This window comes from Mesocricetus auratus, unplaced genomic scaffold, assembly GCF_017639785.1.
Source record: "Mesocricetus auratus isolate SY011 unplaced genomic scaffold, BCM_Maur_2.0 Super-Scaffold_6730, whole genome shotgun sequence".
Lineage (NCBI taxonomy): Eukaryota > Metazoa > Chordata > Mammalia > Rodentia > Cricetidae > Mesocricetus > Mesocricetus auratus.
The window spans coordinates 96,174,954-96,247,042 of NW_024429184.1; the positions used below are offsets into that span (position 1 = coordinate 96,174,954).

At 38.4% G+C, this 72,089-nt stretch overlaps 2 long non-coding RNA genes across 4 annotated transcripts; one reads left to right on the plus strand and one right to left on the minus strand.

The window, feature by feature from the left end:
• Positions 1 to 3,591: 3,591 nt before the first annotated feature.
• LOC121138856 lies at positions 3,592 to 55,908 on the plus strand. Of its 3 annotated transcripts, none has more exons than XR_005875728.1 (3): positions 3,592 to 4,365; positions 8,074 to 8,223; positions 55,782 to 55,908. It is a non-coding gene; the product is annotated as an uncharacterized LOC121138856 (long non-coding RNA). The 3 variants fall into 3 exon arrangements; XR_005875730.1 differs by lacking the exon at positions 55,782 to 55,908 and adding an exon at positions 44,237 to 44,653; XR_005875729.1 differs by lacking the exon at positions 55,782 to 55,908 and adding an exon at positions 18,049 to 18,311.
• LOC121138857 lies at positions 33,204 to 36,104 on the minus strand. Its single transcript, XR_005875731.1, has 2 exons — positions 35,980 to 36,104; positions 33,204 to 33,720 (listed from the first exon to the last, which is right to left on the minus strand). It is a non-coding gene; the product is annotated as an uncharacterized LOC121138857 (long non-coding RNA).
• Positions 55,909 to 72,089: the final 16,181 nt, after the last annotated feature.

Here is a 72,089-nt window from a genome sequence, read left to right on the forward strand (position 1 = left end):
ATGCCAGCCTACAATCCCATAGCCAGAGAGTCTGGGAAACAGAAACTTCATTCAGTGGCTGATGGAAGAAGAGGCAGACTCCCTCAGTTAAGTACTGAGCTGAACTCAAGAAAGCCAGTAACAGAGAGGGAGGACTGATGACCAAAGGTATTAAGACTGGGCTGGTTTAACCCCCAGAAACAGCTGACCTGACAAAGGTTAACTCTTGAATCCTAGGCATCAGCCTGGGAATCCAGCATGGGACTGATCAAGACCCCTTGAATGTGGGTGTCAGTGAGGAGGCCTAGGTAATTTATTGAGCCTTGGACAACAGATCAGTACTCATCCCGAGTATACACATGGACTTTGGACTCCCATCCAACAATGTGAGGTGCACTCTCACCCTGAACTCTTGGGGGAGGGTCTAGGCCCTGCCCTGTATGAAATGACAGACTATGGACACCCACATGGAGGGCCTCACCCTTCCTGGGGAAATGAGGGGATAATGGGGGAGGTTGAGGGGAGGTCACGGGAGGAGGGGAGGGAAAGGGAGAGGGACCTGGAACTGACTTGTGAAGCAACCTTGTTTCTTATCTAAATTTAAACTGAAAAATAAATTTAAAAAAAGAAGGAAATGTTTGATTCTACTATTATCTTTCCTCTCATAGTGTGGAATCAACTTATCCAACTCACCTAATTTCACTCTTCATTATAAACTAAAACAAGAAGATCAATCAGGAAGACAGAAGAACTCATCACACTTCTTTTCAGGTGTTTGCATTCATTAGAACGGATTGTTTCTTGTAGAGACAAAAACACACATTTTAGGATTACTTTGTGGGAGCGTTGGAGATAGTACAGCCATCCCTTTCCAGAGAGTATATTTCAGATCATACCTATTTGTTAGTGGTCAGTCCTGAATGATTAAGGGATAGTTAGAAAATAGAACAATGCTTTTGGTAAAGATGCTTTCTTTTTAAGCCTAGTAAAAGGACAGTGCCACTTTAAGAGGCCAATCCACCCACAGAAACTAGCAGTGCTTGCAGTGAATGATGTGAATTTTGCTTTGGGTATTTGCATTGCAAGGGGGTTATCAAATTCCCAACATATCCACTAGTTGTGTAAAGTACAATAGTATGATGGAGTGTGTTGAGAACTAGCAAAGTAGTGTCTTTAACTAGAAGTTGGTAAAGGAAGCCAATCTTTTACACAGCAGATGAGCTCTGTGACTGGGAACCAGGCCCTAGCAGTTTCCTGAAGCAAGAGATTCCAGTGTGCATCAGTGAGAGATGCAGAGGCATAGTGGGTGGAAATTGATCGGCTCCCTCAAGGAATGCAATGGTTTTGCAATAATTCCTGAAAAATCCCCACAGACTCTCATGTGAGTGACACCATTTGGATGTCTGTCACAGCATTGACAATTGAGGAGGAGAAACAGCTAAACCAGTGATGTCAGAGGTGTTATTTCCCTTTTTCTTCTTTGGTTCTAATCCAAAGAGGAGGAGGTGACACCCAGGAAAGGAGAGCAGAGGAGATGAAGAGGAGGTGCTGATTCTGTTGTCCTCCAGTTGCTGGGCAACCCCAACTGAAAAGCAGAGAATTGAGCTCCATCAAAGAGTTAAGTCCATTTCATTTTACTGGCCTGACTAATGCAATACCTGAACCTAACTGTAATGCTCTGAGTTCTGCCTGAAATGTCATTAAAGGGCTGGCAAGGGATACTTGATGTAATTCGTTTAGGATCCAAGAACACAGAGAAACAAAAACCCTTCCTCTGTGTGGACACTGCTGAGTCAGATTGCTCAGTACCACAGGACTGGCATTCCCTGTTCCTGGTCAACTCTGTTTTTGTCTTCTACTGTGATCTGCATTTGGATTCCAGGCTAGACAATTAAACATGCTGTTCCCTCTGTTGGGAAGGCTATTTCCTGTATGTGAAAAAGACTGTCTTCTCTCTTTCCTCAGGATATGTATCAAATGCTACTCCCTCAGAGAGCTTTTTCCTTCTTCATGGACACTTCCTTCCTTATGCACTTTATCCCATTTCCACACTCATGTATCCATTCTATTTGTCTCTTTCTGAAAACAGAGTTTCTGTTCCACCTTGTCCTGTAGCCGTTTGGTCCCAAATAAACACATAGAAGCTTGTATTAACTATAAACTGTTGGGTTGATGGCTCAGGCTTCTTATTGGCTAGCTCTCTCTTAATTACTAACCAGTTTCTATTAATCTAAGTATTTCCATGTGGTTTTGGCTTACCGAAGAATGCCTAGAATCCTATTCCTGGCAGCTACATGGCGTCTCCCTGGTGACTGTCTCTCTGTATCTTCTCCCCAGAATTTTCCTCCTCTGGTAGCCCTGCCTATACTTCATGCCTTGTTACTGTACAGTCAGCATTTGATTAAACTAATAAGAAAAACATATATTCCCAGCAAACAGAAGGACCTCTATCATCAACTTGTACTACTTATTTTAATGTTGATTTGTTCATTTCTTTATTGTCATTGAAGAAATACCCATGTATCTCAGTACCACTCAATAAACATTAAAGAACAAGCAAAACAATTGAGATTACTGGTAAACAGAAGAAAAATCTCCATGCTACTTATTCTCTTTCAATTATAAATGTAGATATGACAGAGTTAACTAGTTTTCTACTTGCCTTTAGGAACACACCCTTTAATCAACTCTGTTTTCCTTATGATGAAATAATTTCCTTCAAACAGCAAAATGGAATAACGATTGCATTGACTATGTATTAGGTATTTCAGACATTGCTTATTTACTTACATAAAACTCATTGAGGTCAGTATTGCTTTAGGAGACTCAGAATCAAAAACTGGGTTATCCAGATATAATTTGTTGTGATATTTTGCATTAGTCTATTTGATCCCTAGGTTCATGGTCTCTCCTCTGTCCTGGAAGTACTTTTCATCCTAAAGCTTGCAGGCCACTAATGACGTCATGTATAGCATCACCAGTAATGGTGGAATTAAAGTGCTTCTAACTCAGGCTAAATTTGGTTATAGAATCAAGGGTTCAGAATTAAAAGTCTTGGATTTGTTTAATCTGTATTGTTTGAGCAGAAGCATAAAAAGCCTTGAAGAACATAAATGGTGGGGCCTTTCACTGGCTGTCTGAGATAAAGATTGTCTGTGCATTAATCTGCTGGGAAATGTTCCCAGGAGAGACTGCTAATGGAAGCAGGACAGAAGCCAGGCAAGAGGATATTCTTGGATGGTCTCTGGAAGGGTGTTGCCAGTTCCCCAACAACTGCTGAGTGGGAGGCATACTCCAGAGTGTCTTCATCGGAGGTGGTGACACGAGCTCCCATACTGCCCTTCCAGACAAAGGCAAGGAGAGCTACAGGAAGGTGGATGCAAACTTACAGGAGCTCCTGACTCTTGGCTCCTGAGTCCTAAGTCATGTCAGGATTTCAGTGCATTCTTTGAAAACAATTCCACCTGCAGGCCTCTCAGGGCAATGGTGCACCTAAACCTGAGGAACAAATATGGGGATCATAGAAGATGCACCAATAAATACGGTGACAGACTGCCTAGTTTCTATTCTGTTGACTCTGCCTTAGTGCAAAGGGAAATTAAATAAATTCCTCTTGCAGAATAAAAGTTTGTTTTTGGTTATGAATTGGTTATTTAATTTCTGCTCCAGACATAATTCTTCTCAGCTGGGTAATATGGAATGAAGATGCAGGTGAGAATGTGACTATCAAATTGGCTTTTAGCACAAATAGCATGGGATCCTAGATGAGGCTTTGAACCGAAGAAGAGAAGAATCAAGGAAAGGCAGTTAGTGGTTTACACACACTGGCTGCACTCTGACCCTGACACACTCCTTCTTCCTGAACATCAGGAATTTGTTGCCAGGGGCCAAATGGTATTAAGGCAATCTCTCTTTCCAGCCGCTTCTCCGAACAGAGAGCGTTTGTAGTTCTTTTATCATTCCCAGAGAGACATCATTTCTATTCTATGGTTTTCTGATCCTCCCTACCAGTTCCTCCCTTTGAAATACTGACAGTTTTTTTTTTACCGTCTCATTCTTTAGCTCGGCCCTGTCTCATGTCTGTGTTTTCATATTATCATCGTGCTTATTTCTCGCTTAAACAGGTGACATGCTCAGCACAACAATTTCATTTCTTTTTAACCCTTCCCAGATCTATTACTTTCATTTTCCTTTTGAGTGTAAACTGCTCCCTAATAACCTCGTTCTATTTTCTTTCCATTTTTATTGCAGCTCAAATCGACTTATCAGACAATCAGATAAATTTTAAGTAACTTTGAGTACAGTGGAATCCAATTCATAGTCATTTCCCAGAGTTGAGTTCAATTTATAGATATTTTTCAGAAATGATTCCTCATTTTGAAAAAGGTAAGCAATAACATTTTAACATTTGAGCTGCTTTTCATATACATCTTACAAATTAGCAGTTAAGCAGCATGTGCTAATGTTCTTGTAGTGGTTAATTGTATGTGTCAATTTGTAGCTGACTCTTAGTGTCTAGTTAGTTAGTCAAGTATTCTGGATGTTTCTGTGAAGGTATTTTTACATTTATTTAAAATTGTGTGTATGTGTGTGTGTGTGTGTGTGTGTGTGTGTGTGTGTGTATGTGTGTGCGATGACACATGAATGGAGTCCAGAAGATAACATCTGGTATCTTTCTCTCCTTCAACATGTGGATTACTAGTGTTGAACTCAGATCTTCAGAGCTTGGCAATAGATGCATTTATTCCCTGGGCATCTTGCAAGCCATGGAAGTTCGTTTTTTGTGAGGCCAATACTTAAATTAGTAGACTTTGGAGTAAAGCAGATTGCCCTCCCATAACATGGTTGAGCATCATACAGTCAGCTAAAGGTCACATAAAAGAGAAAGGCTTCCCTCGGTCCCTCTGCCTTTGGACTATGAGTCTTTGCTGTGATGTTGACTGGGACTCTTGCCAACCTACCCTACTAGATTTGGACTTATTAAGCCTATGCAATAGTTTGAGCCAGTTCCATACATACCTATACATGAATAACCCTGTGGTTCTGTTCTTTGGTGGACTCTGGCAATGCACCTAGCCACGTTATCCTATAGTGTTCTTTTATCCACATGAACACACCCCAGTACTCCCGGTAGAGGTCTGAAATCACACATAGTACTTAGCCCCATTTGTGCTATTTTGTTTTCTTACACGACTTGAAGTATTGCTATGTCAGAGTTAATCTGCCCTTTGGTGTTTTATATCACTATTCTCATGTTCTGGGGCAATAACTAATTAAAATAAAATTACTTGTACATAAAAGATGCAGCATCACAATTGTTGATCTAATACAGTGATTTGTAACCTTCCTCATGCTGCAACCCATTAATGCAATTTTTCATGTGGTGGTGACCTCAAGCATAAAATTATTTTCATTGCTACTTCATAAGTGCAATTTTACTGCTGTTATGGATCATAATACAATTTTTTGGTGATAAAGGTTTGCCAATAGAGATATGACCTACAGGCTGAGAACCACTGATCTGATTAACTTAAACAGCTACTGACATACTTGCTGGACAAGGGAATAAGATTTACATCTTATGCCATGGACCTGAAATATTCATATGCAGTACCTAGAGGTATTTGCCAATTCATACTTGCTAAATTAAATCAAATAAATTACAAGGTAGATTCATAGAAATGTATGGAACCTGTTTTCACTTCTTTGAGTTCTGTTTGCTCAGCTGTCTCTTACAGCTCATCCTTCACCTGCTATTGAAGCTTCCTTACTTGGTAAAAATAAAAAGTGTGTTCTTGCCTGTCTTCTTACTTGATAGATGTTTTCATCGCAGCATTTGCCATCCTGTAATGCATTTCATCTATACCCTCTTCCTTGTCACTTGCTCTGCCTACAATATATTATTGTTTTGTTTTTGTTTTTTTAACTGAACAATGTAACTAGTATCTGTCATGTTTGTACATGTAAGGCCAATCTCGGTTTTCTTAACATCAGATCATTAGTATTCCCAGTAAAGGTAAACCCCATAATTATTTAGTTATTATCTTACTGACAGAGTTTTGTTTTCACTTTCTGGCTGTCAAGAAAATAAAAACTTCAGAGAGGTTTCTTTTACTCAGAACCAGGTGTTTTTCTTGTTATTTTCATTTTCCTTTATTCTGTGCAAAAATATTGGGATATTCTAAGACAGGAATGCCACTCTTTGAATATCCCTCATCTGTATTTTACATCTTGTTATTTATATAAAGGTACTATTAACACACACAGTTCTAATTCCTTACAATGTATTTGCCAAACAACAAGGTGACAATGCACCATAGCACAGGACAGAAGGCTCCTGTAAGAATCCACAGCACCAGTATTTGGCGAATGGCTATGCATAGAACTGGTATGGTGGTTAAAGCCAGACAGTCCTTAAGAGGTAACATGTGCTCTGACAAATGGAGATGCAGCTTCTACTAATACAGGGTAAAAATGTGACTTGTTACCAGAGAAACAGGTGTTTTAAGTGGATTCCCAATAGTAGATTTTTCTGGGTCATTTGGTATTGTTTAAATGATCTACTCTCCAAAAAGAAAAAAAAACAACCCCACAAAACATTTGTCATAATTTTTTTCATTTTTTCTGTCTTTCCTGAGTTTCTGGTTTCAGGTGGGAGATTCTTGTTCAAAATCTGTCATGTCACTAGAAAACTCAAGTTGGCTGACACCCATCAGGGATTCGTCACTCATGCACAGGAAGTCTTATTCATACACATGAAATCTGTCATGTCACTAGAAAACTCAAGTTGGCTGACACCCATCAGGGATTCGTCACTCATGCACAGGAAGTCTTATTCATACACATGAAATCTGTCATGTCACTAGAAAACTCAAGTTGGCTGACACCCATCAGGGATTCGTCACTCATGCACAGGAAGTCTTATTCATACACATGAAATCTGTCATGTCACTAGAAAACTCAAGTTGGCTGACACCCATCAGGGATTCGTCACTCATGCACAGGAAGTCTTATTCAGCATGAACTGGAGCTGGTTGGTTGGAGCTGGGCAAACATCTTCTTCTCACTGCATGGTTGTCCTGTATTCCTTATCTCAGAGAAGAGAGACTTTGAACAGCTGGCTTCCCAAGCAGGGAGGTGCAAGGGAAGCTTGTTCTATCTCAGCCTGGATGGACTTTGCACTGTGCATTTTCATTCTGTTGGTTATAAATGGAGATGTAATAAAAGGCAAACGATCTGAAGAGCACAGAAGTCATGGCCTCTTCCAGTATTATAGCCATTTCTTCTCATACTTACTGCCATATTTGTGCTATTGTATTTTCAGTGATAATTTTTTTGTTATTGTGTTTGTTTTTGGAGACAGGTTTTCTCTGTGTAGATTTTGGAACCTGTCCAGGCTGGCCTTGAACTAACAGAGATCCACCTGCCTCTGCTTCACAAGTGTTGGGATTAAAGGCGTGTGCCATTACCACCTGGCCTGCTATTTATTTTTAGTTCATGTGAATTCATTCTGTTTATTCATGCCACAAATATGCCCCGATCACCTACTGTCTGCAGGTACTATTAATGATTAAAGGAGACAAACCACTTGCTTAATGGAGAGAAAGGAAAGAGATTAGCCAACAAAAATGATACAGTGTTGCAGAGAATTGAAGGTTCTGTGTGCAACAGAGAAAGTAAATCTTGCTGAGGAGAGCAGTGCAGAGGAACAGACCTTAGTGCCAGACAGGATGAATTAGGGTCTGCATCAGGAAGATGGAATCTGAATGGAGATTTGTGTTCTAATCACCCCTTTAAAGAAACAAAACTAAACAAACACCAGGAGATCTAGGATGGAACCACACCATGATGCGAACAATGTATCATATGGTCTATTAGGGGCAGCATTTAGAGATGGCATGCTAAGAATATGGACTTTTCAGCAACTAGGGCCTAGAACTAATATAAAAAAAAAAACCCCAGAGATTCAGAAAAAAAAAGGAAGTTGCAAATTTTTAGTAGGGTAATTGTGTTTAGTCTTGTTCTCTTACTTACCTTGGATTTTCTGCTGGCCCTGCAAACAGTTTTTGTTGTTGTTGTTGTTGTTGTTGTAAGGTGGAGGAACCTTCAGGAAGTTTAGTTGTCTATATCCAAGATTTCTGGACTTTCGGAGCTGCAGTGATCCCAGCTGTTTGTCCTGCCTCCATATCCTATGGAAGAGGAAACTAGAGCCTTGAGAAGTTAATAGTATTCAAGGTAATCAGGGTGAGTACTCAGGGTTTCCTTCAATCTTGTTTCCTTTATTCATATGATTAGGAATGGACCTTCATGGGTGATGGTATGGATGTGGGGGGAAATACATGTGCACTTTACTAAGTCCCTTGATTCTCATGGAGTTCAAATGCTGTTCAGGGATGAATTCCAGGTTCAAAGCTTGAGCTGGGGCTGAGTCCATGGCGCCCAGTTACTTACCAGGAATTTTGTTGTTTTGGCTGTAGACAAACCTGTGTGATTACCAGAGGCAGCTGCAGGCCAGATGGAACTAGCAAGACTGCCTTCACTCTGGTTTCCAGAAACTTCTGTGCCGAGAACGAAAGCATATGCTTAGCTACACTCTTGCCTGCATCCAAGCAAGAGCAGTCCTAGCATTCATTTCTTTAGCTGATCTATACACTCTCTTTCACCTATTCAAGCTTCATGTGGGTTTACAGTCCCACTTTCAGTTTCCATGCAGCTTTCTTACTGTAGCCTACCCTGGACACGTAGCCCTCAGATCTATCTCACTTGTTATATTGTACTAAATGAGATCTGAAATATCTATTCTCTCTGAATTACTGTTTGATCTGTGTCAGCGTCTACACATTACAGTTATCTGGAGAGATTACAGGAATCCAAATCAATTAAATTCAAACATGGTATCTGCTCATCTTTATAATTTAAAAAACCTCCCTAGTGGTTTTAGTATGTAGTCAATTTGCCAAACTTGCTCTGCATATACAGTCTGCTTTGTAAGTGGCAAGGGATGGGGATCAACTCCTTTTTATGGTCCTTACTTCATCAGGGTGATGACTGTGAATTAGGCACTTTGTAACCATATCTCTTTAGCAGTTGGAAAATGTAGTGATGAAGACATTAAGTTTTGGATTAAAATTAGTTTAGATCCTGGCAGCACTACTTGGTTTTATGACCTTGGGCAAGTTTGGTGGTTAATCTCAATTGTCAGTTTGATAATTTTTTAGAATCATCAGAGAGATGGGGCCTTGGGAATGTCTAGGATGGGTTACCTTGATTAGCCTAACTGAGGTGGGAAGAGTCACACACTCTGGATGGGATCCTGGAGTGTAGCAGTGGAGAGAGGGAGCTGAAGAGACCTTCATCCCTTTCTGCTTCCTGATGTGGCAGCAACATGACCAGTGGCTTCAAGTTCTTGTTCCCTTGACTTCCCAATTATGATTGGCTGTTCCTTTGGCCTGTGAGACAAAAGAAACCCTCTGTTTATGAAGTTGTTTTTGTCAAATTATTTTATTGTATCAATTAGAAATGTAACTAAAAGAGGCACCAGCACTGGGATCATTCTGTGATAATCAGAACCATGTGAGTTTTGAGTCTTTAGAGCTGTTTTGTGGCTAGAATGTAGAAGAGTGGTATTCTGCATGAGAAGCACTCTAGCCTGTTGGAAGAATTTAATACTGGTTGGAGGTTGGAAGAATGCTGGGATAAACATGGACAGTGGAGGCCTAGCTCATGATGTTTTAGAGGGGAACAAGCAATCTATTAGGAATCAGGCTAAGAGTCATTCATATGATATTTTGGCCAAAATCTGGTTTTAACCTGCCCATGGCCTAAAAACTTGAGTGAAGATGGAGTTGGGACAAGCCAAAAATAATCATTCCTTACTATCATTTATGTTGTCATACTATTTTAATGTAGCAACTGCACAAGTAACTAAAACAGAAAAAAATGAGTACCAGGACTGGTCATGTTGATTAGCGGGAGGAATGTGGGCTAGGAACACCTTCAAGACCCATAAGCAGAGTCGTTCTGCTTGAGAACTTGGAAAACAAGAATGCTGAGAGAAATGCAGACAGTAGGGGCCTGGTTCATGAGTTTTCAGGGGGAAGCAAGTACTCTATCAGGAATTGGACTATCAGGGGTCAATTGTGTGATGTTTTGGAAAGAATTTGATTGCATTCTACTGTATTTTAAGAATTTGAAACCCATTCCCTATACTGGGTTACCTTGCTCAGCCTTGATACAGGGGCACGGGCTTGGTCCTGCGTCAGCTGAAGAGTGGATGGGGATGGGAACGGAGGTTAGGGTGGGTAGGAGAAGGGAAGGGAGGGGGAACTGGGGTTGGTATGTAAAATGAAATGTATTTTTAAAATAAAAAATAATTTAAATGTGTCTTAAAGAACAACAGCAACAATAACAAAAAAAGAATTTGAGTGCAGGGGAGTTTAAAGATAATGAACTAAATTTTTGAAGACCTGCCCACTGTGGGTGGTATCACACCCTCTCTTGGGCTGAATACAAGGAAGACAGTAAGCTAGGCACAGGTGCTCAACATTTTGCTTCTTGACTGTAGATGCAATTTGTTCAGTTCCCTCAAGCTTTGCAGCCACCACTTTCCACCATCACAGAGTGTAACTTGGTACTCAGAACCAAGGGAAACATTTTCACCCTTAGATTAATTTTGTCAGAGTATTTTATCACAATAACAGGGAATGTAGCCTAGGCTGAAGGTTATCTGAATTTTTATGTTTCATTTTATCTAACTATAAGGATAAGTATGTTGTTTACCTCATAAGAAACGTTTTTGTTTTTGTTTTGTTTTGTTTTGTTTTGTTTTTGAGACAGGGATTCTCTGTATAGCTTTGTTGCCAGGCCTACCTTGAACTCACAGAGATCCTCCCACTTCTGCCTCCCAAGTGATGGCATTAAAAGCATGTGCTACCACCACCTGGTCCAACCACATAAGAATCTTTGGAAGGTGAATTTAAAAAAATGTTAATTATATTCACATTGTTGTACAGCAGCTCTCAAGAACGTTTTATCTTTGCATGTCCAAAACTCTATACCCATTGCATAGCAACCTCTTGTTTTCTTCTTTAGGCAATGACCAATCTATTTTAAATACCTTATCTGCATTTGTCCCTTTGTGGTTGCCTTATTCCATAGAATAGTGTCTCTAAGGTTTATACATGTTATAGCATGTGTCATAAACCTCCAATAAGCTTCCTATCTCTTTCAGTCTTTTTTGAGGAACAACCATACATGACACATGTGCACGTGCGTACATACACATACACACATATACAAATGTATAATACACACACATATGTACCACATGTACACACACATAATTTCTTACACTTTCTTCACTCTTTATCCCCCTTTTCCAGTTTTTCTTACTTGGGGTCCTCTTAGAAGATGACAGTAAATCCATCTCCTCTGTACTATCAAGTTTTCTCTTAAAGTCCCATACTGGAATATTCAGAACAGTAATTCCTTTTCTTTAGGTGCAAAATCTGTGCACAAAATTCTTTCTTTTATTTTTGAGTCTTGCTTGATCATGTGTTATTTTCCTACATGAGTATTTATTAAAATCAAACTGAATTCATTGTCAGAAAGCTTATATCCTTCTATTTATTTATGACTGACTTCTGGAAAGCTATTTATTTAATTTCTGTAGAGTTGTATACATTTCCATGTATTTTTGTACAGCTTATATATGTGTGCTCATATTTCTTCCAGTCTTCACCTATTTCACATAGGGATGTAGTTTTATCATAACCCAGTTTTCTGCTAATTTCTGGGGATGTATTTTATTGTGAATGTTAATTCTTCATTTCTTCTCTCTCTCTCTCTCTCTCTCTCTCTCTCTCTCTCTCTAACATTTTTGCTCTATCATTTCTGTGTAGTAGTACATGATATCTTGAGCTCTGAGGTGGCATCCAACTCTCTGATATTTAGCATACCCTTGCAGCTAGAGTGTCTTGAAGTCAGATCAGATGGGCATTGGTAGCCTCTGGTAAAGTTAGAACATTGTACACATGCTGTATTGCTGCTTCTCCTATCCAGAGAGGAGCTCCCCAGGTTCACTGGCTCATCTATGCTGTTTCTAGATCCCATGAAACATCCCAAACTCACAGAGCATTATGTCTTTTGTTCTCTGTAATTTTCAGGTACACATTAGCAGCCTAAATTGGACGAGAAATAAACCAGTGCTTTCGTGAGATCCCTAAAAACAGGGACAGCTGACCCAACAACTCTTTCCCTTCCCAGTTAGAAGTCTGAGGTTTGGATTTTTCCCCTTCCTGTCTAGGGAGGAAGTGAGGAGAAATGGTGAACATGTGCCCATTTCTTCCTTTTGGCCTCCTACATGGAACCACGTTGTCAGAGTTTATACCCAGTAAGTCAGACACTAGTTCCCTTAGTAGTTCCTCTGTGATCTAAATGTTAGACCTGTGTCCTACCCTTATCTCACTCCCCAGGAAGACTCTTGTAGTTATGAATTACTTCCTGGGTATCCCCGCTGAGCCCTGTAGAGCCCTTGGTGAATGAGTGTCCCCAGTTTTCCTACCAATAATTAAGGGGTTAGTTTTATATTCATGCAGGGTGTAAGAATCGTTCATCTGGCTTGTGGATTTGTTATGAAGGAATTGTTTAATGTATTATTGAATCAGTGTTTCTATGGATAAAGGAGAGTCTAATTGCAGAGGTGTCCAGGATATAGCCTGTAAAGAGAAACCTTCCCGCCAGCCTGGTTCCAAAGCCGCGTCAGTCCCAAATAAACACACAGGAGGCTATATTAATTATGAAGCTGTTGGCCTTGCTTGTTTCTTACTTGCTAGCTCTGACTTAAGTATTTATCCCATAATTGTTAATCTAAGTATTTCTCTTACCAGAGAACTTTCCGGGCTTCCTACCCCACGGCGGTTACATCTTGACTTTCTGTGTTTTTCCTGTGCCTACCCAGAGTCCTCCTCGACTCCTAGTCCCACCTATCTTGGTTCCCTATTGGCCAACAGTGCTTTATTGACATATACATAGGACTTCCCCAACAATAGCCCATGGGCCACACATGTCCCAGGGTAACTATCAACACAACCAATCATGTTTGTAGACAGCAACATCATATAGCAAAATCAAAAGGCTGGATCCCACTGGTGGGACTTCTTATACTCCCCATTAATTGATTCCATCCTTCAAGGATGCGTATCGAAGCAGGAAAGACTTTAAAAAGTTCTTCCCCTTTAGTGAGCACTATATAATTGATAGTGTCTTTGGTTCTTCTGCCATAAGGAGGTTGATATCCTTTTTACCTCATAGTCTATATTTCTTATTTCTCTTTGAAGATTGAAAAAATAACACAGCGGGTGTTTAATAATACAGGCCGTAGTATATTGAATTCAGTGTCAGAGAGGAAATAAAACTAAAAATAAATCACATTTGTTCCATACAAATAACTAATGCACTGTTGGCATGATTATTTTCCTTTATGATATGGGCCTGAAGAGTAATTGTGTCTTACAGCAGCTTCTGAACAGCACAGTCCATGTTTGTTTTCTGCAGCTCCATAAGTCAGAAAGAAGCAGACTAATAGAACTCATAAGACTAATATGATTGAGTTATTGCCTCTGGACAAATAATAAAAGACACAGATATTGTTGAACCCAGTTAAATACCATTAACAGTGTATGGGCAGGTATGCTTGCCAGTACATTGGGAGACCACAGATTGACATTGAGCTGTCTTCCTCAATAACTCTCCACCTTATTTTATTTTCTGATTTTTATTGTATTTTTAATTGTGTGTGTGAGAGAGAGAAAGAGAGATAGAGAAAGGAGAGAGAAAGAGAGAGAGAGAGGAGAGAGATTGAGATTGAGAGAGAGCACACATATGAATGTAGGTGTCCACAGAGGTCAGAGCAGCTGGAAATAGACAGTTGTTAGCCATCTGACATGGGCTCTGGAAACTGAACTTGGGTCCTCTCCCCGAGCTCGTAAATTATGGGTTGTTTCTCTAGTCTCTAAGACATTATTTTTGAGATGGGCCTGGAGCTTACCATTTCAGCTAGAAGAGGTAACCAGCAAGACACTAGCCTCCTCTCTACTCCTACCCATAACACAGGAGCTACAGAAATTTTACCACATAGGGTTAATACAGATGCTGGGGATCTGAACCCAGGTCCACATGGATGTTCAGTGAGCACTTTACCCATTGAGCCATCTTCCCAAGTCCTCACTGGGACTTTTATAGAATAAGCACTATCTAGTTGTAGGCTTATGTTAAGAGAGGATTTGTAGGTTTGAGCATTGGATATATATATATTAATATTCTTTTATGGCTAGTTATATGTCACTGTAGCAATTTCTAAGGTAACATCTGAGGTAAGGTACTATATCTGAACTAGGGCATTTTTGAGAGTCACAGGGGCACTAGAAATAATTATGTCAGGATAACAGGTAGAGTACCTCAGAACTTTGTCTTCTTGACTATGATAACCTAGAAATACCACACACATAGTAGTTATACACAGTGATGGTTTCTCTGTTTCATGTCTATGCACACATCTATTCATGGTGGGAGGAAGATGTCAATTCTTGTTTGATGGTCCCTCTCTTGTTCTGCGTTGAAGATATCTCCAATTTGGTTCTCTCTGCCTGTTCTCCTATGTTCCTGAAGCATAATACACCTGTGGCAAAGACTGACTGGTGAACACATGAATAAAAACAGTCCTTGATACTGGACATGAGTTTTAAAAGTAAAAGACTGAAGTAACTTTATGGAGTTAAAATTTTAAGATACTTTTCTCTGAAGAGAAAACAATGTTGCAGGGAGAATGTAATTTATCTTCAGTTACAAAGATGAAGCTCATAGCTATAATTATGCCTATGTCTGTTCATTTGATTGTCCTCTTCTACATCCAGCTAGTTGAGATTTCTGTGTGAAGCTTGCCCAGTTGGGAAAATCTTCCTCTGGTGGGAATTTAAAGAAAAAATTCAGTATCAGTAGCACAATAACACTGTTCAGAGAGAACCCAGCTAGAAGTAATCCCTAGTTACCACTCCTTTAGGGTAACAATGGTACATAATTACCTTTTAAACATTGTTCCAGAATTTCCCCCCCAGTCCCCCAAGGATGCTTCTGTGAAACTTCTGGAACAGTTTACATAGTTAAGGTCCCATGAGTAAGGCATAGTTTGAGAAAGATGTTATTCTTTCCCTTAACTCAGAAATTACCTCAGTTTCTTACAATTGCCATGCTGCAGTTCAGGTGCAGCGCTTTTACATTCCTTTTTTTGGTATATTTTACATTTCAATTTTTAGTTTTTGCAAGGCAGATTCTGTTTGCCCCAGTGACTTTCAAAAATATGTTGTTATCCCACACAATCCATGCTAAACCCTGCCCTTTCCCTTCTCCTCCTTTATTTTTCTGTATTACACAAGTGACCTTAAAGTGGAGGTCCTGGTCTTGGGAGTGGAGGTCCTGGTCTTGGGAGGTTTGAGGTCTTGAGGAATCTAGCCATGGAATGCACTGGCTCATTTACTGTTCCCTGGGGCTTGGGTGATGCTGTTCTGAATTTCCTGCCTTCTTTCCTTTGCAGCTGGGTATATGTTTGTGTTTGCAGGTTGAACACCTTGATCACAGCTAGAGGCAACACTAGAGACAACAAATACAAAGAATTTGTCTCTCTGGAGAAAGGAAATCTGGTTAAAACCATCTGTCTGGTTTTCCAAATACATGTTTTGTTCCACTTTCTTATTGAAAATTTTTACTTTCTAACAGATCACCTCTCATAAAAGCTGTATATGAAACCAGGCACAGCAAGGGCATTAAAATAACTCATCTTTTGAGGAAGCCTATTAAAATGAAGAATCCTAATTAGAAACCTTTGCCTGACTCCTAAATCCTTAGTTAATATGAATCTACTTCCCTCTATTTTGAGCATGAATGCTGAGATTCAGTTAGGGTGGAAGAATTAACAACAGTAGACTTTGGAGTACACAAAGCTCTTTTAGACTCTGAGAACTTAGACTGAGAAACGGCAAAGAGGCCTGACTCTGAGTTGTCATTTTGAGTTTGACTTCCTAAACTTAACCGTACTGTGGTTCTGATATATCGTCCATACTTTAGTTTTCTCATCAATGCAATCAGGATAATGAAACCGTAATTCACGTGGTTGTTGTGAAGGTTAAATGAAATGAAGGCATAAAGCCCAGTATCTGGCACTATAAAATGATAAATAGAAGGCATGTTTCTCATTTATCACACGATGAGGACAGATGTGTGGAGTGACCTTGCCACACCGCCCAGCTCATTGCATTCTGCAGCGTCTCCTTTCTCAGAACTGTGGTCGGCAAACGTTCCCATTGCAATTCCAATGGAATCTCTTGGAAATTTGAGGATCATTAAATGACTAGTTTGTGTTCTTTCCCAACACTTTCTGTTTTTCATTGAGGGTGGATACAGTTCTAGGGCCATTATTAAACAAACATGCCCTCCAACAAAAGCAGCAACAAAACTATAGACACAGATACATAAATCAATGGAACACTGATGCTTATTAGCAAGGAGCTTCTATATTTCTTTGCAGGGAAATCTCTTACAACTTTGATTTAGTACAACACCATCTAACGTAATTCTGTTCAACATTATGACAATAATAGCTTGCATAGGATGTTACCTGCCACATATTGTGCTAAATGCTTTGCGAGGACTGGTTCCTCTGTTCCTTATTACATCACCTAATCAGTGAGTGAGAAAATGGAATTAAAAAGGGGTCAAGACAAACAACCAGAAAGTTGCAGAGCTGGCATCTGGGAACTTGGCCGTGGCATGTTCACACTGCTGTCGAGACTGCTATGTCCCTCTATCTAGACCCTGCAATTTATACAGAACACCTGTTTTCAGTTGATAGTCTAGATTTTTTATTGTTGTGGTTAGAGATTGACAGCTATTTGATTTGTCTTTATAAACCTTGGGACCTGAGCCTTACGTAGGCCTTACCAAGTAGAGACACACCACACTGTATTTTACTTTATGAGGACCCACAGGACATTAGAGGAAGACTACATAGACGCCTCGGGACTGGCTGCCATATTTCCCGCTTACAGATCAGGCACGAGACTTTGCTGTAATTGTAGCCATGAGTAGCATTCTACATGGAAAAGCAGCAGTCCCAGGGAAGCTTTGCATGGTAGGGGCAGGGAAATGATCACAAAGCCACTGAGGTAAGCACTGTCTGAAGTGTGGTATGCTTTCAAAAGCACTACAGAAGGGATGTGCTTTGAGAAGTTTTCTTCGGCATTGTTTGACAAGACACTCGGTTGTTCTTCAGTGTCAGTTCCTCAGGTGCCAGGGGATTTTACAACAGAATGCAGGAAAGTTTGGAAACAGGAGGTCTTGAGCAAGCTTCTTGAGAAATAACAGCATCTTATATGCAGTTTGCAAGGCAAAAAATATGGTCCAGAGTCAGCAGAAAGATATCATACAACCTGATGAAGTCAGCTGGAAGTTAATCAAGCAATGTAGTAGAAATGGATCACAGGATAACTCAAGCGGGCAATAGAACTAGTGCGCAGTGGCTGTGAGACTGATGACCACAGCTGTCCAACAGAGAAAACTGAGTTCCCAGGATCTGAAACTGCAACTCTCTCAAGGCCCTGATCCTAGGCTTTGTCAAGAGTGTTTCTGGATTTAGACAAGGAATTACATTCCTTCATGTTTTGGGGCCTCAAGGAAACCTCAGAATGGCCTGCCTCCCAAAAACTGGTTAGGTAGGACTTTAGCTGAATCCCAATAATTCTTCAATCACTCATTGTATGAGTCACTATATGGAACACTATATGCACTTAAAATACATGCTTTCTACAATGGTTAGACAATATTTAATGGGTTCAATTTTGTCTTCTTCTTCACTACATTAATCCTACATGAAAATGGGGGATCTTCCCACTCTCTGATACCTTTAGGATAGCTAAAACAACCCCTGAATAATAAAAGAACTACTGGAAGTATCATTGTCCCAGATATTAGTAAAAACATCATGTTATTGGCATAAAAACTGCTATGTTTCACCAACAGAATCAAATAGAAGACTCAGACATAACTGTACACACATATGGACACCTGAACTTTGACAAAGATGACAGAAATATACACTGGAAAAAAGAGAGCATCTGCAACAAATGGTGCTGACCAAAATGGACAGTTGCAGGTAGAAGAATCCAACTGCATCTATACTTACCACCCAACACAAAACTAGCCCTTCCCTGGATGAAATGACAGACTCTGGAGTTCCTCCATAGAGGGCCTCACCCTCCCTAGCAATCAGAGTGGAGATTGGGTGGGAGACTGGGCGGCCTGGTGGGGAGGGCAGGGGGAGGAGGGGAGGGAGAGTGAGCTGAGATATACTTGTGAAACAAGCTTGTTTCTAACTTCAATTTCAAAAAGGAAGAAAATAAAGAATTACTAAATATATTCCTGAGAGTAAGAACTTGAATTAAAAAAAAAACCTCAAGTCCAAATGAATTAAAGATTTCCAAAGTGGCTGTATGAGTTGGCACTCCCACCAACAGTGGAAGAGTGTTCCCCTTTCTCCATATCCCATCCAGCATAAACTGTCATTGGTGTTTTTCATTTTAGCCATTCTGATAGGAGTAAGATGGCATGTCTGTTCCACTATGTTCATAGCAGCATTATTTGTAATAGCCAGAATCTGGAAGCAATCTAGATGCCCCTCAACTGAAGAGTGGATAGAGAAAATGCAGTACATTTACACAATGGAGTACTATTCAGTGAAAAAAACACAATGGAATATTGAAATTTGAAGACAAATTGATGGCACTAGAAGAAACTATCCTGAGTGAGATAACCCAGTCACAAAAAGACAAACATGGTATGTACTCACTCATATATGGACTTTAGACATGGGTCAGGGGAGTACCAGCCTATAATCCCACTGCCAGAGAGTCTGGGAAACAGAACTTTCAACTAATGACTGATGGAAGCAGAGGGAGACACCCACACCCACAGCTATACACTGAGCTGAACTCCAGGAACCCATGACAGAGAGGGAGAACTGATGAGCATAAGGGTCAAGACTGGACTTGTTTAACCCACAGAAATAGCTGACCTGAACAAGGGGGAGCTCTTGAACCCTGACTGATGGCTGGGAATCCAGCATGGGACTGATCCAGATCCCCTGAATGTGGATGTTGATGAGGAGGCCTTAGGCAATCTATGGGGCCTTTGGTAGTAGATCAATATTTATCTCTAGCATACAAATGGACTTTGGGTGCCCTTCCCACAAATAGAGATGCACTCTCAGCCTAGACTCTTGGGAGAGGACCTAGGCCCTGCCCTGGATGAAATGACAGACTATTGACATGCCCCATGGAGGGCTTGACCCTCCCTGGGGAAAGGAGTGGGAATTGGGTGAAGGGGGATGGAGGGGTTGGTGGGAGGGTATAGGAGGAGGGAGGGAGAGGGAGAGGGAGCTGGATTGACATGTGAAGCAACCTTGTTTCTAATTTAAATTTAAAAATAAAAAAAGACAAAAAAGAAAGTAAAGTGGAGAATAGGCTTGAACACACTGGTACAACAGGAGAATTTCTCAACAGAACACTGTTCCTATAGGTACTAAAATCAACAATTAATAAATGGGACCTCATGAAACTGAAAAGCTTCTGTAAGGCTAAGGACATCATAAATCAGACATATTAGCCCTCTATTAGATGATGAAACTTTCCCATTGTGTAGGATGCATCTCTGCCATATATGTGTGTGTGCATGCATGTGTGTGTGTGCATGTGTGAGAGAGAGAGTGTGTGTGTGAGTGTTTGTGTGTGTGTGTATGTGAGTGTGTGCATGTGTAGGCGCCAGGCATGGGTGCATTTGTGTACGTGTACTCTCAAAACAAAACAAATAACTAGAAACCAAGAAAACAATTAACCAAGTTAAAAAAATGGTGCATAGATCTAAAATGAGATTTCTCAAAAGAGGAAAGTCAAATGTTTGAGAAACACTTAAAACTTTTAACATCCTTTGTTATCAGGCAAATGCAAATCAATGCTACATTGAGATTTCATCTTACACCTGTGAGAATGGATAGGATTAATGAAAATAAGTCTGCTCATCCTGTGAGTATATGGAATAAGGAGAACACTCATCCATTGCTGGTGGGAGTGCAAGTTTGCGCAGTCACTATGGAAATCAGTGTAGGGGTTCCTTAAGAAGATGGGTATCAATCTACTTCAAGATTTAGCTTTGGACATACACCCAAAGGATGTTTCATCCTACCCAGGGACATTTTCTCAGCTGTATTAATTTCTCTTCTATAATGGTCAGGAATCAGAAACAACCTAGATGTCCTTCAATAGAAAAATGGATAAAGAAAATATACTATAATTATATAACAGGGTATTTCTTAGGCTTTAAAATAAATGAATTTCACAACTAAATGAATAGAACTGGGAAAAAATCATCCTAAATGTTGTATTCCAGACCTTAAAGGCAAATATGGTATGTATTTGCCTGCATGTGGGTATTAGCTGTTAAATCAATGATAACCAAGCTGCAATCCACAGAACCACAGAGGTAGAGAGTAAGGAACTAGGGGATGCAGACAGATCTCATTAAAAACAGGAACTAGAATAGATAGTTATCGATGGATGCGGGAGCTAGAATGCGAGAATAGATTGGGGAGTGGGAGGAGATAAGCAGGTAAGGAAGAGAATACGTGCTGGGATAGCAAAAATTAAGTTAAGGGTAGCTTGAGAAGTCTTATGGAAATGGGAGAGTAGAAGCTTCCCAAACCATACACATACATGGAAGTAATCGAAATGAAATCACCAAATAATGAGGGAGACAAGAGTTCCAAATGGACATATAGTACAAGGATTGGGATGCATGTAATTGAGTTGATAGCTAAAGGGACGCTCCAAACAACCCAGGATATTGTCAAGATTATAGGTTATTCTCCACAAACTGCCAACAAAGCCGTATTACTAAAAACATCATCTACACAACTCATTGAATGTGTAGAAGCTGACTCCAACTAAGAATCTAAGGAATAGAGGAGAGGCTACCTTAAATGCCCTGCCTTATAATGAAATCGCTGACTATCTTAAATGCCATCATAGAGCCTTTATCAAGCAGTTGATGGAAGCAGAAGCAGACACTCACAGCTAATCACTGAGCCAAACTCCTGGAATCCAGTTGTAGAGAGGGAGGAGGGATGAGCAAAGGGGTCAAGACCATGTTGGATAAACCCACAGAAACAGCTGACCTGACCAAGTGGGAGCACACAGATGCCAGCCATAATACTGGGGATCCAGTATTGAACCGAACCAAGCCTTCTGAATGTGGTGTCAGTTAGGAGGCCTGGGAAGTCTATGGGACCTCTGAAAATGGAACCACTATTTATCTCTAGTTCACAAATGGACTTTGGGAGCTCATTCTCCATGGACGAATACTATTGCAACCTAGACATATGGGGGAGGACCTAGTCCCTCCCCCAAATGATATAGAGCACTTTGATGATCCCCCCAGGGAAGGCCTCACCCTCCCTGATGAGTAGATGGGGGAGGGATGGGGGAGAGTAGGGTGAGGGACATGGGAGGATGTAAGGAAAAAGCAACTGGGATTGATATGTAAAATAAGGTTGTTTCTAAATTAAATTAAAAAAAAAGTTGAGCTAGTGCCTATATACAGTCTTCATCTCTGTGTGCTAGCATCTTTGGTACAGGAAAGACGTCTGCACACTATCAAAAGAGAAATGTAAACACCAAGCCGGTCACAACCTCTTTGGTCTACAATGGTGTCTTGCCTTCAAGATATGTCTATTGCAATGATGGCACAAAAGCTTGTGAGAGTAATTAACCAATGTCTGGTTTGACTTAAGGCCCACTCCACAAGATGGAACCCTTACTAACATTGCTATGAACCAGAAACTATCTAGCCCAGAGGTCTAGGGCGAAACCAAACACAACTGAAAACAAACCAACAAACAAAAAATTAAAACAACCTATAGATCAGTCAGTGCCTTGCTCAAGCATCATCAGAGAGACTTCCTCCTGCAGTGGATGTGAACAAATACAGACACCCACAGCCAGACATGCAGAGAGTGAGAGTTCTTGCAACCATCATCTCTAAACGGGATTCTCCATCAAATCTGTCCCCTTAGGATTCAGGGAACTCTGTGGAAGAGGAGGCAGAAAGAGGATAAGAGCCAGAGAGAATGGAATACAAAGCCCTCTAAATATAAATGATCAAAGCTTATATGAACTCAGAGATACTAGAGCAGCACGCACAGGGAGTTCATGGGTCTATGCTATGACCTTTGCATATAAATGATGGCTTCCAGTTTGGTGTTTTTATGGGATTCCTGAGTGTGGGTAGGAATGGGTCTTTATTTCTTTTGCCTTCTCTTGGGCTGTTTTTCTTGTTTATTTGTTTAGTGTATTTCCAGTGTGCTAGGTTCTGTTTAGCATATTATTATATTCTACTACATTATATTATATTGTATTATGTTGCAATGCCTTAGAAGCCTGTTTGTTATCTAATGAAAGGGAGAAAAGGAGGGGATCTGGATGGGAGGGGATGTGGGAGAAACAGGAGGATTAGAGAAAGGGAATGCTGTTATCAGGATATATTATGTGAAAAATCTGTTTTCTTTTTTTAAAAAAATTATTCTATGTGTCTCTTACATCATGTGTCTTGATCCCATTCATTTCTCTGTCCCTTCCCACCCACCATCTACCTTTGCATCCCCCAAAAAATAGTAAAAAAATTAAGAGAAAACAGGGAACAAATTTAAAAAGAGAATAAATTTAAATATCTTGTCATGGAAGTTGCAGTGTGATACAGTAAGTCACACCAGAGACCCCTTTGTCTATAATCATTAATTAATTGCAAATGTTCATTGCAAAGAGTCATATCTGGGCTCTTCTGAATGACAATGCTCAATCTAGAGGAAGGGCCTGTTTCCTGGTAACTATACAACAATTCCAATCACTAATAAACTACTTTCGTTTCATGGTATTTTATAGTGGGAACAACTTTGAGAGATAGTTTAATAAATATTCCCAAGACGAAGAAGCACGAGACCAAAGAGAAAAATTTCCCAAAGAAGTTATGAAGATACGGCATCTGGTTCTCTCTAAGTCTGCTAGGTCCTGGGTGCTGACTCAGAGAACACACTTCCAGATACACATCATGCTCTTCGTTAGCGCCTCTCTAGGCGCTGTGCAGCTAGCACAGAATGCAACTGTCCTGTTTGCCACTGCTTGGTCAAAGAGGGAAGGTTATGTTAAGCCATCTGGATTTACTCAGTCCTCTTATAAAAGGACACAAGCATACTTTAAACTAAGCTCCCAAATGTTGAAGCTGGATACCTGCAAAAAAATAGACATGAAAATTAAGTGTAAGAAATAATTAGCAGTTAGAGGGAAGTGTGCAAGATCCTTGGTTGAGCAACTATTCTATGAGTTGGAGCTAAATTAATGAGCATATTTCCCACAAGCCCTGGTTGTTTCCAGTTAGTCCTGGCTGTTGAGTTGGCTTAATGTGTTCTCTCTGTAAATGTGTCTTTTCTTTTTTCCTTTTTTAAAATATCACAGTGTGAGTTCCAATTCCAAAGCTATTGACACTATTTCATGGGGAGAACAAAAGCTCTCTGTAGTGAGATTAGTAGCAAATTATTTTAATGGTTTTTCAAATTACCATTATATCAGAAAATCATTACTTGTCTTACCCTGTTGAGTAAATATTGAATGAGTTACAGCAAGCCCATCTACAACTCCTGAAGCTCAATTTCAGATTCTTTCACTATATCGTCCTTATTTTGGGGTCAGGGAACTTATGGTGCATGTTCTCTGGGACTAGTTACTTGTTTTAATTTATCTTTATTCTCTCTAAATTTGTCTGGCATTTAAGGTATTTAACAGGCATTCTAAACACACATTCTTTCAATTGGAAAATATTTGCAAACGCACATGCACACACACACACACACACACACACACACACACACACACACACAGACACACAGATAGAAACAAAGAGAGAGAGGGGGGAGCTCTGACTATCAAAATAGTTAAAAGAATGAAATTTTGATAACCCGTGAGTGAAAAATTTTCACTATAAAAGAAGGAACATTCTCATACAGGTGTCTCTATTTTACTCGGATATATCACTGCTAATTCACTTATGTATGTTTAGTTGTAAGGATGAATTTATTTCCTCACAAGTACAGAGTTCAGAGTGATAACCATTACTTTATGGAACCACAAGTTCATACAAAATATCAAGTCATAAGATGGTTTTATGTTTCTGGTTTAGAGACATTAGAAGATAGATAAGACTAAGGTACTTCCACAAGGCTGAACTTTAACTTGGCTTTGGTAGCAACTGTCTACTCATCACTCTGTGGTATACTGTATGCCTGACTTCTGAAGGCTGGAACAGGCAGCCTTCTGCACTGGAAAGGCAGAAAAGTTGTTCTTGCATTCCCCTCCTTTTGTGAAGATGGGCTCTAGGCTGAGCAACTCCCCATTCTTCCTGGGGGAAAGAGCCCAGAAAAAGTGACCAGTATCTGCTATGATAGAAGCAGCAGCCACTGTGAGAAGCTTGTGTTCCCACTTTTACACAGGAGGAGTACTCAAGAGAATCTTGGTGAATTCTTCCAGGACTGGGTTCCATTCATTGTTTTCTGTCTTCTTGCCCTACTTGTGGTTCCGTTTCATACAGTAAGTGATAGAGCTCATGCTTTCTACCTTCAGATAAACAGCAGAAAGCAGGAGGGATAAAGTGCTTCTTTTAAGGACACATCCTAAAGGGTGAGTATCACTGTTTATTACAATCTCTTGAGTAAAACATGGTGCTCTAGCAATATTCAATAGAATAGTGTCACTAAAATATAAATTGCTCACTTTCTGATGGCTATAGGGAACTATTTATTGTGAGGGGTACTTACAAGAGAAACCAGCAACCCAAGTTGGTTTCAGTGACTTCTGAGACCTGACTGGAGCCCCAAAAAGAGAAAGAGAGTCTTCCCTGAACTTCCCTTTATTTCCCATGTCCATAAACACTTGTAGCCACATCCCAAGTAGGCATGGTCAGTGGCACAGGTATCTAAGATCTCTTCCTACAGAATAGGAGATTGGGAAACTTAGCTCATATTCTGAGCAGTCAGGTGCTCATGTTGAGGGTTGCACTTATCCAAAGCTGTCTCCGAGGACCTGATATATGGAGAAAGAACATTGCTTTTTCTCTAGAACCATAAAACACATTTTTCTCTCAGCTTTCAAACAGGAGGATATAATTATATTGGATACATGTGAAGCAACTCTATACTCCTCTATACTCTTTTCATTTAGAAATTTATTAAAAATATTACATACCATGTGGCTCAGACTTTTTGTTGTAAAAGATTTGTTTTCCTCACCCAGATCCATCTAAATATAACTGAATTATTCTTTTAATATATTGTTGTTGGTTGTTTTTACTCTTTGCTCTTTGGGGATCTGCCATTCAGCATCCAAATAAACACATGGAGCAGACTTACTTTACTTATGATTGCCTGCCTTTAGCTTGGCTTATATCTAGCCTGCTTTTCTTAAATTATCACTTCTACCTTTTGGCTCTGGACTTTTACCTTTCTCTATTTCTGTATATTTTTTCTTTCCTTCTTATTTGTGTCTGGCTGTGTGGCTGAGTGACTGGCCCCTCACATCCTCCTCTCCTCCTTTTCTTGTCCCTTCTCTTCTTTTCCTCCTTCTGTTTATTCTCTCTGCTTTGCAGCCCCACCTATCACTCTCATGTCTAGCTATTTAGAGGTCATTCAGCTCTTTATTAGACCAATCAACTGTTTTCATTAGGCAAAGTAACATAGTTTCACAGAGTTAAACAAATGCAATCTAAAAGAATGCAATGCAGCATATTTTTGCATCAGTAAACAAATATTCCACAGCATAAACAAATGTAACACATCTTAAATTAACTTTTACAACAAACATCTCTATTTTATGTTGTTGCTGGTTATTTCTTTGAAACAGAGTCCCATATTGTAGTATGGGCTGCCCTTGAACTCACAGTCTCCCAACTGCAAGCATGATTTCCTTTTGGACACCAAACCATTAGACATATGAGTCCACTGAGTTTTTCCTATTTACTTTAGTCCTAGAGAGTAAGGATCTTTGTCTATGCTCAGGTATACAGCTTCCTGAGAGTTTATACAGTAATTCTTCTGTTTCTGTTCCTCTCAAACCAACCCAAACTTTATGGGTTCTTGCTTTTTCCATTTTTGTTCATCTTTTATAGGTTTTTCAACTATAATGTGAAAAGTGACAATAGTTTTTGATTTCTTAATTTGTAAGAACTATGCTAAAATTTTATTTTATTTTAATAATATTTAATCAATTATTTGAGAATTTCACAGAATGTATTTTGATCATATTTATCTATCTCCACAAACTCCTTCCACATCCCCCTTAATCCATCCAACTATCTGTCCTCTTTATTTTTTTTAAACTCATTGAGGTCAATTCATGTGGTTCAAACACTATTGGCCTGCCCTAATGCCTGGTTATTTCTCCTGGCAGCTAGTTTGCCAATAGTTCCCTAGCTAGGGGTGGGACTTTGTGCTCACTTCTCTAGTCCCATGCTGGGATTTTATCTGGCTGCAGCTTTCATGCGTCTTGTACATGCTGTAACAACCACTCTGAATTCATATGTGCAGCTTCCCTAGTGTGTTCAGAAGGCACCCTTTTAGTCTTCCCCACCTCTAGCACTTCATAGTTTTTCTGTCTCCATTTCCTTGAATGATTCCTGAGCCTTTTGGGAAGGGCTGTGATATAAATATCCCACTTAGGTCTAAGCAATTGGTGGTGCCTTATTTTCTGTGCACTGAGTGGGTCTCTGTGCTATCCATTGTAAGAAACTTGTCTGATGAAGGTTGAGAGATGAATAATATAAGGGTATAGCAATAAGTCATTAAGAGTTGTTTTAATACAATGTCAATTTAGCAAAATAATAGTTTAGTTATTGGGTTCTGTCTTTGGGCCTATGACCTATCTAGCTTCAGGTTCTTGATCTGTTAAGAGTACTATGTCTGAGTTTCAATCCATGGTATGTACCTTAAATCCAGTGAAAAGGTCCTTTATTACTCCAATAACACTCATGACACTGTTTCACCAGTTGAAATTTATTGCTGGGGTAGTCCTTATTGTAGCTCAGAGTACACAGCTGAATAAGACTGATGGCTGTTTTTCTCCTTTAGTAACATATATTGAGCCTTCCATCACCTGAAAGCTAGCCAGTAGTGATAAGGCTTCCAGGTCAGTACTGACTTGTTTCCTTTTCCAGTTTTATGACTCAAATATATGACGTCTGCAGCAGTAGGGTCTTACTGTCAAGTTCTAGAGGGTAAGCAAGAGTATTGTCAAAAGCCTGTAATATTTGGGAGTCAATGGGCTACACTGGCCAATAACTCAAAAAGGGGTAACCCATTCCTGGTAAAGAGAATTTTATTTACTGACATGTGATACTGTTTCCTGTTATGGGATGTCTCCATTTAAATCCTTTTTATTTATACAGTTGTGCACATTTTAGAATGCGTTACAGTAGTAGGCTTCCATATGGTGTCTTCAAAAGGCCTTCAGTATTAGTTATCTCTCCCCTGGTTTCTTCTCCCACTGCCTGCTGCCTCCTACCCCATTTTGCCTTTCTTATTCCACTATTCTATATTTTGTGCATGAGAGAAAGTATGTGATATTTGTTTTTCTGGATCTGGCTTATTTCACCAATTGCTTTCAGGTTTCATCCCTTTCCTGCTAATAGGATTAATCACTTTCTGCTTATGGGTACTATTACCTACTGTGTGTTTCATTTTTAATCCATTCATCTTTACATGGGCACTTAGGCTGATTCTATCCCTTAGCTGAGAAGATAAAGATGCAATGAACACTGGTGTGCAGTGATCACAACTGTATGCATGCCCAGGTTCCTTCAGTTATATACCCAGACATATTACATCTAGACAATTTTTATATTTTGGAGGAATGTCCATATTGGCCTCCTTAGTGGCTCAACTAATTGACTTTCATACCAATAATGTCTCCCTTTACTCATCCTCATAACCACTGGTTTGTTTTCTTCATGATAACCATTCTGATTGTGGTGAAATGGAGTCTCAATGACAATTCATTGGCACTTCCCTGATAGCTAAAACTGTTGTTTTTTTCATGAATTTATTAGCTATTTTTGCCTTCTTTAAAGAACTGTTTATTTTACATTTATTGATTGAGCAATTTATTCTTTGGTTGGTAAATAGTTTTTAGTTATTTATATTTTCTGAGACATTAATCATCTGTCAGGTGAGCATCTGGCAAAATGATACACCCACCCTGATAGATGTATCTTCATTCTGGTCTTTGTTTCTTTTGCTGTCAGGAAACATTTTAATTTTAATCAATCCCATTTGTCAATTTTTTGCTCTTATTGTCTGAATTATTGCAGTCCTGTTCAGAAAGTCATTTAAGTGTTTTTTTTTGTTTTCTCTCATTGATTTTTGTATTTTATTACTATTTTGTTTTTTTTTTTGTTTTTTTTACATACAAGGTAATATTTCTTTATTGATTATAACATGTGTTTGAGGGACACACTGCATTCACCAAGAAGGAATATTCTCTGTTTTTTGCCCTGACTCACAATTCAGACACCTAAAGAGATTAGAAAGATACTTTTCCATCCACACAAGGCACTGTCTCCAGAAAGTATACAATGTGAGGGCAAAAAGACAAGGAATTCAGATTTCTCTAAATAACAAGTTTTTAGTCTAGTGCATACCACTTACCACTTGCCTGCCAATAAGCTATAAGATTCCTTCGTGATTTGAAAAGTTATATAACAGAATAATAGGGAGTGTTTCATGAATGATATCAGTTGAAAAGAAAACAGAGATAATCCCTTCTTGTTTTCTTTCGTTAATCCATATTGTGTACTTTTTTTTTTTGCTGTGTGGGTGATATTTGTCTTTGGTTCTTGATCCTCTTAAAAATTGAATTTGGTGGAGGGTAAGATACAGGAATTTAGTTTGGTCTATATGGGGGTATACAGTTTTATAGACATCTTGTGTTAAGTTGTTCTTTTAGGACTTTGTTGAGAATAAGATGTTACTATAAGGGTTTATTTCTAACCCTTTTTTCTATGTTTGTTTTAATACCAAGACTAAGCTCTTGTTTTTATGCATTTGTAACCCAGCTGGGACATGTTATACCTCAACACCATTCATGTTTCAGAGTCGCTTTGGCTATTTTGGGTCTTTTTGTCTCTGATGAATTTATTATTATTTCGTGTTTTATCAGGAATGTAATTGAAATTTCCATGGGGATTACATTGATTTTGTTGGTGACTTTAAATAATATGGCCGTCTTTGGAATAGAATCTCTGCAGAGGCATGAACACTGGGAACTGTCTATGTTCTAATGCCTTTTGCAGTTTTTCAGTTTTCATTGTAGACATCTTTGCTTGCTTTATTGGGTTTGTCTTGGGTTGCTTTTCAAGCTACTGTGAATGGATTTTCCATCTTATTTTTTTTCTCTCTGTGTTGCTGCTACTGGTGTATAGAAAAACCATTGACTTTTCTATGTTGACTTTGTGTACTGCTATTTGTTAATGTGTTTATTTTTATTTTTTTTGGCTTTACATTTTTATTTAGTGTGTGCGTGCATTGCGAGGTTCACTTACAGAGATTCGAGGACTATTGCAGGTATCGGTTATTTTTTATTATATCTAACAGTTTTCTGATAATCTTTTGGCTGTTTTAAGTATAGAAGTATACTTAATTGTTAAGTATAGAATTACACTTATGTTTTAAGTATAGAATTAGTAAATATGAATAATTTGGGTCCTTCTTGTGTTTCTTTCATTTATTTTTTGTTTCCTTGACTAAAACGTCAAGTAAAGCGTTGAATGGAATTGTAGGGATTGGCTTCTCCACCATAACTCAGTTTTTCATCTTTGTCTGCCTTCAGATTTCCTATCATTGTTTGCCAGCTATAGGTTTGTGCTATATTAAGATGTGTTTCTTCTAGTTTATAGGTTTGTGGTATATTGAAGTGCATTCATTCCAGTCCTTTCATTAGAGCTTTGTTCTCAAGGGGGTAATGAATTTGTTAAAAGCTTTCCTTACCTGTTAAAATGTGCATTTAGCCTTTATCTATAGTTCAATTTGTGTGTTATATATGTGTACATGCACACATACATATATGTATATATATATATATCATAATTTGAACTATTCTTGAACCCCCACCCCAGATTGAAACTAAGCCTGTTATCATATGTTATCATAGTCTTTCATCTTTTTACTCTGCTGTTAGGTTCAGTTTATTATTATTTTGAGGAATTTTACATTTATATTCACAAGAAATGGTAAGTTGGAATTTGTGATTCTGTTGTCCTTATCCAATTTTAGTATTAGGGTAATACTGTCTTTGTGGAGTGAGCTTGCAATTGACCTGTTTCTTGAAATTTTAAGGACTAGTTTGGGGGGTATTTATGTTTTTGCCTCTGTAACACTTTAGTAGAATCCAGCAATGAATTTCTTGCATTCAGGGTTTTTATTTGTTGGGATCCCATTTTAATACTGCTTTAATCCCATTACTCATCATTGCTATATGTAAGTTATTTGCATCTATTTTTTTCTGTTTGATTATTTTAGGTCACATGTATATGTATAATTTTTTGTATTTCTTCTGTATTTTCTTGTCTATTGAAATATAAACTTTCAAATTATCCTAACCCATGGATATCAGAGACATTTTCTGAATATTCCACTCTTATATGTCATTTCATTATTTTGGATCTTCTCTTTATTTTCTCTGCTTTGGATGATGATTAATCAGGCTTTGATTTTGTATCTTCAGAGAAGTAACTCTTGGTTTCCTTGTCTTTTGTCTCCATTTAATTAGTTTCTACCCCAATACTTACTTATTTCTGTCTACTGATTTTTTACTTGGCTGATTCTTTTCTTTCTGAGATCTAAAAGCACATCATTTTGTTATCTGCATGAACACCCTCTTTTGTTTAACTTTAGGCACTCAAAACTATTAGAATTGTCTTCTCTGTACCCAAAGATTGTAGTAAGTTGGTATTCACTTTCATTTTTAACCTAGGAATTTTGTAACTTGACCCATGATTTATTTTACTATTAGAGTTTAAATGCATTTTGTCAACTTTCCATATATTTGTATATCTTTTAAGTGTTGATTTCTAGTTTTATTCCATTATTATCTAATAAAATATAAGAGGTTATTTCCATTTTTTATTTGTAGAACTTCCCTTATGACATATAACATGACACATTTTGGAATAAATTACATGGGGTGCTGAGAATCCTCAGCTGTAATTGAAATATTGTGTGATGCCTGCTAGTCTATTTGATCTCCTTTTTGACTGGATGACAACTCCATTGATAAAAATGGGACATTCAAATCTCCCATTATTAATGTATCTGGATCTACTCTATGTGTCCAGCAGTGTTTATGTTATACAACTGAGTATACTAACACTAACGTTTAGTGCTGCACTAGTTATTTTTACATTGCTTGGGTTAAAATACCTTGAAAAAAAACAAGTTAGGGAAGAAAAGGGCTTATTTTGGATTTCAGATTTAGAGGGATAGATTCCTTAATGGTGAGGAAGACATGGTAGCAGAAGCTAGAAACAGGGTGATCACATTTCATTTTCTTCATATAGGATATAGCAGAGAGAGACAGAGAGAGAGAGAGAGAGAGAGAGAGAGAGAGAGAGAGAGAGAGAGAGAGAGAGAGAGAGAGAGAGAGAGAGAGAGAGATAACAGGAAGCAAGGCAAGGCTATACACCCTCAAATCATGTCTCCAGTGCCATACTTGGTCCTTCAGTGTTTCACCTCTTAAAGGTTCCATGACCTCCCCAAACAGTGCCACCAACTGAGAATCAAGGAATGAAACCCATGGAACATTCAAACCACATAAGGCACATTTATGTTTATAATTTTATTTTATTTCTTCTTGGTAGATTGTTCCCTTTATTAACATGCAGTGACCCTTTATATATCTTTTGTCTGATTTGCCAGCTATGAATGCATATGCTCATGCTTGCCTTTAATTTTCATTTGCCTGGAATATCATGTTTATTCTTTCAACTTTAACTTGTATATCTCTTTGCCATTAACTTCTTATATTTAGCAGAGCTGGGTCTCATTTTTCAAGCCACATAGCCAGTCTGCATCTTTAACTGGAGAGTTAAAAATCATTGCATCTAGTGATACTATTAAAGGATGTACTATTTTCCCCATATGCATTTCGGTGGTCTGCTGGTTTGACTATTCAGTGTCTACTTCTTTCCTAGTTCTTATTTGTCTCTAGTCTCCTAGTGAGATCTGTTCTTTCATGTGGTCTTGTTATTGTGCATATCCTTCTTTTTCCTTTGTATGCATTATTCCTTTGGGTATCTTTTGAAATGATGTCTTCTTGGTCATGGATTGCTTTAGCTGATGTTTATTGTGTTAGGCCTTCATGTCTTCTTTTATTTTAAAGGATAACTTTGATGGTGTAGCTATCTTGGTTGAATAGTTATTCTACTCACAGCTTGAAAATCATTGTCCATGCTGTCTATTTTTATGTTTTCTACTGAGAACTCAAATGCTAGTTCTTTCATACTTCTCTTTTCTAGACTCCAATATTCTGTTTTTATCCTCTAATTTTACATGTTAACTATAAAATCATGTTAAGAGATTATTTTTTGTCGTACTTATATTAGGTCCTATCTTTTCCTTTTCTTATTTTTTTGGATTCAGGATCTTTATATCTCAGCATGGCTTCAATTTCATTAAGTAACTTATGAGGTTCTTGAATCTTGATTCCCCCACCACCACCTCCCAAGCACTGGTGTTTTAGGTACATGCCACCATTTCTAGCTAGTACTTCCCAGATATGAAGGCTCATGTGTTTGGAGGTTTTTATGCACAATTTAACCAAATAGTTCTTTGCATACTTTTAGTTTGTATGTTGGCTCCTTCTTATACACCAGAAACCATAAATTTCATCTCAGAATCATGTCTCTGAGACCTTGGAACTTTTATTTTAATGTTAGCCTCTTCACTATCTCTTCTGAATGTAATAATTCCTAAATTATATCTTCAATTCATGATATTCTTTCTTTCAGCAAGTCTAATTAATTGGTGACACTTTGCATTGACTTTATTATTTGGTTTATTGAACTTTTCATTCCCAACACTCTTCCCCTCTTTTTAAAAAAAAGGTTACTATATCTTTGCTGAAAGTTTCATCTAAGTTATTGAATATCTTGTCCAGATATTAAGTTGATTCCTTTTACCAAACCTCAGATTTCTCATTGCTACAATATGCACCATTTAAGAGACACACTGCATTAGGAAGCTTGTGATGTGCCGAGCTCAGTGACAATGGTCCTAATCTCCGAGCCAAGGAGTAATCTCCTTTCCTGAGGACGACCACAGATGGGGAGAATTCTAAAGTTGTTCACTGCTGCACAACTGCTTAATTTGGACTCTACTTTCTAACACGGTGGTTCATTGCTGGACAGGATGAGAACTTTGAAACCAAGTATGGCTGGACACGGCAGTTTCCTTCTCCTCACCGGCCATTTCCCTAGTGGACAGGATATCTGGCAAGCAAGAATTCTAGGATTCCTAGGTTCTCAGACTCCGGCAAATGACTCAGTACCCCAGATCTAAAACAAAAGATGTACATGTCAAATCAGGCACAGTGAGCTACACCAGCTTGCTTTTTATGAAAACAACCCAGAAATGTTGTTATATAGCATTATATAATCTTTTCAGAAGATAAAATATTATTTATCTCATTCGACAATTAGGAAAAAGTTCTAATTCCTCTTTTGTTGAAGAAGTAAAATTTGAACACTGAACAAAATAACAATTATACATTTTTGCAATTATTTTCTTCTATTAAAACTATATGAATTAAGTATTTATCAAAATGAAATATAATTAAGTTATGCTAATGAATAATGAGTGAACCTCAGAAATATCAGTAATTCAAAACATGCAAGAAGTGAAATTAGTACTTAAGAAAATTAGTTTTAGTTAGGTTAAAGAGTATAACCCATAAAGAAATGACAAACCTCCCCTTCAAGGTAATTATATAAAAAAGAGTCACTTAAAAACAAATATACAGAAGATCCAACAATATAGTAAGTACACGAATTCCTTAAATATTAATTTTGATGAGTTTTCAGTTCAAAATGATGATATTATTTTTAATGTATCCTAAGAATCTTATTCCATATATTCTCTATGTATTTATTGAAACCTCCTTGCCAGAAGCTCCCAGGAAATATAATAGCATAAGGAGTGTATCTTTGAAACTTGGTCATTAAATTTTGTCATCATATAAGATGTAGTTCTACTAGTATGATGTACATTAAATTGGCACAAGTCCATGACAGCTACATCACTGTCTTCTTGGAGTTCAAATGTAACTGATCTTGAATAAAGAAAGATAACCATCTATCAGGATTAGCTTAGATTGATGGGGCATTTCAATTTATCTGTCTTTTCCCTAGTTATCTTCAGGATTAGATCTCAGCTAATTTCTTATACACCAGCATTATCCATGTGACTACAAAACTTCAGGTAGCAAGCCTTTCCTAAATATCATTTTATAGGACGTAAACAGTAAGCTTTGAAGTATTAATTTAATTAATCCTTTGAGAAGAACTAGATCTACAGAATAAAGTAAACATCTGCTTTCTGTGTGTCTATTGATCTGTTAACATCTTTGCTTTTAAAAGCAATCTCTATTTGTAAAACAAAGATTAAGATTTTGAAAAGATTTATTTATTTTTATTTCATGTGTACGAATGTTAGCCTGTGGGTATGTATGCCTGTATGTATATATGTATTTATGTATATTGAATATATGTCAGCTTCTCATAGAGAACAGAAGAGGGTGTTAGATTCCCAGGAACTTGAGTTATACATGGTTATGAGCCACCTGATATGGGTGCTAGGAACTGAACACAGGTACTCTGTAAGAACAGCAATGGATTTTTACTATAGACACATTCTCCAGCTTCCAAAGGATTTGTTTTGAAAATTGTTTTCTTATTAATCATTTTTGTTATTTTTATTGAGAGAGAGAGGGAGGAAGGGAGGGAAGGAGATATATAAGATTATATATTGTACATATACATATGAGAGAGAGACGGGGGAGAGAGGGGGAGGGAGAGGGAAGGAGATATATAAGATTATATATTGTACATATACATATGAGAGAGAGACAGGGGGAGAGAGGGGAGGGAGAGGGAAGGAGATATATAAGATTATATATTGGAGACAGAGTGAGGGAATATATGGATATATATAGTAGTACATATAAGCATATGAGAGACTGGACTTCTGTAAAAAAACAAACAAGCCTGCTTTGCTTTGCACAGCATAAACCCACCTGTCTTTTTTTAAAAAGACATACTAGCATATGGGAGCAAGGGGCTAGCTGAAAAACTCATCTCCAGTACTTGGAAGTAATTTACTCTGTAGCTAATTTGTGTCTCCATTACCAAGTATTTTCCCCTCAATTTCAAATCTGTTCATAATGGCTTGTTGGCCTCCTGGAGTTTTTGTTACTTAATTACTGCATGTTGGGAAATGCATGAAATTAATCTGGACAGTGTTTTACTTCAGTCTACGTGCAGAGGCTTTGAGGGATTCATTGACTACGACAAGCTTTGCTTTGATGTTCATTCAGTTCTTTTATGTCCGTTTACTCTGGAGGAAAAGAAAGGCTGAGGTGAATGGTGACTTCCTGGCATATTGGCTTGCCCAGGTGGAAAGTTTTGCTGCTGCATTCAGCAAAACTTTCCAAGCTGAACTAAAGCCATATTTCCTCAAGTTAAGATGCCAAAAGATAAATTTAGCAATACTCTTGAGATGTGAGCTAGAGCGATGGCTGAGCAGTTCACAGCACTTACTGTTCTCTCAGATGGCCAGGGTTTTTTTTCTCAGCACTCATATCAGGTGGATCACAAATGCTTGTGACTCCAGCTCCAGGAGATATGACATGCACTGGCATCCACCTGTACCTGTATGCACAAGATACACAGAAACTCATGAAAGTGCACGTCCAAGCACTTTCACACACACACACACACACACACACACACACACACACACACAGAGAGAGAGAGAGAGAGAGAGAGAGAGAGAGAGACATGTATCTTAAAGAAATACTCCAAAGAAATATTTATGTTTCTAAACTATGTTCCTCAATAATTTCTTTTAATTTCACAGCATTTAAGTTTTAATGGACTTGAAATGTCTTTTTCTTTTAGCCCATTTAAGAAATAGTGCAGGTGAAACTGGTTAATTGATGACCTTCAGTAGATCATTTGAGTTTCAGAGTACTTTATGTTCTTCTTGCACACCAGCAGAATTCACATATGGCATAATATTGTCATAACTGAGAAGGTACTGGTTACTCCCACTATCCAAAGTGTATTAAAGTTAATTGAAGTTTTGGTGTGTTTATGTCTTTTTTCTTTTGCAGAGATAATTAATTAGATGAATCCTTCTTGTGTTTAGACCATTATGATCCTCTAGACTTATACACAGGGCAATTAGTCATCTGCGCTGCCTTAGAGGCCTTCATTCTTACTCTCCTTCTAAAAAGAATGGACTCACTTAGATTTTTGCAGGCCAAGAAACTTATTTCATATACAGAAATGATTTCTTTATATTATGCAAGCTTTTACTTCTCCTAGAGTCCATTGAGTCCTATCCTTTTATTTTACTTTAAATATTTCCATAATTCTCTCCTTTATAATTGTAAATTATGAAGAGTTTAAATAAGACACAATCTGACAGTGAATTATATTTTTCTGTCACATCCTTCAGTTATAATATTTGTATGAGTTTATTGTTGAGTAGATTTATATCTTCCCCACTGTCTAATTGAATTCATTGTTATTGCTTCTGTCTTCTTGATGTTCTTACCCTTGAGAACACTTCAAAACTATGCGTTGTTCAATAAAAGCTAGCACTTTCTACCTTCATGCTTTTCCTTTTTCATAAAGAGCAAAGGAACTAAATATAAAATTCAATGACACATTGAAGACTATCATACACCATTATAGCATTTATTTATTTTATCTTTCAAGACATTTTCTAGCTCTGTAGTCCAGGTTGGCCTCCAACTTTAGATCCTTATATTGAGAAAGAGATCATGGAAAAAAATCTCATTAACAATAGCTTTAAAAATCTAGGATAAATCTAACTAAGATGGTTAAAATTCTCTACAATGAAAACATTAAGCCTCTGAATGAAAAGACTGAAGAAGACACTAAAAGATAGATAGATGTTCCATGCTAATGGATTGGTGGAATTAATAAAGGAAAAAAACTAACGGGAACAACCATGTTACCAAAAGCAATTTAAAAATTCAGTGTAATCCCAATCAATATCACCATGACATTCTTCAAAGAAACAGGAAAAAATCCTAAAATTCACAAGAAAACACAAAAGAAACCAGAAAGCGAAAGCAATCCTGGGGAAAAAATTTGGGAAGGATTACTATACCAGATTTTAAGATGTTATAGTTATAGTAATGTAACAACATGGAACAAAACAGACATATAAATTAATGGAATAAAATAGAAGACTCAAACATGAGTGCACATAATTTCAGTCATCTGATATTCGACAAAGATGGAGGAAAGACAGTATCTTCAACTGGGATGTCGAAGTACCAGAAAAACTGTGTGTTCACAAGAAATTAAACCCATATCTATCACCTTAGAGACAATTTTACTCTAGGACCCTCATATGAAATCAGAAATGCTGGAACTATTAGGATAAGACCTAAGCAGTACCCTGAAATCAAAGGACTTATGAGTAAGATTCCATTTGCTCAGGAACTGAGCCCACCAATTAACAAATGGGACAGCATTGAAGCAAAAAGCTTATGTACATTGAAGGAAAGTCTCAATGGAGTGAAGAAGATGACCACAGGGTGGGATAGGATATTTTGTAAGTATACATCCAAACAGAGGAATGGTATGTGGAATATAGCAAATAATAACAACAACAACAACAACAAAGAATAAAACAATCCCCAATTTTAAAAGTTGCTATGGAACTGAATGGAGAATTCTCAAAACAAGAAATAATAGTGGCTGAGAAATAAAGTGTTCGACATCTTTAGCAATCAAGAGGGGGGAGGTGTAGATTAAAACTACTTTGAGATTTCATCTTCCACTAGTCAGAATGGCTGAGATCAAGGAAACAACTGACAACAAATACTGGCAATGATACAGGGAAGGAGCAAGTCTCAGTAATTGTTGATGGTACTGCAAACTGGTTTGCCACTCTGGAAATGGGAGTAGAGAACTGTCAAAACTAAAAGCACATGACCCATTCCTTGACATGTACCCACAGGAATCAATACACTATTCTACAGATATTTGCTCACCCATATTTATTTTTGCTTTATTCACAGTAGCTAGGAAATGGAAAAAACCTAAGTGTTCTTAAACTGATAAAAATTCAGTACATATATACAATGGGATACTATTCATAAGTAATGCAGAATGAAATAATGAGAGAGAGAGAGAGGAAGGAGAGATAAATGACAGTAAGTATGTTTAAAAAGCCATAGGGAAACATTATTTTATGATTTTTTTGGTTATTTGAGCCAGGGCTTCTCTGTGGCTTTGTAGGCTGTCCTGGAACTAGCTCTTGTAGACCAGGCTGGTCTCGAACTCACAGAGATTCACCTGCCTCTGCCTACCGAGTGCTGTAATTAAAGGGATGTGCTACTACTGTCTGGTTATTATTTCATAATTTTACTTAAAATACATATATAAAAATAAATATGTAATATATACATAGTTTAAATGGAGTTACACCACTCAGAGTGTTCCAAGAGTCTTAGACTATTTATCCAAAAGCCACAGAGTTAGACATGCAGAAATTTCATTAAATTGTTGGTCAGGAGGGCTCCTTAAACAACATAGTCTACTGCCAGTATACTTTGTTGACTGCCAGAACATGAAGACAAAATTCAATTGCTGAAGATACCACACATTTTGTGTTGGGCCCAAGTTGCAAAGTCTCCGAGACCACCAGGAAGACAGACCCACTAAACTGCAAAAGCAAGGTTTAATGATTGTTCATCCAACCATGACAGTGAAGTGACCCCATCTGATTGGCTGTCGTGGCAGCCTCCAGAGGGAGTGAAGTTCCCTGTCTACTGCTAGGTTTTATAGACAAAAGTTACAGGAATACATCAGTAGGTATGGGTTGTTTTCTGATTGGTTGACATTTGGGAACATTTAGGAGAATTTCTCAAAGTCATATATTGGCATGAAATACCTGTGTACCAATTATTTTCATTGGTCAGTGCTGAGAGGGAACATTCTGTGGTTTCTTTGGCATTGTCTTGTTACTTGCAGGTGGCCTGTTGCACATAGATAACAATAGTTTCCAGAACTTTATCCTGGAGACTACAGGGCAGGTTTTGGTACCCCCTGGAGTTTCTTTTATTGGTTCCCAGAAACCAAGCATCTAGGAGGCTGGGGGGGAGGGGCAGGGAGATTTGGAGTTTCTTTGTGTTCAGTTTTGACCCTAGACTCCAGGAGACCAGAGGATCTGAAGTTTCCTTGTGTCAGAGGCCTATGTGTCTTTTCTGTAGCCTGTCTTGGTTATTGAAGCAGAGGGTTGAGTGAGGGTTTGGTCCCTTCATTTCTAAATTATTAGAAGTGAGGCCCTTGAGTTTAGTTATGCCTTTCACTTTGGTCACAGGCTCTAGAGGAATCGAGCTGGAGGCTTACTCCATGAAGGCTAGCTCTCATAATATTAGAAGCAGCTATGCAAGAAAATGCCATGGGAGAAAAACAATCAGTAGTCCTACTCAGCTTGACAAGATATCCCAAATGTTGCAGTATAGGGGCTTTTATCTTGGGGTTAATCAACAGCTGTCCAGTTGGATTTAAGGCCCTCTCAGTAAGAGGAAAGTCAAGATTAGTACTATTAGTCTACTACTCAGGGCTTGCAAGATCAGAGACTCTAGAGGAAAATCTACTACTAACATTTCTTAAATGAGCATAAGTTAAAACTGTATTCCAAGTATTTACTCTTATATGCAGAGAATAAGTGTGGCTTTCACCTCTCATCATAAAAACTGTTTTCTGCAGTGGATGGAGACCATTGCAGAGATGCAAAACTGGTCAAGTGCTAAGACTGTGTAACTGTGGGTAACAAACCCCAACTGGTAGGTCTACAGCAACCCCTACACCCAAGGATCAGGGGGATATCTTGCTCACCTTTCTTACATAGCTCAGGCCCGCCATCCCAGGAATGTCATAATCCACAGTAGACTGACTGAGCCTTTCTACATCAATTCAAGATGCAGAGGAATACCATACACAGGATAGGGATGTCCTATGCTAATTTTGTTAGGGAGAAATCACATACATGAGAAGCTGAGAACCAAGGTCAGTGCTTTTCTGCTCTTTAACCTCGACCAGAACCCCAAGAGAGAAAGTGACCCCTCTTTCCTTGACCTTTATCTCTGCCTTCCTCCACGTACCTTGACCATGCCCAAACGTGTGTGGTCAGTGCTAGCCAGTACTTGAGATCTCTACTTACAAATTCACAATCAATAAAATCAGGCTCCAAAGCAATACAGAGCAACCCTGTCTCGAAAAAAGAAAAAAATTCATTGGGTAATCTCAGAGGCCAATCTGATGGAGGCAGTACCTCAGTTGAGGCTCCTGATTTCCAGTTGTGTCAAGTTAACAATTCGTTTAATCCACAAACCAGGTTTTGAACTCCAGTCACCTTAATGCTTTCTCTGAGATATTAATTTGATTTCTAGGGTTAGTGGATTAGGGTGATTGAGTGAGACATCAGAATTGTCTCCACCACGTTTGTCTGACAAAGTTGTCATCTGAAATCAGTGGAAAAACTACAAAATATTCAACAAACAGTTTTGAATAAATTATTCATAAGGAAACAAATTAGGCTATGTTTTGACTATATGATACCCACAAAAAATAAATCATGTGTGTAATAATCAACTTCAATCAAAAACATAAGTAATGAGAATGATTGTCGGAAAAATATGACTATGTTTATGACTTCAGACATAAATACATAAGGCACAGAATGGCCATAGGAAAATGGTTGACAAATCTGATGTCAAAGTAATCAACTTCTTTGTGATGAAGGCATTATGAATAACTGACCTTGTAAAATGACCCTAGAAATATATTCCATCTCTTATCTCATGCACAGCTACAGTAGGAAGGAAGATGGGCTAGGAAGCAGGGCTTAATCAGAATTCAGTCTGCTGGGACCATGATCTTTGCTAATTTACATTATATCCTTGAGAGAAACATATTTTCATGGTTCATAAACCTCTTGGCCTATGGTATGCTTGAATAGGTTAAGCCAAGGTAAAGAGAAAAAATGTTAAAAATAAATGTTAAAAAATAAGTACTATGAGTTTGGCACATAGATAATAGATAATAGTTGTTACCTCTTGTGGAGGAGAGCAATTTATTTTATGTACAGCATCATAATACGTGGTTTTCAGAGATAACATATTCACTGATTACTTTCTGCATACTCTCTATCATTTTCTGTATTTGTATACAGAGTAAATAATGTACTTATGCTATGTGTCAATTAATGGATCACCAGTTAATTCCTTAGTTCAATAGTTCTTTATGTATGTCCTTAACATTCAGGAGCTTTTCCATAAGATGTATTTCAAGAATGGATGTTCTGGATTACAGTATGCATTCACATTTAATTTTCAAAGATGTGGTCAATTGCCTTCCAAAATGTCAGAAACAATTTATATCCTAAGAATCAGTGTATGTCTATTCTAATTTTCTACATTACTCCTGGCCAACAATAGATAACTTACTTAAAATAAAAAAATATGGCAGGTTCATAGGAACATGGAAAAGCATCACTTATAGGACAATAAAGCATAACAGTAATTCAACACAAAATTATGCTTGTTCTCTTTGCAATTGTGAAAATACTAAATATGACAAGAGTTGGGATGGGAGGGAGGTCTTCCTCAGCCATCTGTTCAGCTAAATTAAAAAAATGTACTTTAGGATTTAGATAAAGCATGACAATATGTTTTGCTATCCAGTCTACTGAGACAAACATCTTCTAGGTTTCTGAAATTAGAAAAAACTATTCCTAACTCAATGTAATAGAGAAATGGTCCATGGATCCTGTACAGAGATGAATAAATGTCAATTAACACCACAAGTAAACTACAGCCAAGCTCTGTCAGCTGACCATAGCCAGGAGAGCTTCCATAATCTTCCTGTTTCAATTACATATGTGGAAGCAGAAACCTGTCCCTGTGTTCAACAAGACCTGACACATCTAAGAGTTGGAAAAATCAAGTAAACAAAAATTGAATTGAACAGGAGAAATGGAAACCATGTACTAGCATGTAAGACTTAGCAGATGTTATGCACTGGTTATGTTATTGCACTGGGCATAACCAGTAGTGTTGAGAAGTAATGGCCATGGAAGTTCTTTCATGGATGAATAAATGTTGCATCACAATATATAGTTGGTTGCCATGGAAATGGGTACCAGATTTTTTTAAAAAAGATAAACTAAACTTCCTTTCTCTTGATATTTTTTTATTTTATTTTCCAGTTTAAATTTAGATAAGAAACAAGGTTGCTTCGCAAATCAGTTCCAGGTCCCTCTCCCTTTCCCTCCCCTCCTCCCGTGCCCTCCCCCCCCCCCGTTATCCCTTCATTCCCCTAGCGAGGGTGAGGCCCTCCATGGGGATGTCCATAGTCTGTCATTTCATATAGGGCAGGGCCTAGACCCTTCCCCAAGAGTTCAGCGTGAGAGTGCACCTTACATTGTTCTATGGGCGTCCAAACTCCGTGTGTATACTTGGGATGGGTACTGATCTGCTGCCCAAGGCTCAATAGATTACCTAGGCCTCCTCACTGACACCCAGATTCAGGGAGTCTTGATCAGTCCCATGCTGGATTCCCAGGCTGATGCCTGGGATTCAAGAGTTAACCTTTGTCTGGTCAGCTGTTTCCGGAGGTTAAACCAGCCCAGTCTTAATCCCTTTGATCATCAGTCCTCCCTCTCTGTTACTGGCTTTCTTGAGTTCAGCTCAGTACTTAACCAAGGGAGTCTGCCTCTTCTTAGAAACTTCTCTTGATTTTTTTTTGTGCTCACTTAGCCCTTCTGTTTTTCATCATGAAAAGCACAGCAATGAAACTCATCAGATGTGTGTGCCTTGGATTTCTTTATCAGCTATACAGTTTGGGTATTCCATTATAGTAAACACTGAGTAAGTCAGTGCTGTATGTAGAGTATTGTCAAGTTAGGTCAAAATAGCAGTATCACATTGATAAAACAAGGGACTGAGAACTTAAAGTAATTTTTGTTTGTTTTTATTTTTTAGGAGTAGGAGAGAGGGAGTCCCAGGCAAGTTTACAGAGCTCATTCTTATAACCAATGTAGGCAATCAAAGGAGGATGCACACACACACACACACACACACACACACACACACACACACACACACACACACACGCACATGTGCACGACCTTGGAAAGTCCTAGATAAATGCAGAAAAGTTCAGAACAGCCAAGGGAGTTTTGAGAGTGGATTTTAATTTAAAAGGAATGTTCTCAGGTTTTGCTACATTAGATTAGACCTTCCAAAACTATCTGGGATCTTTTGCTTGGAAGTATGGCCTCGAGATGAGAAATAGCAATGAGTTCAAACAGGAAGAAGGAAGCCTTCTTGTTCATTCATGAGTTGTATAAAAGAAAAGAAAAGCCAACATAATTGTATTGTTATGCTGGCATTACAAAGCACCATAAAGGCAATGAGGTCTTATTAATTTATAAGTTAAGAAACTATGCAACATATAGTATCTCAAGATCCTATATCTATTTAGCAACTTAGGTTATACTGAATGAATGAAACAGACAAGGTTTGACCTCAAGATATCCTTTATCAAGAAGTGAGCAGTGTTGGTTTTTATTGTTGTGTTTGGAGAGATGGTTAAGAAAAGTGACACAATTTTCTTCAGTTTTATCCTATTTTAATAAAGTTTGTGGCATAGAGCATTCATTGAGTAATGAAAACATTGACATTTAAAATATCAGTATAACATTGTAAATGCAAGCATAACATTGTAACGTATTTGTGAATTGCAGAGTATGTGGAATCACACTGAAGGAGGAGCCAGAGTTCTATGAGAAGATCATTTCCGGTTTGAGCCTGTGAGATATGTGTGGGTTCTAGAAAATTTTAGTAGAGAAAATACAAATTCCAGATGATTCCTTTCTTTATCAATATCCTCATCCAAGTAGCACTCATAGGATGTAGTAGCTACTATGTACCCCCAAAGATCCCTGATAAATATGAAAATCTTGCTATGCTAAGAGTTTCTTTCATATCAGCATAGGTGTCTCATAAATCTTCAGCCATAGACAATGAAGCTGTGGCTCATTTGGTGGTTTATAATACATGATTCATGTGATAGTATCATAAAACAATTTTGTGCAATAGCACTGCAACCAAGATTACATAAAACTATTTGTTTACATATCTTTGTGCAAATGTGTCTTCAGAATGAGATCTTTTATTTTATTTCTTTGGAATAAATTATTTTTTCTTATTAGAGGTGTATTTATTTATTTAATGTATAGAAGTGCTCTATCTGCATGTATGTTTTTATGCCAGAAGAGGGCATCAAGTCCCATTATAGATGGTTGTGAACAACTGTGTGTTTACTTTGAATTGAACTCAGACCTCCTGGAAAAGTAGCCAGTGGTCTTAACCCCTGAGCTGTTTCTCCAGCTCCTGGAATAGATTCTTAAGACTTGAAATGTTATGTAAAATGATTGAAGTGTTTGTAATTTTAGTGGAGGTTTATATAGATAGGAATTCATATTTTGGTAGACTTATAATGGCTCTTTTCAACTATGCCAATCCAACAGTTGTGGAGTGACATCTTAGTGCCCCAGTGTTTGAAATTCCTAGTCATGAATATGATAAATGCTATCAGATTCTTATTCTGAAGATTGAGGATGTAATTTATTAATCTATTATCTGCTTTGTTATATATGACTGAGGAATAAATTGAACCAGTTTCTTTAGTACATGTTATTACTTTAAGCAATAAGTTCCATGCAGATTACTGACAACTAGATTAGAGTTCACCTCTTTGTCACAAATAAAAATCCACCCTTCCATCTGAAAAAAAGAGTGACATGCTTAGAGAAAAGAAAGGGAGCTAGGATGAGGTGAGAAATCTGTTATTTCAGAATGAAAATGCATATAGCTTCTTTGATAGTTCTTCAGCAATAGAAAACAGAAATAGAGCCTCATCCTGGATAAGGTCATAGGGATGCCATTTAGAGGTTTTAAATAACTCCAAAGTGTAGTGCCACATAGCAGACTCCTGAAAGCAGAGCAAGCCCATAGGGTTCTCACTATGTGGTATCAAAGCACAGAGAGTTTCATCTCATATGTAATTCAGCGGGAGTTGAGTATCAGCTCTGTGAGGATCTCCCACTGTGAGTTCTCAGTGAATTCCTTCAGAAGCACTTCAGCAAAGGGTCCTGTGTTTTCCTGCCAATCATTCAACCTTTCTGGCATGAATATACTTATCAAGGTAGGTAGAATGCACAGAGCCAAAGAAATGAAGCTCTTGTACTTAAGGAAGATATTGAACTTCATACATTCATTAATTCATTTATGAATATTACACATGTACATAATGCATACCGACCTATCTCACACTCTCCCTGGTAGAACTCCCCTCTTTTTTAGTTCCCATGCTCTTCACAAGTCTCTCTCTAGGATTTCTATCTAGTCAATTTATTTTGTGACTTATGGAGATCAACCAGGACAATCTGTGTGACCACAGGTTTGGATCTATCCACTGGAGCCTGGTAGGATTTCAGTGGGAACACAATTATAGACAGTAATTCCCTTGCTCACAGAATAGTATAGAGGTAAGAGGTAGGGCCCCATGAGTCACCCTCCCCCTTCCTTGACTGATTGTTGATAGGGCTGGTTTTGTATGGACCCAGTGCAGGTAATGACAGTTGTTGGTGTGAGTATTGGATTTAAAGAATGTCATTTTTAGTTCTTCACCTAACATTTATCAATGCTTCTTCTGCAATGTTCACTGAGTCTTAGAGGAGGGGTGGTAAGCATCTTGTTTATGGATGGTCTCACAAACCTTTCTTATTTTCACATCTTGGGCAGCCTTGAGCCTCTGTAATCACCATTGTTCATTGTAAGAAAAAGGCTTCCTGGATGCAAGTATCCTTTGTCTGTGGCCATAAGTATAGATTGAGAAGACAGTTTACTTCAATGCAAATTAAGTTAAACATCAGTGCTAAATTCCTGCCTGGTCCTATGGCCTTCTCAGATGAGAACATAATATACACTTCCTGTTATTTGGCTAAGAGAAGGGCAATTCTGACCACCTGGAAGTCCTGATACCTTTGCAGGCCAGGGACCCTGAATCTTCCTGTTCCAACTCGAGTTTGTCACAATGAAGACAAGCAAATACACTCAACTAACCTCTAAAGGATTGTAGTGAGGTCTTTGAGAAGCAAGAAGCAGAGATGAGAAAGAGAGAAAGAAATTTGTGTGTGTGTGTGTGTGTGTGTGTGTGTTCTCTAGATGCTAGAGAAAGGGATGTCATGTGTAAAATCTAGAGTCTAGCACAAAAGATGTGGCATAGTTAAGGGTGTGAGCTTTGCTTGTCAGAAAAGGTCATCCTGATCTAGAACATCGGTGCATGTGTGCTTTTAGAAGTACAAATGTAGGCTGCAACCCAAATAAGGGAACTGTTTTGTAAATTCCTCTTACTTAGTGAGAATCAGAGTCAGCTAATAATGAGGGTGTTTCATAATAGCCAGGCCCTCCCAAGCCAGGCATAAACACAACAGCACTCGGTGCTCACCCAAGTCCATCCCTGCAATGTCTCACTGCATTTGGAAGGGCTCTGGCATCCCTGTAGAGTGGCCAGGTGCACTGGATTGGGGGAGAACACTGCAACAGTGTTCTCTTTGTTCACTACTTTTGCGTTTCCCCGGCACAGCATCAGTGTCTCAGGAAGTCCTTCTCAAGAAGTTATTTCCAGCCTGCAGCTAGCAGTTTATTCCAAACATCTGAATGAGCTGAAGAGCTGCCCATGGTCTGAAGTTGCTTGTCCTGGCAGACACATGTTTGATTGCTTCTTACTTTCCACATAATCTGTCTCTGCTACACAAAACTGAAACGTCTCTCACCATTGTGTGGTTTTTCCCTAAGACGGTAAAATAATGAATTTACTAGGAAGCACATCTTATAATACTCCTCCAAACTCCCATGTTTGTTTTTCCTGCCATGGCAATGTTATTTTCACTTGTGTTGTCATTAGGAATTGTTTTTATTTCCTGCATAACACTTGGCATCAGTTTCAGCTTTACTGTTTGAAATCTCTTAGAATTTGAAGCAAACCGCACTTGAAACTGACTTTGGCAAGCATGCATCTCACACAGACAGGGCTCTTGTTTTCCTTGAAAAGTGTCTAGGGGACTAGTGATGAGGTGATGCTCTCTCTGGGCAGCACAAAACCCTCTGGATAGGTGTGAGGTATGCTCAAAGACAGTCTGAATGCCAGGCTTTTCAAAACTGAAGGAAGTGAGGCAAGCTAAAGAGGTTTGCTAAAAGCCAATTATTGAGTTGGACGATGGTGGAGTGTGAATTTAGTTCCAGCACTCCAGAGGCAGTTGGATCTCTCTGAGTTCGAGGCCAGTATGGTCTATGAAGCTACACAGAGAAACTCTGTCTCAAAAAAACAAACCAAAACAAACAAACAAAAACCCAAACCAAACAAACAAACATCCCAATTATTGTCTCTTAGCAGTTCACCAAACAAAGCATGTAGTACTCATCTTTTGGAGGGTATGTTTAGGTAATTTCTTGCATATCTGAGGTAGAATAGTACAGTAATTTCTTTAGTAACATTCCAAGAGTTTTATTGAGAGTTTTTATAGCTTTATACTTGTAGATAAACATTATCAAATGTGTTGATTTTGATAATTTTATTTAAATCATCTGTATATATTTCTTTTCTTGTTCTCCTCCTCCTCCTCCTCCTTATTATTATTATAGCAATTAACACAGACATTTATTGGAGGGTGAGGAAACATACACATGCAACAGATACATAGAGAAAAAGACCCTATGTGATTAGGAGTGGAAGACTTGGGAAACTGAGAAATCCAGTCTCTTGTCTTCCAAGCCTATTCATTAGTAATTACTGCTGGCTACACATGGTCAGAACAGACATACTGGGGTTTCAAGCCTCTGAAGAGTCTCTCTCCTCTATTTTAGGTTTGATCAGTTTGAAGACAGGTAGGATGGTCATTTGGTCATGTAAATATGCCATGTGTAACATGTCCTGATCAGGTTTTGATCTTGTGGAGCCAGTCCTTAAGCAGAGTGCCTCACAGCTTTTGTCTCAAGTTAAGAGGTTGAGGAAGAAGCTGTCCATCTGGGGAATTTGCCACCTTTACTTCCTAGCATGACCCCTCTCCCTATCTGTCTATCTACCAGAAAGTCTCCTGATTCATGCATTTTTCCTTCTCCAGCTATGACAGCTCAGCATCGATATCCAACTGAGTCATTGAAAATGAAAAATCCTTTTATAGGGGCTTCAGGCCACAATTAGGGTACCTCAGGTTCCTGTGGAGTACTTCTGAAGGACACTACACTTCAGAATCCCTTAATATTTCCCATATCCTGAGCTTTTCTTCCTCTAAAACTATTTGAAGTACCCACGGGCTTTTATTTAGACTAAACAATGCTACCACTTTGTCCCATCACTGATTTAACTGAAGTTTCCTTCTATCCATGGACCTTTCTCATCTTTCTTGGTTTTGAAATGACATGCTTTTCATTATTCTAGACTCACTAACATCAGCTTCGGGAGAAAGAAGGTCATGACTCTAGGCTTCCTATCATAACCCCCGAACTCTCATTTTCCACTTTTCTAAAACGAAACAGCAGCAAGAAAAACCCACTCTGCTCCTTGATAAATCTTCCTCCATGTGACAACTATTGACTTTCACTTCCTGTTGGCTTGGCTAATTGTTAGATGCACTTTGGCTTCTTGCTCACAAATGCCTCTCTATCCTGAATCACACCACTGTACTGAGCAACTTTAGAGCTCATAGGATTTTCTATCCAGCAAAAATTCTGTGAGTTCCTTAAAGTAAGAGGCTTATGTTGCCTTTACACATCAGCTGTATCTCCCCTCAACTACATTACAGACACAGAACTCTGTATAGTGATTGCTTTATCATGGGTTAAGTACTTACTTTGTGCCAAGACACCAAGTTATAGCTTTAGATTTATTGTATCATTTAATTATGAAATCAACTTTATGAAGTAGATTCTACTATAGTCTCCATTTTAATGAGAAGGAAACTCAGGTTTGAAGGGTTGAGAGATTGCCTAAGCTCAAAAGAAAAGAGTGGTAGAACTGAATCAAAATATAATGAAGTCTGCTCTAAGTTCAAGGGTTCAGCCAGCATAGCATGCTCAGCACATTCTCAGTGTTCTCTCTGACTCTGCCTCCTCCCTGTCCACCCCTTTCATTCACTGGCTTTCACTATCACTTAGGCTCTTGTGAATTCTCAGCTCCTTGACTCTTTTCTTTCATACATGTGACTTCTCTCCAGTCTCACAGTTTTTGCTCTTATCCATTGTCCTTTTCTTACACCTATGCAGAGAGTCTCTAAGCTACCCTATAAATGGTTTACTGAATGTTTCAGAGAAAGATCACCAAACTGTATACGAGACAAACTTTGCTTCCCTAACTTAGTGTGAGGTTAAAGGGACTCTTCATTCCTCTAAAACAGACGATCTTCTGACTGAACCTTCAAGTCTACTGTAGAGCAGACCCTATTTCAGGCAGTGAAGGTGTTGGAGAGCAGGATTCCCAAAGGATTTACAAGTGGTAAAAGAAAGGTGGACACTGCAGATGAGAGGAGGGCCTTCTCCTGGGATTGTCAGAAAAGTTCATTGTAACACTGTAACATTTCCTGCTTTGAGCTGGTTTTTGCCAGGTTCATCCTCTCATTACCTACTTCAAGACAACTTCAACTCTGCCAGGTTCTGGGTCCTTTGTGTGCACTGGAGAATCCAGCTGTACCTCATGTGGGTACGTGAACAGTGGCTAAATGATGTCTATGCACGTAAGCCGTATGCAGCTGCATACACTTTATCTCATTGTCCTGCCAGCAACACCCACCCTGGTCCACTCTCTTCAATCTTCTTCAGCTTTTGATCGATGATGCACTTGAATGCCCTCTTTTTCTACCTTACTTATTTCATTTCTATCAGTTTCCTAGGAAGTTGTCAGTAGGTACATTTGAGATGGGAGGAAAGTAACAGGCTTCACTTCTCAAATCTCTTGTGAATCCTTATCTCCTTAGTTTTCCTTCCTTTCCATGGTTTGGACTCTATCACTAAATTCTACTGATTCTGTTTGATACCCATCTCTTAATCTTAAACCTGGTCCCTAACTCCCATCCATACTCTACTCGTAGTGATTCATAATTGGTCCCATTGTGTCTCCCAAACATTGCAATGCTTACATTCTAACACTCAGCTTCTGGGTTGATTCCTACAGCAATGTTCTCAACATATTGTAGCCAAAGCACTCTTCCTCAATTAAAGACACAAACATATATCTTCTTGTAAAGAATTTTTTTTAGTATTAATGAGAGGTATTGTTTCCTAAAAATGTTAATTAGCCAATGCTCACTGCACAAAATGTTTCATTATAGCATTTTAATATATATGAGGATCATGCTACATATCATAGGTGCCTTGTGACTGCTAATAGTTTATGATTGTGTGCATTTCTATGTATGTGTTTCAGTTTAATAAAAGAGTAAACAGTAAACATTTAATTAAAGCATAATTATGACTGTATATCTGCACAGCAGCAGAAACATAACAGTAGAGATGTCAGAAACATGCAATTGTACCATGTTTCTTATACAGGTTTGATCAGCACAAGAGCAACATTTTCTTTTGGCGAACTCTAGAGGGTCTCTTCTACCTTGAACTTGAACAGTAGTACTCAGAATAGAAGACTGTTAACTTATTTCATCTCACAGCACTTCAACCACTTTTTCAGTCCTAAGTCTGAAACTTTTATACATTCTTCTAAAAACCCAGCATGATCAGGCGTGTTACTGCAAAAGCTCACTCCCCGGTACCAAGTTCTATCTTAATTACTTTTCTGTTGCTTTCTTAAAATACTTTCACCAAGGCAACTTATAAAAGAAGGCATTTAGCTGGGCGGTGGTGGCGCACGCCTTTAATCCTAGCACTCGGGAGGCAGAGGCAGGCAGATCTCTGTAAGTTCGAGGCTGGGCTGGACCGACAGCCTTGAAAACAATACAGAGAAACAATACAGAGAAACCCTGTCTCGTAAAAACCAAAAAAAAAAGAAGGCATTTAATTTGGTTTCCTGTTTCCAGAAGCTTAAAGTCCATTACCATTACAGTAGAGAACACAGTTGCAGACAGAGAGACATGGTGTTTCAATCATAGCTAAGGGTATACATCTGATCTACAAGCATGAGGTACACACACACACACACACACACACACACACACACACACACACACATTCAGAGAGAAACAGAGACAAAGAGACACTGAGGTCTAACAGTGAACTGCATGTGCTTTTGAAACCTCAAAGCCCTATCCCCTGAAAAAGGCTATAACTTCCAAAATAGTTCCACCAACTGCGGACTAAGCATTCAAATATATAACCCTATGGTGGAAATTATTATTCAAATAGTCACAGACACCGTATCTTATTACAGAATATTTACCCTTCAATGTTTTTTGCTGCTCTATTCATAATAGCCAGGAAGTGGAAACAGCCTAGATATATAGTAGATGATGATTAATGGGCAATGAGAATATGATGCATTTCTATAATATGTTATTAAATTGCTAAAAATGAAATTATGAAATTGGCAGGTAAATGGATGGAGTTGGAAGCAAATCATGCAGAGTGAACTAACCCAAACACATGCAAACATTTTCCCTTCTAGGTTAACAGGTTCATTGATCTTGCCATTGTTTTGGCACAATATTTGTTGCCATTTCCAAGAGACACTGTTTCAGAGCAGTCTCCTTGGTATTGTGGCTCTTACAATCTTTCTTTATCCTCTTCTGTGGTGTTCCTTGAGCATTTTTGGGGCTGGACTCCCCCACAAACCATTGATCTCTACATTGTATCCAGTTGTGTTTTTCTGTGATGGCCTCCACTTGCTGTAAAGAGAGGCTTCTTTGATGGTTAGTAATCACACTTATCCGGGAAAGTTGGCTCCCAAAAAAGAGGGTTCTATGCTGAGGGTCTGGATCTTGGTTAGGAAAGGTGACTTGTGTACCCTTCTCTCCATCTATCTCATTATCTCTCTTTCCTCCTTTACAAAGTGAAGAGCTCAGGTTAAGATTAAGAGGAAAATAAATATTTCAATGGTTCATAGGGCTTGAGAGAGTCAAACCCGAGGAACAACCTGCCACTGACCCTGATCCCTCACTCTACATTATCTCTTGTAATGTCAATGAGTGAATAGATAGATCCAAACATTTACTTTTTTCTTTGGATTTTGTTTCTTAATACAAATGTAGTCTCTGAAATAAAATACCCCTGAACATCCTCAGAATCTCTTTATGGGTCTGTTTCTAGTTCTCAAGGCACCAAGAACACTTACTTATTGCTACCCTGCTAGTATTTGTGGTAGGGTTTCTACCCTCCCCACCCACACAGAGATTCTAAGTTCCACACAAACAAAGACACACATGTCCCTTATTTGTTGTTTTATGTCTAGTGGGCAGCTTCATGTCTGCTACTCAACAAATATCTGTGGAATAAATAATACATAAGCTATCAAATGTGACTTTAAGCCATGTGTCTCCTATTAAATTCAGTCTTGATTGTAAAGGGTATAGGGAGGGGAGGGGAGGGCAGGGCAGAGAAGAAAAGGGAAGAGAAGAGCAGGGCAGGGCAGGGCGGGGAAGGGAAGGGAAAGGAATGGAATGGAAGGGAAGGGAAGGGAAGGGAAGGGAAGGGAAGGGAAGGGAAGGGAAGGGAAGGGAAGGGAAGGGAAGGGAAGGGAAGGGAAGGGAAGGGAAGGGAAGAGAAGGAAGCCTAGTCTTGCATTTAGAGCTCTGTGGAAGTTCTTGATGCAGAACACTGACAAAGTAGAATGATTGCCATCTGATGGGGGTTTTAGAAAAACAATAACTTAGAATACAAACATATTGACAGACATTCAAAAAATGTAGGTGTAAATGTTTGAGCAAGTATCTTAAATTCTGTGTATGTTCTTTTCGTTTACACAAGAGACAATAATGTTATTATTCTTTTAAAGTTATATAGCCAAGCTAATGAAATATGAGACTATATGTTCATCAAAGTAGTTATTATCAAAGTGTTTCTAAGAATTACATTGTTGAATAAATTACATTCAGTGTGAAAGGAGATCAGCTGTGACTAATCTAAGTCTGCTTTTCCACATTATTTCTTGATTTATTTTCCTTATGTCCACCAAACAAAATAAGCTTTCCTTCTGAGTGATTGTGATCTATGTTTTAATTTGAAGCAATTTCTTTGCATTCCAACTGAGTAGCTTGTGTAACAAGAATAGGATTATTATATTCTTCCATCCAGTGCAGCACAGTTGGTGTTAACAATAAGAGATATGAGTGGAGCCTTCATGTATATTCTTATGCTTGCATGTTGCAAAAATATTTTCACAACACCTGAAGAACCAGGGCAGGGAAACATGACTGTCAGCTCTAATCCTTTAATGTTACTTTATCATTTTACTGTCTGAAATTCTTTTCAGTGGAACCCAACTCATGCCCTCAGTCCATACAGAATAGGAAACATCTGCTCCCACATACCAACAATACTGCTTATCAACAGCAGGCAGGAGTAAACTGAGATGATGATTGGACTTGTCATATCAATACTGCCATGAAGAATCCCACAACATGAATTAAAAGCAAAAGCAGCAAATGAAAACACCCAAAAGAAAGCATTTCCTGTAGCAGATGTTTATCCTAAGTTAAAAAATCAATAAGAAACAACTCTGCCTTAGGAGGAAACAAGGATTCTGATCAGAGAGTGAGTTTCATAGTTGATTCATTCTGAAATGCATGGAAGAAGTCATGGAGATGAGAGATTGGTGCCACAGATGCAGCTGAAGTTCACTTCGCTGTATGGAGTGTGATTGACACTTTCTTGGCTAAAGTACCACCTTGGAATCCATGAAACTGGTCTCAGGAAACAACTCATTGGGATAATTCATTGATGAAGTCCTGAGTTACGATCAAGGATTTTTTTCAAAGGAAGTAATTTGTTTCCATGGAATGACTCCAGGCTGCACATTCATCCAGGTTGTTTCCATATTAGCTATGTGTTTTTAATAGGTATGAATGCAGTTACATGATATTTTTTGGTCTCCAGAACATGTGTGTCTCTCAAACAAAGTAAGCAGCTTTACTGTGTTTCCCTCATCATGGAGACATGTGTGTGTGTGTGTGTGTGTGTGTGTGTGTGTGTATGTGTGTGTGTGTGTGTGTCCATTACTTTCATACTCTTCATGTGATTGAGATAGATTCCATTTTTGCAAAGATTTTATAGCAAAGATACCGTAATCTCGTTCTTGATGTTTTTAGTCATATTCTAAACTCAACTTAGACATAGAATACCTGTTACAAGGCCAATATTCATTTAGTCCTCCAGAGAATCACTTTTGTTAGCTTGCATATCAATGTTTTGTTTGAGTTATTATCCAAATTTGTTTTTAAAATATTTGAATAATGCCCATTCTGTTTCTTCTGGTATTTTAGAAGTGAATGCAAACAGTTAATTTTTATTTATTTATTTATTTATTTATTTGTTTGTTTATTTGGTCTTTGAGACAGGGTTTCTCTGTATTGTTTTGGAGGCTGTCCTTGAACTAACTCTTGTAGACCAGGCTGGTCTTGAACTCACTCTGCCGCCCAAGTGCTGGGATTAAAGGCATGTGCCACCATTGCCTGGCTACAAACGCTTAATTTTTAAAATAATATTTTCAGTTTAAAACTTCTAGAAAAGATGGTTTTGAGAAAATAAACCCAAATTTATCTTTTCATAAGACAAATCTCATTTTTCTGGAGTCTTTTAATGTATATCAGCAATACTCTGTCTTTTCTGAATTCTAGAAGATTCAGTTATAAACACAATTTTAACACTTGATACTTTGTCAAGTAGCTATCCCTTATAATGATTAATCACCAGTTTATGAAACAAAACTGGAACTACTGGACTAAATTTTGGGTGTGAGATGCAAGCTGAATCATCTTTGACCTTGGGAGGAGACATGGCATTTCAAACTACTAACTATCCACACTTGTTTCTATAGCCCTAAATCTTACATAATCATTGTCTAGTAGGAAGATTTCTGATACAGCAAAGACATACTGTGGTGATTTGAATGAGGAATGTCCCTCATAAGCTCAGGTATGTGAATATATGGCTTCCAGTAGTTGGTGACACTGTTGAGGAGAGGTTTTGGTAGTGCATCCTTGCTGGAGGAAGTACATCACTGACGAGTGAGCTTGAAGGTTTTATGGCCTTGTTCCACTTACAGTTCTCTATCTCTGCTTACAGCTGAGAAGATGTGAGTTCTCAGCTTTCCTGCTCTGTCCACCATGTCTGCCACTTGCTGCTCTTCCTCCTCTCTTTGAATGGACACTTATCCTCCCGGAACCATAAGCACAAATAAACTCTTCCTTCTATAAGTTCCTCTGGCTATGGTGTTATATTATAGCAACAGAAAATTAGCTAATATACATAACATTTTGATCCTTCCTGCAAGAGTCAATCCAAATGGGCTTGTAAGTCACCTGGATAGGTAATCCCCCAAATAAAGCTGTCTATGCCAAAGTCTTTCGAATGTAATTTAAGATCATCCTAAGTCTCAGTTTGACATGACAGTCTTTTGTGGCCATTGTCCACTCTTGCCACATTCTGCTCTGCAATGGGCACTTTGTCTGTTATCCACTCTCTCCCCCATAATGGTTTTCTGCTTTCCTGTGTATGCCTCACCTGAGTTCTTCAGAGGAAGATTGCAAGGAGTGGAGAGCAGAGAGGAGGGTAGAACAAGACCCTTGTGTCACCAATGTTTAATGTATGTCTTAGCCTTAGTTTCACTTCCTCTTACTGTGATGGAATGATTCCTACAAAAGCAACATAAGCAAAAACAAAAAACCAAAAAATGTTTTATTTCACCTCACAATTCAATGTACAGGTCCTTTATGGAGGGCAAGTAGAGGCAGTAGGGCTTCATACTTGACATACATTCATAGTCAAGAAACAAAGGGCTACTACTGATATGTGCTCAGTTCATATGTTTTCATAGTTCTCTGCCTTGCTTGTGAAGGGTTGCACCTACAATTAAGATGACCTTATCACATCGATTAATGTAATCAAGGGGCATGGACAGCGACCAATATCTTGGGTGAGTTTAGATCCTGTCAAATGAACAGTTCACAGTAGCCATCACAACATGTTTGGGTCTATTTTATCTTTTCCTTTAAAAATTTTTCATTTTATTACCCCTCCTCCATATGTTTTTTTAAGACAGTGTTTCTTTATGATGACTATTCTGGCCTCAAACTTGAGATCATTCCATCTCAGCTATCCAAGTGCTAGGATTAGAAGCACGTGCCACCATTCTTGGCTCTAGTATAAAACCTTTTATAACATTACTTTTTGGCAAATTATTTTGGAAATAAATTGACTTGATTTTGCTTCAAATGTCTACTTTAATGGCAGGAAAGACACATATTTACTTAAAGGATAGAAGAAAGTCCTGGCCAATGTGAGAATTAGCTAGATTGAATTTGTCTAGTCTATTCAATTCACAAGTATGTGTGTCCATAACTTTTTGGAAAAAACAAAGACAAGAAATAAGAGAAATCATAACAGAGAAACTGTATGTTCAGAAAGAAGAATGTGTTACACACTCATGGACTTTAGTAGAATCACAGAATAGTGAACTGAATGTTTTATCTATAGAAACTACCACTGTAGTTTAATAATAGTAGAATTTCCAATTCTGTTCTGAGTGATCATTGTGTGAGATAAGGAATGACCACTGATTGATAAAATGTACCTTATCTGGAGGGATTGTAATGATATTATGGGAGCTATAACCAATGTGTTTATGGTAAGGGAATATATTTGTGTACCTTTTAGGACAATAGAGCCTTTTTCAGGACACTAGGGCCCCAGAAAATTTGAAGGCTACCAAACCTGCCCCAGGCCAGTGGACTTTGGGAATTCTTGTCTTGAGAATTTATAGAATGAAACTCTTAGACCATTGCGGATGAATTTTAAAGACAAGTTTATTATAAATTCATACATGGGAAAGAGATAGTGGGGAAGAGAGAGGTAAGAGGAAGGAAAAATGGGGAAGGGAGAGGAAGAAGAAGAAGGGAGAGGAGAGAGAGGGAGAGAAGATAAGGGTGAAAGGGAGGGAAGGAGGAAGAGAGAGAGAGAGAAAGAGAGACAGAGAGAGACAGAGAGAGACAGAGAGAGACAGACAGAGACAGAGAGAGAGAGAGAGAGAGAGAGAGAGAGAGAGGAGAATACTCCTATATAACAAGAAGTTCCAGGAAGTAGTATACCATTCAAACTGTTAGTCAAGAGGTATTTAACTTATGGCAGGAAGTTAGTTACGGGTAGGTCATGAACTGATCAGTCCATTTGACTTAGCCATGTGTCAGGTGTTTCTTCTTTGCTTTGGTCACATACAGTTTTTAGACAGAGGTGTTCACTTAGGAGATAAGAAAAGAATGGTCAATGTTCTATTATCTAGATATCTACCTAGGACATTCTTGGATCTGCTTCTTTGGGATTTCAGCCCTGTTTGACCAGTTTCTATCTCCAGTTCTCATCAACTGGACATGTTCCTTGTGAAACCTCTGGATTGGTTCAGAAATCCAGCTTCTATATGACAGGAGACTTCTAGACCAGTGTGGTTCATGGGCCTCCTGCGTATTTACCAAACTTGCACCTTAACTTTTATTTATATCCATTAAACTTAAGACTAGATTTTCCTAACTATGTGACCATGAACTAACTCCAGTATACTTTCATTTCCCCTTTGAGATGTCTTTTATAATCCCACAATGACTTTCTTAAGTGCTTTGGGGCTGTTTCTTTGAAAATGTAGCAATGAAGAAAGATGGGCCTTCCTATCTCCCAGTTCTGTGGGGAAAGTAGGACTGGAACCCTTACAACAGGCAATTGGCCTCTTGTCAATTATGTGGCTTAGCCACACTGGCCACACTAGGCAGTCTTCCAGTATTTTTGCATTAGCCAAGGAAAGCACTTTAGAATGTTCCCATTTGATGTTTCAGAGGAATTGGGTCCAGTTTTTTCCATTGTTGCATTAGCCTTGAATAAGGTCTTCTTGACCTCTGTTTTAAAGAGGATAAGAAAGAAACAAAAAGACCAACATCTGCTTGGATATTCAGACTGCTGTCTAGCTAGACCATGGCAGGTATCCCTAGTGAAGCATCCAGAAGCAGCACATCCACTCTGGCGTGTTGGGCTACCTGTCTTGTGTTTCACAGGTGTCTAAGACAACTGGAGCCTGTAATAAACTCTGTCTCTAAATGTTTACTTGATAATAAGAAGACCAGACACCCCTCCCACTTAATACCCTTTTGTGGGATCACCCTGCCATCCCACTGTCTCACAAATAGTTTTCAGTTTGCTTCTGGAAGAACTAGCATTCAACAAAATACCAAGTAGACCCAGAAAGGGAAAAATAAAATGATGAGACCCTTGCTTTACTCTTCTCTGCTGCCTGATTTCCTCCTCCTGATATTTCTTTTTTTTTTGTCCCCCTTCCTTCCCTGCTTCCGTCTTCCACTTCCTTCTTCCCCTTTCTCCTTCCTCCCTGGGAGATTTTTGAGTTACTCTTCTATGGCTTCTGAGAGGCTCCTCTGGACTTGCCCTGATAATGGAACTACTTGTGTTTGTCTTGGAACAGTGAGCAGTAACTATGGGCTAGGAAATGTAATCACAGGTAAAGGAGATAGCATACTGCCACCAAAGGACAGGATGTATCACAGCATCAAGCACTGAGTTTTACTCTGCATTCTCATGGCTGGGTACACTAATCACTGGCACCTAGTCAAGTAATTAGTGGAAGCCAGAGGCCACACTGGATAACCTGCTCTAGAACAGGATGGCCAGAGTTGTCTTATAGTGCCCACAAACTCACAAACAAGCATTCACTTGTATATGACTCTTTGCACAACCTTGAGGATTTAAAGTAAAGACCCTTTCACCCTTGTCTACACCATTTCCTTTGCACAATTTCTTGGCACACTCACAGCTTTGGCTAAGCAGGAGAACGGTGGACATTCCATCCTGAGGGCAGAATTTAGTTTTCATAACAGTTAAATGCTTTCAATGGATCAAACCAGGAAACATTCAGAACTCTATAGACAAGAGAAGTACATAGCAGAAAAGAGAAGGTTTTTGGACTCACTTCATTGTTTTAGTGATCCATTAAATATAGGTCATGTATTTGAATGGAAGTGCATTTAGTACTGGGGAGAATTATTTCAAGTATATTGTAACTAAAATTAAATCTGATCTTGCCAGATAATGGATTGCTGCAAATTATTGCACATACTTCATCTAAAGGAGCTGTCAAGATTTTATAAATGAGTGCCTTGTTGTCTGAAATGCTTAGAGAATACAGGCATCTAGCTTCCTTGGACTAATGCTAGATATTGGCTGGTCATACAGAATAGTTATATCTTCAATGGCAGTTCTTCCAAGAACTTGCTCTCTGCATCTGCTTATTATAAATGCTTTACCTTGCTTACCTCCTTCACTTCCATCCTTACCTTTTCATGCTTTAGTATTTAGTCTATGCAAAGATCAGTACCTTACAGTATAAAAGTATTTAACAGGAGGATTTGGAGAGACATAGATGGCACATTCTGTAAATGTGGCATAAGTTCCATAGGAGAAAGGAGAACGTCGTCCCTGGGACAAATCCAGGAATGTTTGTGTAGAGTAAAGATTCTGAAGGACTGTGATAGTGAAGGAGACATTTGGAAATACACTGCCAGAAATGGGATTTTGGAAGAAATTCAGTTCAGTTCAGCATTAAAATAAGCAGAATCTAAGTGCTATTGGAGCTGCACAGACAAACAGAGCTGTGTGTCCTTTAGGAATTTATGATCAAGTTGGCCTTCTTATTCAGATATTATTTCCTTTTCTTTTAATTTCTTTTCTATTAAAAATTTATACAATACATTTTGCTCATGTTTTCCCTCCCTCTATACCTTCTATATCTTTCCCACCTTCCTCTCTGCCCAACTTCATGCTAGTGTTCTCTCTTCTCCAAATACAAAACAGAAATCAAAACAAGCAAACAAGAAATAGTATGACAAAAACAAACAAAAAATCCAAACTAAAACAAAAGTTCCCCATGCCCTAAAAAAAAAGACCTTGGGTGAAAAATCACAGCAAAACAAAACATGGAGTTTGTTTGGCATTGACCAAGTAGAGCCTGCCCTGCATTTTGGCTTATCAGTGACACTCACAGAGACTGTAACAGCCTGATCAAGACCTGCACAGGTTCAAAACATACAGGGAAGCATCCAGATTTGTGTAGCACCATAAAGGGAAGGAACATAATGTTCTGATGTGTTTATTACACACACACACACACACACACACACACACACACGCACACTCAGAAGGAGGTAATACCCCAAAAGCAATTTAATAGTTCTAAAACTAATTTTTCCATATTCATTGCTTATACTAATTCTCCAGACAGAAGCTGTGGGTAGTTTTGGCATATCTTAGCTTACACTTTCCCTGGTAGGAACTAGTGTCAAATATCAGGTAAGTTGTCGGCAGTGTGAGTTGGCTCGTTTGGAAAGTGTGGATAGTAATAATGATGGTTTCCTCTGGCTTGAAGGCCTTAATTAAATTTTTTAATTTTGTGATTACTGTGACCAACACATATAAAGTCCAGCCTCATCTTTCCAAATCACTGGCTATGCAAGAACACTGGCCTAAGGGAAACAGAGTCTCTAACACCTACCTTCCAAGTTTGGCTTCCTATCTGATTTCAGTAAACACTGGGGTACCAGTGCCCCATTATTCAGAAACAAGTGTATGTTTTCACAAATAATGAACACAGTGACAGACACGCTGTTGTTTTTCTGTTCTCAGTGATGCCATGACAACAAGTGTTATTCCAAGGCCTGGTTCATCACTGTGCGCTGGCACAGTAAAAGCTACAACGAGACTGTGTTCTCAGCTTCCACTGTAGGAATATCCTTGTCGTAAACAGGACATGGACCATAATTTACAGTCTACACAGGCATTCATGCAACTGTCTCTACCACAGGCCCTGCTGCTTCAGAGCTGTGGAGAGTCAAGGAGAACATGTCACTATTTTCATTTCTCCATTGCCCAATGAGAGAGGGTGGCCACAATCTTGGCTCCTTTTCCTCACATCTTCAGATGCTATAGAGTTTCCAGCCCTGCCCATCTCAAATACAATCTGCTCTTGCTCTTGATAATTAACCTAACATCTTAAAAAGCAACTTTGTGTAGATTTTTTTCTACAGGTTGCTCAGTGTGAAATTTCTATTACAGCCTTGACATTTACAATGGATGTTAACAGAGTTTTGCTTCCTTTCAGGAGGGCAGGGCATGGGCTAGGGAATAGGGGGAAGGACCATTGCTATTTACCAGATTCTTATAACCATTTCTTGAAATGTGCTATTATTTATAAATGCATATATTTCTTCTAATTTTCACTGATTATATATCAGCACTTCTCAAACTTTCTCTAGAAAATGGCCATTTTAAGATAAAATTCCCAATCAGATGAAAGCCAATACATTAAAAAATATGGTAAAAGATTGTGGAAATGTCAGGGTTTTCTAAATACCTTCAATTATCTGTACTTAACTCATTATCAAAGGTCACTGTAGCTTGCAAACTGTATTTTGGGAAGAGCAGTGTCATTCCTATTTCCTTATTACATACAATAGTTATGAACATAATTCTTTATTATTCTTCTTCCTACTTTACCAGAAAATATCCTGGAGATCTTTCAATGCAAAGCCAACATACAGTAGTTATTCAGAAATAAGGAAAAACAACCTTGCTGTTTTGAAAGGTACTGAGATGTCTGGAGTTAGACAAAGTTACAATCAACTGATACACATATTTCTACTATCACCCTTTAGAATTAATCAGTATCAATTCCCTTAAACTAGGAGATTTACTGATAGGTTTCATTGCTTTATTTGTTTAACATTGGGCTTTACATGGTGATTCTTCCTTGGAATTCCTTCATTTTCTGAAAAGCAATGTCATGTGATTATTTCAGGTGAAGTCTGTGGGTTATAACTGAGTTGCTACTTTTCTTAAATCCTTGAGGCTCTGTGACACAAACATAACCATGGGTGCATGGCTCAGAGCTGTGCCTCTATGAACTTTGGTGCTTGTTTTGTCTTCTCACTTTCAGTGATGCCAAGGAGAAATCTGATGTGAATCTTGTTATGCACCCCTCCTGCATTTTGATTTGGCCTTTATTTGGAAGAATTGAATGATCAAGTTCTCGGGTTTTTTCTCTCTCCTTAGGAGCATTGATGTGCTCAGTTCATGTATATCCAGTGTTTGTCTGTGGTAGTAATGCTTAAGATATAGACAACCAGTTTTACTGTTGTTATGACAAATACCCAAAAAAACTTATTTAGAAGGAACAACATTCTTTGGGCTCACATTTAAGATACATTGGCTCTCTTGTTCCTGGGCTGTTGTGAGGCAGAAGAACATGGAGGGCATCATGCAAAAGCAGATTGATTCTCCTCATGCAGGTCAAGAAGCAGAGATGGATTCAAAGGGAAGAATGAGATTGCATCAGGATACAAACCTTAAAGGCACACTCCTAATGATCTACTTTGGTTCAACTTCATAATTTCTTGACCTCCCAATATGTCATTGAGTTATGAATCGCCGGTTGATTGAATCATTGGTTGCATCAGCATCCTCGGAATCTAATTACCTTATTGGATAAACTGAGGACCACACCTTCAGCCTTTTGGAGGATTCTTTACATCTGCATATATTGCTTTGTCAGGGTAAACAATTGCAAGACTCCACTGTCTTCAATGAGTTATTTTTTATTAAGTAAATTTCATTTATTTTATACCCCGACTGCAGTTTCCCCTCCCTCCTCTCTTCCATTTCTTGTTATTCCCCTCAAACTCCCATCCATTCCTCCTCTGTTACTGTTCAGAAAGTGGCGGGCATGACACACCAAATTGAAATAGGACTAAGCACTTCCCTTTGTATTAAGGCTGGGCAAGGCAACCAAGAATGGTGAGTATATTCCCAAAAGCAAGCCCAAGTGTTGGGCACAGGCTCTGATACCACTGCTAGCCATGCTGCACAACTGCCACACAGATGTAGAGGGCTTAGGTCAGTCCCAGGTAGTCTCCATAGCTGTCAGTCAAGTCTAGTCTGTAAGCTCTTACAAGCACAGGTTAATTGTTCTGTGAGTTCTCTTGGGATGAGCTTGATCCCCTGGCTCGTACAATGCTCCTTTTCTTCAGCAGGACTCCCAAGCCCAGTGCTTGGCTGTGGATCTCTGTATCTGCTTTCATCAGTTACGGGATGAAGGCTGTCTGATGAAAATTAGGGTAATCACCAATCTGATTATCAGAGAAGTCCAGTTCAGGTACCCTCACTGTTGCTAGGAGTCTTATCTGGGGTCATCCTTGTGGATTCCTGGGAGTTTTCCTGGCACCAGGTTTCTCCCTATCCCTGAAATGTGCCTCCTCCTCAAGATATCTCTTCTATTACTCTTCCCCTCCCTCCCATACCCAACCTATCAAACCCAAACTCTCTGCTGTTTTAAACTGTTGTCAACATGTGACTGGCATGATGAGGTGCAAATAGCCTGAAGCAATCTGATTTTCATTCTGTTTTTGGCTGCCTTTTTTTCTATTTGGAAATCTGTTATCTTAGGGTTTCTAGTGCTGTGACAAAACACTATGACTGAAAAGCAAGGTAGACAGGAAAGGGCTTATTTGGGTTACACTTCCACATTGCTGTTCATCACTGAAGGAAGTTATCTCAGGAACTCAAGCAGTGCAATCCTGGAGGCAGGGACTGATGCAGACGTCATGGAGGAGAGTTTGCTTTACATGAGTTGCTCTGCCTGTTTACTTATAGAACCCAGGACCACCAACCCAGGGATGACACCACCAACCATAGGCTGCCCTCCACAACCCCCAATGATTATTCTTTGAGAAACTGCCTGCAGCTGGATCTCATGGCACATTTTCCTCAACTGGGGTTGCTTCCTTCACTAAGACTTTAGCTTGTGCCAGTACATCTATATCGTTCTCGTTTCAGTATTTTTGTGCCTATTATTTTGTAAACAATATTCTCCCAAGATATCTGGGAAATAGAGTATTTTTAGATATTCAGATTTAAAATTCTTGCATTGCAAAATAAAATTTTCTCTGTATTTTTTTCTATTTCCATTTATCACAATTCTGTTTCATGTGTGAGATATTTGCTCAAATCATCCATTTGTAGACTTCAATTTACAATCTGTGCCACAGTCATTACTATATATTTATGTTATTATTTTTCTGTACTTAGAAATATATTTAAGCTGAATATGATTTCAGTAATCTTTATCTTATGTGTAGTTTGTATTTTGTGATGGGAATATCTAAAATCTCCACCTTATATATCAAAATAAAGTATTTTTTAGTTTTAAATCACACTGCTATATTTTAATGGTTTTTAATATTTTCCCCATATTTTTGGTTGGGAGACTTTTGATGACAGCTTCTATTTCCATAGGGGTTATAGGTCTATTTAAATTGCTTATCTGTTCTTGATTTAATTTTGGCAATTGATAGCTGTCCAGGAAGTCATCCATTTCCTTTAAATTTTCGAATTTTGTGGAGTACAGGTTTTCAAAGTATGACCTAATGATTCTCTGGATTTCCTCAGAGTCTGTTGTTATGTCCCCCTTTTCATTTCTAATTTTGTTAATTTGCGTGTTCACTCTCTGCTGTTTGGTAAGTTTGGACAAAGGTTTGTCTATCTTGTTGATTTTCTCAAAGAACCAACTCTTCCTTGCATTGATTCTTTGTATTGTTTTCCTGGTTTCTACTTTATTGATTTCAGCCCTCAATTTGATTATTTCCTGGTGTCTACTCCTCCTGGAGGAGTGTGCTTCTTTGTGTTCTAGAGCTTTCAGCTGTGATGTTAATTCTCTGGTATAACTGTTCTCCTGTTTCTTCATGTGAGCACTTAGCGCTATGAACATGCCCCGTAGCACTGCTTTCAAAGTGTCCCATAGGTTTGGGTATGTTGTGTCTTCATTCTCATTGAATTCGAGGAAGTCTTTAATTTCCTTTTTTATTTCCTCTTTGACCCAGGGATGGTGCAGTTGAGCATTATTCAATTTCCATGAGTTTGTAGGTTTTCTGCAATTTGTGTTGTTGTTGAATTCTAATTTTAAAGCATGGTGGTCTCATAAGATGCATGGAGTTATTCCAATTTTTTTGTAGCTGCTGAGGTTTGATATGTTGCCAAGTATGTGGTCGATTTTTGAGAAGGTTCCATGTGGTGTTGAGAAGAAGGTATATTCTTTTTTATGTGGATGAAATGTTCTATAGATATCTGTTAATCCCAGTTGGGTCATTACTTCTATTAGACCTTTTGCTTCTTTGTTGAGTTTCTGTTTGGTATTCCTGTCTAGTGGTGAGAGTGGTTCAGCCACTTTGGAAATCAGTATGGAGATTCCTCAGAAAAATGGGAATAAACCTACCACAAGACCCAGCAACTCCACTCTTAGGCATATATCCAAAAGATGCCCATTCATACAACAAAGATGTCTGTTCCACTATGTTCATAGCAGCTTTATTTGTAATTGCCAGAACTTGGAAGCAACCTAGATGTCCCTCACCTGAAGAGTGGATAGAGAAAATGTGGTACATCTACACAATGGAGTACTATTCAGCAGAAAAAAATAATGGAATCATGAGATTCGCAGGCAAATGGACGACACTAGAAGAAACCATCCTGAGTGAGGTAACGCAGTCACAAAAAGAGAAACATGGCATGTACTCTCTCATATATGGATTTTAGACATAGATCTGGGGAGTACGAGCCTTCAATCCTATGGCCAGAGAGTCTGGGAAACAGAAACTTTATTTAGTGGCTGATCGAAGAAGAGGCAGACTCCCTCTGCTGAACTCAAGAAAGCCAGTAACAGAGAGGGAGGACTGATGATCAAATGGATTAAGACTGGGCTGGTTTAACCCCCAGAAACAGCTGAGCAGACAAAGGCTAACTCTTGAATCCCAGGCATTAGCCTGGGAAGCCAGCATGGGACTGATCAAGACCCCCTGAATCTGGGTGTCAGTGAGGAGGCCTAGGGAATCTATTGAGCCTTGGGCAGCAGATCAGTACCCATCCCAAGTATACAAACGGACTTTGGACTCCCATAGAACAATGTGAGGTGCACTCTCACCCGAACTCTTGGGGAAGGGTCTAGGCCCTGCCCTATATGAAATGACAGACTATGCACACCCCCATGGAGGGCCTCACCCTCCCTGGGGAAATGAGGGGATAACGGGGGGGAGGGCTCGGGAGGAAGGGAGGGAATGGGAGAGGGACCTGGAACTGACTTGTGAAGCAACCTTGTTTCTTATCCAAATTTAAACTGGAAAATAAAATTAAAAAAAAAAAGAAATACGGTCTCACCATGTGCTTGCAGGATTTCAGTGAACCTGCAGTCATTTGGCCTCACCTTATGAGTCATTGGTTTACAGATTTATAAAGAATGAGTTCTATTTTTCTGGATATCTTTGCTGTTGTTAGCATCCTCCATCATTCCAATGGTCAGCCACTAAGTTGTTAATGAGGAAATGAGGCCAGGCCCCTATATCATCTGTAGTTTGAAAACAAAAGAGCTTAAAAAAATATTTTCCCCATATTTTTTTCTTTTTATTCACATAGTCACCTAGATTCTTTTTCTTTTTTAGCTGTAATCACCAATCACTTTTTTTGAGTCACTTGTTTCTTTTTTTGAGCTAAATATTTATGAAAAGACAAAACACGATTTGAGACTCTGATTTGGTAAAGATTTTCCAGTTTGGCAAGCATATGTCAGTTGTCCAATTTAAGTGACAAATGAAGATTGTTTTGATCATTTCAGTAGCTGATGCATAGAAATCAGAAACCAATTAATGGGTAGCAACCAGAGACACCTTTTCAGTTTGTAATGCTGGCATGATGAAGACATGAATTATTTTATGGAGACACCTGGGAGACAGTGTTTCTGTTACAGGTTCTATTATGGGCCAGGCCCATTTAAGAATTGTTAGATCTGGGAAATATTTGATATCTCTATGTGAGAACTTTATATATGCTTTTGGATGTGAGACTGGTTTGGGACCAAGTTCTGGGCTTAGTAGAGACTTGGAGTATATTAATTTAATTTATTAATTAGTTTTAATTAGAACTTTGGTGAGGGATCAACTGACCTTGAAGGCTGTAGAAGAAAAAATGAGATAGTCTTTAACATTTTTTTTATTTGTTGGCCCAATAAGGAATTTGCTCCAAGAGAAAACTGTCTCTACCTCTCCCAGCAGCTTAAAAATTCCAATAGCTCCATGGTTTGGGATTGGACTGTGGTACTGAAGTCCTCACACCACGCTGAGGTTTGTCTGGCTTGGGAGTGCTTGTGTTTTGTTCATGCTGTTGAAATTATTGTGAGTTCACATGTGCACTCTCCCTGCTGTGTCCAGAAGAAAACGTTTCCTAGTGGTCATCCACTCTCTCAGGCTCTCACATTCTTTGTGATTTCTCTTCTGCAGACCCTTGAGCTTACAAATGAGGGTGCAGTTATATATTCCTTTTAGGGCTGAACACTCTTTAGGCTCTTAATCTTTTTATCTTGCCCAGTTGTAAGTAATGTCCTAATAACCATTATCTACTGCAATTAGGAGCTTTTCAGACCAGTGAGAGATGCACTGATACATGTGTATAATGATCAGTCATTAGGAGTCGTTTAATACTATCTCCATTTAGCATCAAGGTGGTAGCAAGTTCTGTTATAACCTGCATGACCTCTCTAGCCATAGGTTCTTAGCCTGATTCCTTTCTTTGTTAGTCAGATATTAGAGAGAGGGCAAACCAACCCTCTATTGAATGTGGGGTTGGTGAACATCTTTTCCCATTCTGTAGGCAGCCATTTTCTCCTATTGACAGTGTCCCGTGCCTTCCAGAAACTTTTCAGTTCTGTAAATATGGATGTTGATGAGGAAATTTAAAAATTTGGTGGTGATAAAATTATGAGAATTTTATTTTCTCTGTGACATATGGGACAGATAGGAAATATCTGTGTAGCTTAAGACAATAAAGTACTAGATATTGCCCCTGTTTGGGCTTGGTATACTCAAATCATTATTTCATATTGCAGGATTCTTGTTCCAGTAGTAAACACGCTGTAAATCAAAGCTAAATGCTCACAGGCATGTTGCTATTCCATTAGTGCCTCTTAGTGTATCCATTTTACAGATTAAACATACTAAACCTTACATATGTTACATAATTTGCTCAAAAAGACACAGCTGCAGGGAGGGGATTGGACTTCATCTTCCTTTCCTGATCTCAGAGCCTACTTTTCATCACCACACTGTATAGCCTCTACTCGCCATGATACTTAAATTGCATCTTGTAGATGCTGGGATAACAGCGAGTGTGATGGCTTTCTTGTGACCTTCTTTATCTGTCTCAACAATTAGTACATCCCATCACTGATTAACATTCTTAACGTGTTTTTTGTTTTGTTTTGTTTTGTACTGGGGAAAGGAACTCTTTATTTCTAATTTGCTGTGGTCAAGAGGAGCAGTACTAAAGTTATGTATTCTCCCCATGACACTTCCCATATATATGAAAAACTCCTATTATAAACCTTCAATAGTCAAATAGTGATGAAGGAAATAGGAATTTATACTACTCCTTGGCTGTGAGTGTATCTCTTCAAGAATAATCTTTCTTCCCTGTCTGTTGGCAACATTTGTTTTTTTGAACATGTTATTTTTTCACATGATGATTTATTTATTTTATTCTTGTTTTAATAAGACAAAAACAAGAATTCAGAGATTTAAAAGAGTATCTATAAAAAGCTGAAAAGAACAAAAAGATGCTGTCTTGACACTGAGCTAATGAAGAATTCTATTGAAAAGAACTGCAAGAGACAGAATAATGTGGGCATGCTAATCATGAGACCTGTTTATTTGTCTTAGTTTTCTTTGTGTAATGGTGCTATTTGAAACTTGGACACAAACTTGATTTGACATTCTGGTTATTAGGCATAATGACTGGAGCAGAGGAGAAACAGATGATGTGGGAGGGATGTGTGTTCTGAATTTTATAACATCTCTATTTTTATAAAATTTGTGAAAGGGTCCAAGTTATTCTGTCTTATGAAAAGGAAAGTGATTTGTTTTGGGATAAACAATATATTCAGAATATATAAGAATCAAAATTTATGCCTTTTATTTTATTCTTCTTGCTTATCTTGATTCAGGAAGTTTGGGATGGGAAAGATTGCTGATGAATAGGGCCAGTTTATGAAATTCCTATCTTTCCTAGGAAGACAAAAGATAAAAGGCAAAAGGCAAATGCAATCAGAAGTAGTTTGTAATGATACTACTGTAGGCAACTAATCAAACAACAAATGCTGGAGAGGAAATGGAGAGAGAAGAACCCCCATTCACTGTTGGTGAAGGTGCAAATAAATATAGCCATTATGAGATAAGTTTGAGGATTTTCATAATAATTAAAAATAGATACTATCATGAGTCCCAGCTATTTCACTTCCAGGCATATACCCAGAGAACTCTATACCTTATCTTAAAGATATTTGCACATGGGTTCATTGCTGCTTCATTCACTATCCAAAGACTTAAAATTAACCTAGCTGTCAATCAACAGATGAATTGATAATAAAAAGTTGGCATTTATACATCACACACATATGAATACTACTCAGTTCTAAAGAAACTGAAATAAAAAACTTGAAGGAAAATGGATGGATTTACCATGCATAATATTAAGTGAGGTTGCACATAATCACAGAAAGAAATAATCTTCATGCTCTCTCCTATATGTAGAATCTAGCCAATTATATATGTATACATGTAAAAATGTATATGTGGATACAGTAAAACTTAAGAACAAAAATGGCTAAATATAAGAGGTTGAGGAAGGACTGAATGCAAGTTATGGACACAAGTTTTGAGGATATCAAGGTAATTGTTTTCTAGTTCTAATTCTGTCATGGAATTTTGGGAGGTTGGTGGTTGATAAGAGCATACAAATTATTTGATCCTGAAAGTGTAAAATTCAATGTGAAGCCTCAATTTTTCTTTCAGACAGCATTAACGCTAACCATATGGATTTCATTAACTTGTATAGACTGGGTCTGATTAATTTTGCTGTGTGCTGTTTTTATTTGCAAAATTTTCAATAATAAAGCTTATAAAATTAAAGGAAAGTGATTAAAAAGAAGTTGTCTATTAAATTAAATTAATCAGGAAAGATTAGGGATATCTTGATATACTGTCTGAGTTAAAGATAGCCTTTGCCAAGTAATGAGGTTGAACACTGGACCACACAGTGCATGAAAAACTCCAAGGTGTGATGGTTGGCTGGAGACCAAGTGATGAGTTTGCATAATTAATTTTTCTTGGTAGAATGCCTGTGCCTGGGAGTGATGCTACCAAAATATGCTATGAGAGCTTAAGTCAAGACTTATGGCATAAGAAAATAGAAACTTTATATCCTGCCTGAGAGTAGAGGTACTCATTCTACAACATGATAAGTTTTTGAAACATGGAGTTTCTTGTCCATCTGATTTATCTTTACTACAAGATTCATATGAAGAACTATAAACCACTCTTTGTTGGCACCATTGAAGTGGCAGGCATATGCATGCTCTCTTCCAGCTTATATCTTCATGGAAATTCCTTGTTCAAAGAAATATTGGGATCTGGAGAAATGGCTGAATTGAGAACTTGTCTTCCAAGGACACTAATTCAATTCCCAGCATCCAGTTGTCTGTAACTTCAGCTCCAGGGAATCTATGATCTATGTCTTCTACTGCCCACTAAGGGCACACACATACAGTAACACACACACACACACACACACACACACACACACACACACACACACACCTTAGTTACTGTTCTATTGCTGTGAAGAAACACCATGACCATGGAAACTCTTATAAAAGAGCAGTATGAGGACATTAGGCATCTTCATTTTATTGCCAGAAGTGAACATTCAAGAATGATTTTCCTTAGAAAGAAAACATTTGGGATTCACTGTTTTGAACACTTCTTTCTGTACATGATTTGGTAGAGTTGGTTATGGAGCTTTCCTTAATTTTTACTGTACTGAAAACATATATACATTGTAATAAATGCTGAATTTTGTCAAATATGCAATCTACATGTAAAAAAGCTGTTCTGTGAACTTTTATTTCATTCTGACATTTCTGAACATTATTGACTGACTATAGGGTGGCGGGCAACCATTGCACATGCCATACTTTGTCATAGTGTCTTGGCCAAAGCAAATGACCTAATATAACTGGTTATTTTTGATACAGTTTAATAAAAGTTATGGTTAAATAGACAGAGGGTAGAAAAGAGAAAGTGGCATGCAACAGAACAATAAAATAGAAGCCTTCACAGAGCCCCAGGCCTGCTGGCTGGAAGGCTACAAGTGGTTACCTGATCAGAGGAGTTGTATGAGGTCTTAGTGGAAAGTGCTGTCTGATAGAAGCTGGAGAAATTAATTCATGGATTGAAT